Below are 66,372 nucleotides of genomic sequence, written 5' to 3'. Positions count from 1 at the left end.
GTGGGTGACGGTGAGGGTTAGGGTGAGGGTTAGGGTTATGGTGAGGATTAGGGTTAGGGTTAGGGTTAGGGTTATAGTGAGGGTAAGGGTTAGGATGAGGTTTAGGGTGAGGGTGAGGTTTAGGGATAACGTCAGAGTTAGGGTGAGGGTTAGTGTTAGGGTTAGGGTGAGGGTGAGGGGTAGTGTGAGGTGTAGGGTTAGGGTTAGTGTGAGGGTTAGGGTTAATGTGAGGATTAGAGTTAGGGTTAGGGTTAGTGTGAGGATAAGGATAAGTGTGAGGGTTAGGATGAGAGTGAGGTTTAGTGTTAGCGTTAGGGTTACGGTGAGTTTTAGGGTGAGGGTTAAGGTGAGGATTAGGGTTAGGGTTTGGGTTATAGTCAGGGTAAGGGTTAGGATGAGGTTTAGTTTGAGGGTGAGGTTTAGGTATAGCGTTAGAGTTAGGTTGAGGTTTAGGGTGAGGGTTAGGATCCAGGTTAGGTTAGGTGAGGGTGAGGGTTATCGTTAGGTTTAGGGTTAGGTTTAGGGTGAGGGTAAGGCTTAAGGTGAGGGTTAGGGTGAGGGTGAGGGTTAGGGTTAAGTTGAGGGTTAGGGTGAGCGTTAGGGTGACAGTTCAGTTGAGGGTTTGGGTTAGGGTTAGGGTGAGGTTGAGGTTGAGGGTGAGACTTAGGGTTAGGTTTAGGGTGAGGATGGGGTTTAGGTTTAGTGTTAGTGTTAGGGTTAGGGTGAAGGATAGGGTGAGGGTAAGGGTTAGAGGGAGGTTTAGCGGAAGGGTGAGGGTTAGGGATAGCATTAAGGTTAAGGATAGGTTTACGGTGAGAGTTAGGGTTAGTGTTAGGGTTACGGTGAGGGTTAGGGTTAGGGTTAGGTTTAGGGCGAGGGTTAGGGTTAGGGTTAGGGTTACGATGAGTGTAAGGGTTAGGGTGAGTACTAGGGTTAGGTTTTGGGTTAAAGTAAGGTTTAGGTTTAGGGTGAGGGTGAGAGTGAGAGTTAGGTTTAGGATTAGGCTTAGGTGTAGGCTTAGGCTTAGGTTGAGGGTGAGGGTGAGTGTCAGAGTTAGGTTTAGTGTGAGGGTTAGGTTTATGGTTATTTTTAGGGTGAGAGTGAGGGTGAGGGTTAGGGTGAGGTTGAGGGTGAGGTTGAGGGTTAAGGTTTTGGTGAGGGATAGTATTAGGGTTAAGGTTAGTGTGAGGTTTAGGGTTATGGTTAGTGTTAGGATGAGGGTTAGGTTTAGGGTTAGGGTGAGGGTAAAGTTTAGGGTGAGGGTGAGGGTTAGGGGTAGGATTAGGGTTTGGGTTAGGGTGAAGGTCAGGGATAGGTTTAGGATTAGCGTGAGGGTTTTGTTTAGGGTTAGGTTTAGAGTCAGGGTGAGAGTGAGGGTGAGGGTTAGCGTTTGGTTAAGGTTAGGGTTAGGGTTAAGCTGAGGTTGATGTTGAGGATGAGGGTTAGGGTTAATGTGAGGTTTAGCGTTAAGGTTAGGGTGAGGGTTAGGTTTAGGGTTAGGATGAGGGTAAGGGTTAGGGCGAGGGCTAGGGTGAGGGTGAGGGTTAGGGATAGGGTTAGGTTGAGGTTTAGGGTTCAGGTGATGGTTAGGGTTAGTGTGAGTGTTAGTGTTAGGACTAGGGTTAATTTTAGGTTGAGGGTTAGTGTTAGGGTGACTTATAGTGTTAGGGCTAGTGTTATGGTTAGGGTTAGGGTTAGTGTTAGCTTTAGAGTTATTGTTTGGGTTATGGTTAAGGTTACGTTGAGGGTGAGGGTGAGGTTAATTGTTAGGGTGAGGGTTACCATTAGGGTGAGGGTTATGGTTAGCATTAGGGTTAGTGTTAGGTTAAGGGTTTTTGTTAGGGTTAGGGTTAGGGTTAAGGTTACGGTGAGGGTGAGGGTAAGGGTAAGTTTTAGGGTTAGGTTGAGGTTTAAGTTTAAGGTTAGGGTTAGAGTTAGGGTTAGGGTGAGGGTGAGGGTGAGGGTGAGGTTTAGAGTTAGTGTTAGGGGGAGGGTTAGGGTGAGGGTTAGGGTTAGGGTTAGGGTTAGTGTTAGGATTAGGGGTAGGGTGAGGTTGAGTGTGAGGGTTAGGCTTAGGGTTAGTCTGACGGTGAGGGTGAGGTTTAGGTTTAGGATTTGGGTGAGGTTTAGGATGAGGTTAAGGTTAGGATTAGGGTTAGGATGAGGGCAGGTGTTAGGGTGAGGTTTAGGGTTAGCAATATGGTGAGGTTTAGGATTAGGGTTAGGTTTATGGTTAGGGTGAGGGTTACTGTTAGGGTTACAGTGAGGGTGAGGTTTAGTGTTAGGGTGATGGTTAGAGTTAGGGTTAGGGTGAGGGTGAGGTTTAGGGTTAGAGTTAGGGTTAGTGTTAGGGTTAGAGTTAGGGTGAGGGTTAGTGTGTGGGTTAGGGTGAGGGTTAGAGTTCGGGTTAGGCTTAGGCTTAGGCTTAGGCTGAGCGTGGGGGTGAGGTTTAGGGTTAGGTTTAGGGTGAGGGTTAGGGTTAGATTCAGGGTGAGGGTTAGGATGAAGTTTGTGGTTATGGTTAGGGTTAGTTTTAGGGTTAAGATTAGGGTTAGTTTTAGGGTTACGGTTAGGGTGAGGTTTTGGGTTAGGTTTAGGGTTAAGTTTAGGATTAGGGTTAGGGTTAGGGTTATTGTTAGTGTTATGGTTAGTGTTAAGTTTGCGGTGAGGGTGAGGCTCAGGGTGAGGGTTATGGTTAGTGTTAGGGTTTGGGTTAGGGTTAGTATTATTGTTAGGGTTCGGGTTAGAGTTACGGTCATGGTGAGAGTGAGGGTGAGGGTTAGGGTGAGGTTTAGGGTGAGGTTTAGGGTTAGGGTAAGGGTTAGGGTGCTGGTGAGGTTTAGGGTTAGAATTAGGGTGAGGGGGAGTATTAGGGTGACGTTTAGGGTTAGGTTTAGTGTTACCATTAGGGTGAAGGTGAGGGTTTGGTTGAGGTTTAAGGATAGGGTTAGTGTTAGGATTAGGGTTAGGGTGATGGTGAGGGTTAGGGTTAGTGTTATTGTTAGGGTTAGGGTTAGAGTTAAAGTGAGGGTGAGGGTGCAGGTAGGGTTAGGGTTAGGGTTAAGCTGAGGTTTAGGTTTAGGTTTAGAGATAGGGTTAGGGTGAGGGTGAGGTTTAGGTTTAAAGTTAGGGTTAATGTTAGGGTTAGGCTAAGGGTTAGAATGAGACTGAGCGTGGGCGTGAGGATTCGGGTTAGGGTTAGTGTTAGGGTTAGATTTAGGGTTAGGGTTAGGGTTAGGGTAAGGGGTTAATGTTAGTGTTATGGTTAGTGTTAGGTTTAAGTTTGCAGTGAGGGTGAGGCTGAGTGTGAGGTTTATGGTTAGGGTTAGGGTTATGGTTAGTGTTATTGTTAGGGTTAGGGTTAGAGTTACGGTGAGGGTGAGGGTGAGGGTTAGGGTTAGGTGACATTTAGGGTGAGGTTTAGGGTTTGGGCTAGGTTGAGGGTGAGGATTAGGTTTAGAGTTAGGGTTAGTGGGAGGGTTAGGGTGAGGGTTAGGGTTAGGTTGATTTTTAGGGATAGGGTTAGGGTTAGGATTAGGGTTAGGGCGAGGGTGAGTGTGAGGGTTAGGGTTAGGGTTAGGCTTAGGCTTAGGGTTTGGCTGAGGTTGAGGGTGGGAGTGAGCGTTTGTGTTACAGTGACGGTGAGGATTAGAGTTAGGGTGAGGGTTAGGATGAGGGTTAGGGTTACAGTGAGGGTGAGGGTTAGGGTTAGGGTGAGCGGTACGTTTAGGATTAGGGTTAGGGTGAGGGTGAGGGTTAGGATTAGGGTTAGAGTTAGGTTTATTTTTAGTTTTATGGTTAAGGTTACTTTTGGAGTGAGTGTGAGGCTGAGGGTGAGGGTTAGGGTTAGGATTAGGTTTAGGGTTAGGATTAGTGTTAGGGTGAGGGTGAGATTGAGGGTGAAGTTTAGGTTAAGGGTGACGTTTAGTGTTACAGTTAGCTTGAAGGTTACGATGAGGGTTAGGGATAGATTGATTGTTAGGGTGAGGGTGAAGGTAAGGGTAAAGTTGAGGGTTAGGCTATGGGTGAGGGTTAAGAAAAGGGTCAGGGTTAGGGTTAGGGTGAGGGTTAGGGTAAGTGTGAGGGTTAGGGGTTAGGGTGAGGGTGAGGGTTAGATTGAGGATTAGGATTAGGGTTAGTGTGAGGTTTAGGGTGAGGATAAGGGTTTAGGGTTAGGTGAGGATAAGAGTTAGAATTAGGGTTAGGGTGAGGGCTACGGTGAGGCTGGGGGTTAGGGTTAGGGTTAGGGTTAGGGTGAGGTTTAGGGTTAGGATGAGTTTTATGGTTAGTGTGAGGGTTAGTGTTAGGGTTATGGTTAGTGTTAGGGTGGGGGTATGTGTTAGGGTGATGGTTAGGGTTAGGGTGAGGGTTACAGTTAGGTTGAGGGTTAGGGTTCGTGTTAGCGTTATTTTTAATTTTAGGTTAAGGGTTAGGTTGAGGGTGAGGGTGAGGGTTAGGGTTAGTGTGAGGATTAGGGTTAGGATTAGGGTTAGAGTTAGGATTAGGGTTAGGGTGAGGGTTAGCGTTAGAGTTAGGGTTAAGGTTAGGGTGAGGGTTAGTGTGAGGGTTAGGTTTAGAGTTAGGGTTAGGGTTAGGATTATGATTAGGGTGAGGGTGAGTGTGTGGGCTAGGCTTAGGTTTAGAATAAGGCTTAGCATTAGGCTGAGGGTGAGGTTGAAGGTGAGGGTTAGGTTTAGGGTGAGTGTTAGGATTAGGGTTAGGGTGAGGGTGGGTTAGGGTTAGGGTTAGGATTAGGGTTAGGCTGAGGGCTAGGGTGAGGGTGAGGTTTAGGTTTATGGTTAGGGTGAGGTTTAAGGTTAGGTTTAGGTTGAGGGTGAGGTTTAATTTTAGAGTTAGTGTTAGGGTGAGGGTTAGGGTTAGGGTTAGTGTTAGGGTAAGAGTGAGGGTTAGGGTTATGGTTAGGATTAGGTTTAGGGTTACTGTGAGGGTGAGTGTGAGGTTTACGGTGAGGGTTAGGGTTGGTCTTAGGGTTAGGCTGTGGGTGATAATGAGGGTGAGGGTTAGGGTTAGGGTGAGGTTGAGGTTTAGGGTTAGAGTTAGTGTTAGTGTGAGGGTTAGTGTGAGAGTGAGTGTTAGGTTTAGGTTGTGGGTGAGGGTCAGGATTAGGGTGATGCTTAGGGTTATGGTCAGGGTGAGGGTTAGGATGAGGGTTAGGGTTATTGTGAGGATTAGGGTGAGGGTGACAGTAAGGGTAAAGTTGAGGGTTAGGTTGAGAGTGAGGATTACGGTAAGGGTGAGTGTTGGGGCTAGGGTGAAGGTTAGGGTTAGGGTTAGGTTTAGGGTGTGGTTTAGATTGAGGATTCGTTTTTGGGGTTAGTGTGAGGTTTAGGGTGAGTATGAGGTTTAGGGTTGGGTTGAGGGCTAGGGTGAGGATGAGGGTGAGGATTAGGGTTAGGGTGAGTGGTAGGTTTTGGGTGATCGTTAGGGTTAGTGTGAGGGTTAGGGTTAGTGTTAGGGTGAGGGTAAGTGTTAGGGTGTGGTTTAGGGTTAGGGTGAGTGGTATGGTTAGAATGAGGGTTAGGTTTAGGGTTATTTTTAGGGTTAGGGTTAGCGTTAGGATGAGGGTCAGGGTTAGGATTAGGGTTACCGTGAGAGCTAGGGTGAGAGTGAGGATTAGGTTTAGGGTTAGGCTTAGGCTTAGGGTTAGGCTGAGGCTGAGGGTGAGGTTGAGGGTTCGGGTTAGCATGATGGTTAGGGTCATGGTTAGGGTGAGGGTTAGGATGAGGGTTAGGTTTAGGGTGAGGTTTAAGTTGAGGGTGACAGTAAGGGTCAAGATGAGGGTTAGAGTGAGGATTAGGGTTAGGGTTAGGGTGAGGGTGAGGATAAGATTGAGGATAGTGTTAAGGTTAGAGTGAGTTTTAGGATGATAATGAGAGTTAGGGTTAGGGTGAGGGCTAGGGTGAGGGTGAGGGTTAGGGATAGGTTTAGGTTGAGGTTTAGGGTTAAGGTGATGATTAGGGTTAGTGTGAGGGTTAGTGTTAGGACTAGGATTAGTTTTAGGGTGAGGGTTAGTGTTAAGGTGAGTTATAGCGTTAGGGTGAGGGTTATGGTTATGGTTAGGGTGAGTGTTAGCTTTAGGGTTATTGTTTGTGTTAGGGTTAAGGTTACGTTGAGGGTGAGATTTAGGGTAAGTGTTAGGGTGAGGGTTAGCGTTAGGGTGAGGGTTATGGTTAGGGTTAGGGTTAGTGTTAGGTTTAGGGTTATTGTTAGGGTTAGGGTTAGGGTTAAGGTTACTGTGAGGGTGAGGGTGAGGTTAAGGTTTAGGTTTAGGTTGAGGTTTAGGTTTAGGGTTAGAGTTAGAGTTAGGTTTAGGGTGAGGGTGAGGTTCAGGTTATACTTAGTGTTAGGGGGAGGGTTAAGGTGAGGGTTAGGGTTAGGGTTAGGGTTAGTGTTAGGATTAGATTTAGGGTGAGGTTAGGGTTAGGGTTAGGGTTAGGGTTAGTCTGAGTGTGAGGGTGAGGGATAGCTTTAGGATTTGGGTGAGGTTTAGGATGAGGTTAAGGTTAGGATTAGGGTTAGGATGAGGGCAAGTGTGAGTGTGAGAGTTAGGGTTAGCATTATGGTGAGGTTTAGGATTAGAGTTAGGTTTATGGTTAGGGTGAGGGTTACTGTTAGGGTTACAGTGAGGTTGAGGTTTTGGGTTAGGGTGAGGGTTAGAGTTAGGGTTAGGGTGAGGGTGAGGGTGAGGTTAAGGGTTAGAGTTAGGGTTAGTGTTAGAGTTAGGGTTAGGGTGAGGGTTTGTGAGGGTTAGGGTGAGGGTTAGAGTTCGGGTTAGGCTTAGGCTTAGGCTTAGGCCGAGCGTGGGGGTGAGGGTTAGGGCTAGGTTTAGGGTGAAAGTTAGGGTTAGGTTTAGGGTGAGGGTTAGGATGAGGTTTGTGGATATGGTTATGGTTAGGGTTAGTTTTAGGGTTACGATTAGGGTTAGTTTTAGGGTTAGGGTTAGGGTGAGGGTTTGGGTTAGGGTTAAGGTTAAGTTTAGGATTAGGGTTAGGGTTAGGGTTATTGTTAGTGTTTTGGTTAGTGTTAAGTTTGCGGTGAGGGTGAGGCTCAGGGTGAGGGTTATGGTTAGTGTTAGGGTTTGGGTTAGGGTTAGTATTACTGTTAGGGTTAGGGTTAAGTTACTGTCATTGTGAGAGTGAGGGTGAGGGTTAGGTTTAGGATTAGGTTTAGGGTGAGGGTGAGGGTTAGGGTTAGGCTTAGGCTTAGGGTTAGGCTGAGGGTGAGGCTGGGGTTGAGGATTAGGGTTAGGGTGATGGTTAGGGTTAGGCTTAGTGTTATTGTTAGGGTTAGGGTTAGAGTTAAAGTGAGGGTGAGGGTGCGGGTAGGGTTAGGGTTAGGGTTAAGCTGAGGTTTAGGGTTAGGTTTAGAGATAGGGTTAGGGTGAGGGTGAGGTTTAGGGTTAAAGTTAGGGTTAATGTTAGGGTTAGGCTTAGGGTTAGAATGAGGCTGAGCGTGGGCGTGAGGATTAGGGTTAGGTTTAGGGTTAGGGTTAGAGTTAGGGTTAGGGTTAGGGTTAGGGTTAGGGTAAGGGTTAATGTTAGTGTTATGGTTAGTGTTAGGTTTAAATTTGCAGTGAGGGTGAGGCTGAGGGTGAGGTTTATGGTTAGGGTTAGGGTTATGGTTAGTGTTATTGTTAGAGTTAGGGTTAGAGTTAAGGTTTGGGTGAGGGTGAGGTTTAGGTGAGATTTAGAATGAGGTTTAGGGTTAGGGTTAGGTTGAGGGTGAGGATTAGGTTTAGAGTTAGGGTTAGTGGGAGGGTTAGGGTGAGGGTTAGGGTTAGGTTGATTTTTAGGGATAGGGTTAGGCTTAGGATTAGGGTTAGGGTGAGGGTGAGTGTGTGGGTTAGGGTTAGGGTTAGGCTTAGGCTTAGGTTTAGGCTGAGGGTGAGGGTGGGAGTGAGCGTTTGTGTTACAGTGACGGTGAGGATTAGAGTTAGGGTGAGGGTTAGGATGATGGTTAGGGTTACAGTGAGGGTGAGGGTTAGGTTTAGTGTGAGGGTTAGGGTTAGGATTAGGGTTAGGGTTAGGGTGAGGGTGAGGTTTAGGATTAGGTTTAGAGTTAGGTTTTTTGTTAGTGTTATGGTTAAGGTTATTTTTGGAGTGAGGGTGAGGCTGAGGGTGAGGTTTATGGTTAGGATTAGGGTTAGGGTTAGGATTAGGGTTAGGGTGAGTGTGAGATTGAGGGTGAGGGTGAGGGTTTGTGTTAGGGTTAGGGAGAGATTTAGGTTTAGGATTAGGGTTAGAGTTAGGGTTAGGGTTAGGGTGAGGTTAAGTGTTAGGGTGAGGGTTAGGTTTAGGGTTAGGGTTACAGATAGGTTGAGAATTAGGTATCCTGCTAGGATTATTTTTAATTTTAAATTTAGTGTTACGCTGAGGGTGAGGGAGAGGGTGAAGGTTAGGGTTAGGGTTAGGGTGAGGTTTAAGGTTAGGATTAGGTTAGAGTTAGGGTTAGGGTTAGGGTCAGGTTTAGGGTTAGAGTTAGGCTTAGCGTGAGGGTTAGTGTGAGGGATAGGGTTAGGGTTAGTGTTAGGTTAGGGTTAGGGTGAGGGTTAGTGTGAGGGTTAGGGTTAGGTTTAGGTTGAGGTTTAGGTATAGGGTTAGGGTTAGAGTTAGGGTTAGGTTGATTGTGAGGTTTAGGGTTAGAGTTAGGGTTAGTGTTAGGGTTAGGTTTAGGGTGATGATTAGTGTGAGGGTTAGAGTTCGGGTTAGGCTTAGGCGGATTGTGAGGGTGAGGGTTAGGATTAGGGTGAGGGTTAGTGTTAGGTTTAGGGTGAGGTTTTGGATGAGGTTTTTGGTTATGGTTAGGGTTAATGTTACTTTTAGGGTTAGGGTTAGTTTTAGGTTTAGGTTTATCGTTAGGGTTAAGGGGAGGTTTAGGGATAGGGTTAGGCTTAGGGTTAAGGTTAGGTTTATTGTTAGTGTTATGGTTAGTGTTAATTTTGCAGTGAGGGTGAAGTTCAGGTTGAGGGTTATGGTTAGTGTTAGGGTTAGGTTTAGGGTTAAGGTTAGTGTTATTGTTAGGGTTAGGGTTAGAGTTATGGTCACGGTGAGAGTGAGGGTGAGGGTGAGGGTTAGGGTGAGGTTTAGGGTGAGCTTTAGTTTTAAGGTTAGGGTTAGGGTGCTGGTGAGGTTTAGGTTTAGAGTTAGGGTTAAGGGGAGGGTTAGGGTGAGGGTTAGGTTTAGGATTAGGGTTAAAGATAGGTTGAGGGTTAGGGTTCCTGCTAGGGTTATTTTCAATTTTATGTCTAGCGTTATGTTGAGGGTGAGGGTGAGGGTTAGGGTTAGGGTTAGGGTTAGGTTTAGGCTTAGAGTGAGGGTTAGTGTGAGGGTAGGGTTAGGGTTAGTGTTAGGTTGGGGTTAGGGTGAGGGTTAATCTGAGGGTTAGGGTTAGGTTTAGGTTGAAGTTTAGGTATAGGGTTAGAGTTAGAGTTAGGGTTAGGTTGATCGTGAGGTTTAGGGTTAGAGTTAGGGTTATTGTTAGGGTTAGGTTTAGGGTGAGGGTTAGGGTGAGGGTTAGAGTTCGGGTTAGGCTTATGCGGATTGTCAAGGTGAGGGTTAGGTTTAGGGTGAGGGTTAAGCCTTAGGTTTAAGGTGAGGGTTTGGATGAGGTTTTTGGTTATGGTTAGGGTTAGTGTTACTTTCAGGGTTAGGGTTAGGTTTACGGTTAGGGTTAAGGTGAGGGTTAGTTTTAGGGTTAGGCTTAGGGTTAAGGTTAGGGTTATTGTTAGTGCTATGGTTAGTGTTAATTTTGCAGTGAGGGTGAGGCTCATTTGAGGGTTATGGTTAGGGTTAGGTTTAAGGTTAGTGTTATTGTTAGGGTTAGGGTTAGAGTTACGGTCACGGTGAGAGTGAGGGTGAGGGTGAGGGCTAGGGTGAGTTTTAGGGTGAGGTTTAGGTTTAAGGTTAGGGTTAGGGTGCTGGTGAGGTTTAGGTTTAGAGTTAGGGTTAAGGGGAGGGTTAGGTTTAGGTTTAGTGTTAGCATTAGGGTGAGGGTGAGGGTTAGGTTAAGGTTCAGGGATAGGGTTAGGGTTAGGGTTAGGGTTAGGGTCAGTGTGAGGGTGAGGGTTAGGTTTAGGCTTAGGCTTAGGCTTAGGCTTAGGCTAAGGGTGAGGATGGGAATGATGATTAGGGTTAGGGTGATGGTTTAGGGTTAGGGTTAAGGTGAGGTTTAGGGTTATGTTTAGAGATAGAGTTAGGGTGAGGGTGAGGTTTAGGATTAGAGTTAGGGTTAATGTTAGGGTTAGGCTTAGGGTTAGGCTGAGGCTGAGGGTGGGGGTGAAGATTAGGGTTAGGGTTAGGTTTAGGATTAGAGTTAGGGTTAGGGTTAGGGTTAGGGTTAGGGTTAGGGTTTGGGTTATTGTTAGGGTTATGGTTAGGGTTAAGTTTGCAGTGAGAGTGAGGCTGAGGGTGAGGTTTATGGTTAGGGTTAGGGTTAGGATTAGGGTTACTGTGACTGTGAGTGTGAGGGTTAGGGTTAGGGTTAGGCTTAGGCTTAGGGTTAGGCTGAGGGTGAGGGTGGGGGTTAGGGTTAGTGTCATGTTGAGGGTGAGGATTAGGGTTAGGGTGAGTGTTAGGATGAGGGTTAGTGTTATGGTGAGGGTAAGGTTTAGGGTTAGGGTGAGGGTTAGGGTTAGGATTAGGGTTAGGGTGAGAGTGAGGGTTAGCTTAGGGTTAGGGTTAGGGTTATTGTTAGTGTTATGGTTAAGGTTACCTTTGAAGTGAGGGTGAGGGTTAGGGTTAGGATTAGGGTTAGGGTGAGGTTGAGGGTTAAGGGTGAGGTTGAGGGTTAGGGTTAGGTTTAGGGTGAGGTTTAAGTTTAGGGTGAGTGTTAGGGTTAGTGTGAGGGTTAGTGTTAGGGTTATGGTTAGGTTTAGGGTCAGGGTTAGGGTTAGGGTTAGTGTTAGGGTTAGGGTAAGGGTGAGGGTTAGTTTGAGGTTTAGGGTTAGGGTTAGGTTTAGGATTAGGTTTGGGTGAGGGTGAGTGTGAGGGTTAGGGTTACGCTTAGGCTTAGGCCGAGGGTGAGGGTGGGTGTGAGGATTAGTGTTTGGTGATAGTTAGGTTTAGAATTAAAGTGACGGTTAGGATGAGGTTTAGGGTTACCATTAGGGTGAGGGCTATGGTGAGGGTGAGGGTTAGTATAAGGGTTAGGCTTAGGCTGAGGTTTAGGCTGAGGGTGAGATTGAGGGTGATTGTTACGGTTAGGTTGATGGTTAGGGTTACGGTTAGCTTGAAGGTTAGAATGAGGTTTAGGGATAGGGTGAGTGTTAGGGTGAGGGTGATGGTAAGGGGAAAGTTGAGGGTTAAGGTGTGGGTGAGGGTTAAGATAAGGGTGAGGGTTAGGGTTAGGGTGAGGGTTAGGGTAAGTGTGAGGGTTAGGGGTTAGGGTGAGGATGAGGGTTAGGTTTAATGTGAGGTTTAGGATGAGGATGAGGGTTAGGGTTAGGTGAGGATAAGGGTTAGAATTAGGGTTAGGTTGTGGGCTAGGGTGAGGGTGAGGGTTAGGGTAAGGGTTAGGGTTAGGGTGAGGTTTAGGTTTAGGGTGAGTGTTATGGTTAGTGTGAGGGTTAGTGTTAGGGTTAGGGTTAGGGTTAGGGTGAGGGTAAGTGCTAGGGTGAGGGTTAGGGTTAGGGTGAGGGTTACAGTTAGGGTGAGGTTTAGTTTTAGTGTTAAGGTTATTTTTAATTTTAGGTTTAGGGTTACATATAGGGTGAGGTCAGGTTGTGGGTTAGGGTTAGGGTTAGGGTGAGCTTTAGGGTTAGGATTAGTGTTAGAGTTAGGGTTAGGTTTAGGGTGAGGTTTAGGGTTAGAGTTAGGCTTAGGGTGAGGGTTAGTGTGAGGGTTAGGGTTAGGGTTAGTGTTATGTTACGGTTAGAGTGGGGGTTAGTGTGAGGGTTAGGGTTAGAGTTAGGGTTAGTGTTAGGATTAGGGTTAGGGTGAGGGTGAGTGTGTGGGTTAGAGTTCGGTTTAGGGTTAGGCTTAGGTTTAGGCTGATGATTAGGTTGATGGTGAGGTTTAGGTTTAGGGTGAGTGTTAGGATTAGGGTTAGGATGAGGGTTAGGGAGAGGATGAGGGTTAGGGTGATTGCTGGGGTAAAGGTGAAGTTTTGGGTTAGGGTTAGGGTGAGGTGTAGGGTTAGGGTTAGTGTGAGGGTGAGGTTTAATTTTAGAGTTAGGGTTAGGGTGAGGGTTAGGGTTAGGGTTAGTGTTTGGGTTAGGGTTAGGTTTAGTGTTAGTGTTTGGTTGAGTGTTAGGGTTATGGTTAGGATTAGGTTTAGGGTGAGGGTGAAGGTGAGTGTGACGGTTAGGGTTATGGTTAGGCTTAGGGTTAGGTTGAGGGTTAGGGTGAGGTTGAGGGTTTGGGAGAGTTTTAGGGTTAGAGTTAGTGTTAGTGTGAGGGTTAGTGTTAGGGTTAGGGTTAGGGTTAGGCTGAGACTGAGGGTGAGGTTGAGGGTTAGGGTTAGCATGATGGTTAGGGTTATGGTTAGGGTTATGATGAGGTTTAGGGTTAGGATGAGGGTTATGATGAGGTTTAGGGTTAGGATTAGGGTTACGTTGAGGGCAAGGGTGAGTTTGAGGGTTTGTTTTGGCATTATGGCATGGTTTAGGATTAAGGTTAGGTTTAGGGTTAGGGTGAGTGTTAGGGTTAGGGTTACGGTGAGGTTGAGGTTTAGGGTTAGGTTGAGGGCTTGGGTTAGGGTTAGGTTTACAGTGAGGTTGAGGGTTAGGGTTAGTGTTAGGGTTAGGTTTATTTTTAGGGTTTGGGTTAGAGATATGGTGAGCGTGAGGGTGAGGGTGAGGTTTAGGATTAGGGTGATGGTGAGGTTTCGGGATAGAGTTAAGGTTAGGGGAAGAGTTAGGGTGAGGGTTATTGTTAGGGTTAGGGTTAGTGTTAGGTTTAGGGTTATTGTTAGGGTTAGGGTTAGCGTTAAGGTTACGGTGAAGGTGAGGGTGAGGGTAAGGGTTAGGATTAGGGTGAGGCTTAGGTTTAGGGTTGGGGTTAGAGGTAGGGTTAGGGTGAGGGTGAGGTTTAGGTTTAGAGTTAGGGTTAGGGTGAGCATTAAGGTGACTGTAAGGGTTAGCGTTAGGGTTAGGTTTAGTGTTAGGATTAGGGTTAGGGTGAGGTTGAGTGTGAGGGTTAGTGTTAGGGTTAGGCTGAGTGTGAGGTTGAGTGTTAGGGTTAGGGTGAGGGATTGGGTTAGTGTTAGGATTAAAGTGAGGTTTAGGATGAGGTTTAGTGTTAGGATTAGGGTTAGCATGAGGGCAAGTGTGAGGGTGAGGGTTAGGGTTAGAATTATGGCGAGGTTTAAGATTAGGGTTAGGTTTAGGGTTAGGGTGAGGGTTAGGGTTGGGTTTAGTGTTAGGGTGAGTGTGAGGGTTAGGATTAGGTTTAGGGTTAGGGTTATTGTTAGTGTTATGATTAAGGTTAAATTTAAGGTGAGGGTGAGGCTCAGGGTGAGGTTTAGGGTTAGGGTTATGGTGAGGTTTCGGTTAGGTTTAAGGTTAGGTTTAGGGTGAGGGCTTGGGTTAGGGTTAGGGTTACGGTGAGGGTGAGGTTTAGGGTTAGGGTTTGGGTTAGGGTTATTTTAGGGTTTGGGTAACGGTTAAGCTGAAGGTAAGGGTGAGGGTTAGGTTAGGGTTAGGGTGAGGTTTAGGTTTAGGGTTAGGGTTAGAGTTAGGTTTAGGGTGATGGAGAGGTTTAAGGTTAGAGTTAGGGTTAGTGTTAGGGTTAGGGTTAGTGTGAGGGTTAGGGTGTGGGTTAGAGTGACGGTTATGGTTAGCTTTATGGTGAGGGTTAGGGTTATGTTTAGGGTGAGGTTTAGGATGAGGTTTAGGGTTAGGTTTAGGGTTATGGTTAGTTTTAGGGTTAGGATTAGGGTTAGGGTTAGGGTTAGGGTGAGGGTTAGGGTTAGGGTAAGGGTTAGGGTTTGGCTTAGGGTTAGGGTTAGGGTTATTGTTAGTGTTATGGTTTGTGTTAAGTTTCCGGCGAGGGTGAGGCTCAGGGTGAGGGTTATGGTTAGTGTTAGTGTTTGGTTTAGGGTTAGTATTATTATTAGGGTTTGGGTTAGAGTCTCGGTCATGGTGAGAGTGAGGGTGAGGGTTAGGGTGAGGTTTAGGGTGAGGTTTAGGGTTAGGGTTAGGGTTAGGTTTAGGGTACTGGTGAGGTTTAGGGTTAGAGTTAGGCGGAGGGGGAGGGTTAGGGTGAGGGTTAGGGTTAGGTTTAGTGTTAGTATTAGGGTGAGGGTGAGGGTTAGGTTGTGGTTTAGGGATAGGGTTAGGGTTAGGATTAGGGTTAGGGTGAGGGTGATGCTGAGGGTTATGGTTAGGCTTAGGCTTTGGGTTAAGCTGAGGGTGAGACTGGGGTTGAGGATTTGGTTTAGGGTGAGTGTTAGGGTTAGGGTTAGGGTTAGGGTAAGGGTTAATATTAATGTTATGGTTAGGTTTAAGTTTGCAGTGAGAGTGAGGCTGAGGGTGAAGTTTATGGTTAGGGTTAAGGTTATGGTTAGTGTTATTGTTAGGGTTAGAGTTAGAGTTTGGTGAGGGTGAGGGTGATGGTGAGGGTTAGGGTTACGGTGAGATTTATTGTAAGGTTTAAGGTTAGGGTTAGGTTGAGAGTGAGGATTAGGTTTAGAGTTTGGGCTATTGGGAAGGTTAGGTTGAGGGTTAGGGTTAGGTTGAATTTTAGGGATAGGGTTAGGGTTAGGATAAGGGTTAGGGTGAGGTTGTGTGTGAGGGTTAGGGTTAGGGTTAGGGTTAGGCTCAGGCTTAGGCTGAGGGTGATGTTGGGGGTGAGGGTTAGTTTTACACTGAGGGTGAGGATTAGGGTTAGTGTGAGGGTTAGGATGAGGGTTAGAGTTACAGTGAGGGGGAGCGTTAGGGTTAGGGTGAGGGTGAGGTTGAGGGTTAGGATTGGGGTTAGGGTTAGGTTTATTGTTAGTGTTATGGTTAAGGTGACTTTTGGAGTGAGCATGAGGCTGAGGGTGAGGGTTAGGGTTAGGATTAGGGTTATGGTTAGGATTAGGGTTAGGGTGAGGGTGAGATTGAGGGTGAGGGGAAGGGTTAGGGTGATGGTTAGTGTTATGGTTAGCTTGAAGGTTAGGATGAGGTTTAGGGATAGATTGAGTGTTAAGGTGAGGGTGAAGGTAAGGGTAAAGTTGAGGGTTAGCCTGTAGGTGAGGGTTAAGATAAGTGTGAGGGTTAGGGTGAGGGTTAGGGTAAGTGTGATGGTTAGGGGTTAGGGGGAGGGGGAGGTTAGATTGAGGATTAGGGTTAGGGTTAGTGTGAGGTTTAGGGTGAGGATAAGCGTTGAGGGTTAGGTGAGGGTAAGCATTAGAATTAGGGTTAGGGTGAGGGCTAGGGTGAGGTTGATGGTTAGGGTTAGGGTTAGGGTTAGGGTGAGGTTTAGGGTGAGGGTGAGTGTGAGTGTTAGGGTTACAGTGAGGATTAGTGTTACGGTTACGGTTAGTGTTAGGGTGATGGTTAGGGTTAGGGTGAGGGTTACAGTTAGGTTGAGGGTTAGGGTTCGTGTTAGGGTTATTTTTAATTTTAGGTTTAGGGTTACGTTGAGGGTGAGGGTGAGGGTGAGGGTTAGGGTTAGGGTTAGTGTGAGGTTTAGGGTTAGGATTAGAGTGAGACTTAGGATTAGGGGTAGGGTGAGGTTTAGGGTTTGATAGGCTTAGGGTGAGGGTTAGGTTGACAGTTAGGGTTAGGGTTAGTGTTAGGTTAGGGTTAGGATGAGGGTTAGTGTGAGGGTTAGGGTTAGAGTTAGGATTAGGGTAAGGGTGAGGGTGAGTGTGTGGTTTAGGGTTAGGTTAAGGGTTAGGCTTAGGGTTAGGATGAGGGTGAGGTTGAGGGTGAGGTTTAGGTTTAGGATGAATGTTAGAATTAGGTTTAGGGTTTGGGTTAGGGTGAGGGTTAGGGTGAGGTTTAGGGTGACAGTTAGGTTTAGGATTAGGGTTAGGCTGAGCGCTAGGGTGAGGGTGAGGTTTAGGGTTAGGTTTATAGTGAGGTTTAGGGTTAGGTTTTGGTTGAGGGTGAGGTTCAATTTTAGAGTTAGTGTTAGGGTGAGGGTTAGGGTTAGGATTAGTGTTAGGGTTAAAGTTATGGTTAGTGTTAAGGTTAGGGTGAGGGTTAAGGTTATGTTTAGGATTAGGTTTAGGGTTACTGTGAGGGTGAGTGTGAGGGTTAGGGTGAGGCTTAGGGTTAGGTTTAGGGTTAGGCTAAGGGTGAGTGTGAGGTTGAGGTTTAGGGTTAAGGTGAGGGTGAGGTTTAGGGTTAGAGTTTGTGTTAATTTGAGCGTTAGTGTGAGAGTGAGTGTTAGGGTTAGGTTGTGGGTGAGGGTTAGGATTAGGGTGATGCTTAGGGTTATGATCAGAGTGAGGGTTAGGATGAGGGTTAGGGTTATTGTGAGAGTTAGGGTGAGGGTGACAGTAAGGGTAAAGGTGAGGGTTAGGCTGAGAATGAGGATTACAGTAAGGGTGAGGGTTAGGGTTAGGGTGAGGTTTAGGGTTAGGGTTAGGGTGTGGTTTAGATTGAGGATTCGTTTTTGGGTTTAGTGTGAGGTTTAGAGTGAGGATGAGGGTTAGGATTAAGTTGAGGTCTAGGGTGAGGATGAGGGTTAGGTTTAGGGTTAGGGTGAGTGTTAATGTTAGGGTGATTGTTAGGGTTAGTGTGAGGGTAAGTGTTAGGGCGAGAGTTAGTGTTAGGGTGAGGTTTATGTTTAGAATGAGGGTTAGGGTTAGGTTTAGGGTTATTTTTAGGGTTAGCGTTAGGGTTAGGATGAGAGTCAGGGTTAGGATTAGGGTTAGGGTGAGGGCTAGGGTGAGGGTGAGGATAAGGGTAGAGTTAGGCATAGGCTTAGTGTTAGGCTGAGGCTGAGGGTGAGGTTGAGGGTTAGGGTTAGCATGATGGTTAGGGTCATGGTTAGGGTGAGGGTTAGGATGAGGATTAGGGTTAGGGTGAGGGTGACATTAAGGGTCAAGTTGAGGGTTAGGGTGAGGATTAGGGTTAGGGTTAGGGTGATGGTGAGGATTAGATTGAGGAGTAGTGTTAAGTTTAGAGTGAGGTTTAGGGTGAGGATGAGGGTTAGGGTTATGGTGAGGGTTAGTGTTAGGACTATTGTTAGTTTTATGGTGAGGGTTATGGTTATGGTTAGGGTTAGTGTTAGTTTTAGGGTTATTGTTAAGGTTAGGGTTAGGGTTAAGGTTACGTTGAGGGTGAGGTTAAGGGTAAGGTTTAGGGTTAGGGTGAGGTTTAGGTTTAGCGTTAGGGTTAGGGTTATTGTTAGTGTTATGGTTAGTGTTAAGTTTGCGGTGAGGGTGAGGCTCAGGGTGAGGTTTAAGGTTATTGTTAGGGTTAGGGTTTGTGTTAGGGTTAGTATTATTGTTAGGGTTAGGGTTAGAGTTAAGGTCATGGTGAGAGTGAGGGTGAGGGTTTGGGTGAGTTTTAGGGTGAGGTTTAGGGTTAGGGTTAGGGTTATGGTTAGGGTGCTAGTGAGGTTTAGGGTTATAATTCGGGTGAGAGTGAGGGTGAGTGTGAGGGTTAGGGTTAGGTTTAGTGTTAGCATTAGGGTGAGGGTGAGAGTTAGGTTGAGGTTTAGAGATAGGGTTATTGTTACAATTACGGTTAGGGTGACGGTGAGGGTTAGGGTTAGGCTTAGGCTTAAAGCTAGGCTGAGGGTGAGGCTGTGGGTGAGGATTAGGGTTAGGGTGATGGTTACAGTTAGGGTTAGTGTTATTGTTAGGGTTAGAGTTAGAATTACCATGAGGGTGAGTGTGCGGGTAGGGTTAGGGTTAGGGTTAGGCTGAGTTTTAGGGTTAGGTTTGAGATAGGGTTAGGGTGAGGGTGAGGTTTAGGGTTAAAGGTAGGGTTAGGGTTAGGGTTAGACTTAGGGTTAGACTGAGGGTGAGGGTGGGGTGAGGATTAGGGTTAGGGTTAGGGTTAGAGTTAGTGTTAGGGTTAGGGTTAGGGTAAGGGTTAATATTAGTGTTATGTTTAGGTTTAAGTTTGCTGTGAGGGTGAGGCTGAGGGTGAGATTTATGGTTAGGGTTAGGGTTATGGTTAGTGTTATTGTTAGGGTTGGGGTTAGAGTTATGGTGAGGGTGAGGGTGCGGGTTAGGCTTACGTTGAGATTTAGTGTGAGGTTTAGGGTTAGGGTTAGGTTGAGGGTGAGGATTAGGTTTAGAGTTAGGGTTAGTGGGTGGGTTAGGGTGAGGGGTAGGCTAATGGTTAGGGTTAGGCTTAGGGTTAGGCTGAGGATGAGGATGAGGTTGAGGGTTAGGGTTAGGTTGAGGGTGAGGTTTAGGTTTAGAGTTAGGTTTGGGGGAGGGTTAGGGGGAGGGCTAGTGTTAGGGTTAGTGTTAGTGTTAGGATTAGGATTAGGGTTAGGATGAGGTTGAGTGTGAGGGTTAGGGTTAGGGTTAGGCTTAGGGTTAGGCTGAGGGTGAGGGTGAGGGTTAGGGTTAGGGAGAGGTTTAGGGTTAGGATTAGGGTGAGGGATAAGATGAGGTTTAGGGTTAGGATTAGGGTTAGGATGAGGGCAAGGGTGTGTGTGATGGTTAGGGTTAGCATTATGGCAAAGTTTAGGATTAGGATTAGGTTTAGGGCTAGGGTGAGTGTTAGGATTAGGGTTACTGTGAGGTTGAGGTTAAGAATTAGGGTGAAGGTTAGGGTTAGGTTTAGGGTGAGGGTGATGGTTAGGATTAGGGTTACGATTAGGGTTATTGTTAGTGTTATGGTTAAGTTTTCAATGAGGGTGAGGCTGAAGGTGAGTGTTAGGGTTAGGGTTAGGGTTAGGGTGAGGGCTTGGGTTAGGTTTAGGGTTATGGTGAGGGTGAGGGTTAAGGTTAGTGTTAGGGTTAGGGTTATTGTTAGGGTTAGCTTTAGAGTTATGGTGAGGGTGAGGGTGAGGGTGAGGTTTAGGGTTAGGGAGAGGGTTAGGTTTATTGTTAGAATTAGGGTTAGGGGGAGAGTTAGGGTGAAGGTTAGGGTTAGGTTTAGTGTTAGGGTTAGGGTTTTTGTTAGGATTAGGGTTAGAGTTATGGTGAGGGTGAGGGTGAGTTTGAGGTTTGGATTGAGGGTGAGGGTAAGGTTTAGGTTTAGAATTAGGGTTAGGGAGATAGTTAGGGTGAGGGTTGGGGTTAGGTTTTGTGTTAGGGTTAGGGTGAGGGTGAGGGTTAGGTTGAGGTTTAGGGTTAGGGTTAGGGTTAGGTTTAGGATTAGGATTATGGTGAGTGTGAGTGTGAGGGTTAGGGTTAGGGTTAGGCTTAGACTTAGAGTTAGGCTGTGGGTGAGAGTGGGGATGAGGATTAGGTTTTGGGTGATGGTTAGTGTTAGTGTTAGGTTTAGGGTCATGATTAAGTTTAGGGTTAGGATTAGGGTTAGGGTGAGGGCTAGGGTGAGGGTGACGGTTAGTTTTGGGTTAGGCTCAGGCTTTAGGGATAGGCTGATGGTGAGGTTGAGGGTCAGTGTTAGTGTTAGGGTGATGCTTAGGATTATGGTCAGAGTGAAGGTTAGGATGAGTGTTATGTTTAGGGTGAGGGATTTGGGTGAGGGTGATGGTAAGGGTAAAGCTGAGGGTTACGCTGAGTGTGAGGATTAAGGTAAGGTCTAGGGTTAGGGTGAGGGTTAGGGTTAGGGTGAGGGTGAGGTTAAGATTGATGATTAAGTTTAGTGTTAGTGTGAGGTTTAGAATGAGGATGAGGGTTAGAGTTAGGGTGAGGGTAGGTTGAGGGTGAGTGTTAGGGTTAGGCTAAGGGTGAGGTTTAATGTTAGGGTGATGGTTAGGGTTAGTGTGAGTGTTATTGTTAGGGTTAGGGTTAGTGTTAGGGTGAGGGTAAGAGTTAGTTTGAGGGTTAGGTTTAGGGTGAGGGTTATGGTTAGAATGAGGGTTAGGGTTAGGGTTAGGGTTATTGTTAGGTCAGGGTTAGTGTTACATTTACGGTGAGGGTGAGAGTTAGGGTTTGGGTCAGGGTGTGGTTTATGTTTAGGGTTAGGGTTAGAGTTAGGTTTAGGGTGAGGGTTAAGTTTAGAGTTAGAGTTAGAGTTAGCGTTAGTGATAGTGTTAGGGTTAGGGTGAGGGTCAGTGTGAGGGTTAGGGTTAGGCTTAAGCTTATGGTTAGGCTTAGGCTTAGACCGAACGTGAGTGTGAGGGTTAGGGTGAGGTTTAGGTTTATGGTTACGGTGAGGATTGGGTTAGGGTTAGTGATAGTGTTAGGGGTAGGGTTAGGGTGAGGGTGAGAGTAAGGGTAAAGGTGAGGGTTTGGGTTAGGATCAGGTTTAGATTGAAGGTGAGTGTGAGAGTTATGGTTAGGGGTAGGGTTAGGCTTAGGGTTAGGGTGAGAGTTAGGGTTAGGGTTAGGGCTGGTGTTGGTGTTAGGGGTAGGGTTAGGGTGAGGGTTAGGGTGAAGGTGAGGATTAGGGTTAGGATTAGGATTAGGATTAAGTTGAGGGTGAGTGTGAGGGTTCGTGTTAGGGTTAGGGTTAGGGTGAGCTTGAGGGTTAGGGTTAGGGTTAGGGTGAGGTTTAGAGTTAGGGTCAGTGTTAGTGTTAGGGTTAGGGTGAGGGTTAGGGTAAGGGTTAGTGTTAGGGTTAGGGTTAGGGTGAGGGTTAGGATGAGGGTGAGGGTTAGGGTTAGGGTTAGGATTATGATTAGGGGTAGTGTTAGGGTGAGTGCTTGGGTTAGGCTTAGGGTTAGGATTAGGCTTAGCATTAAGATGAGGGTGAGGGTGAGTGTTAGGTTTAGGGTTCAGGTTAGGGTTAGCATTTGGGTGAGAGTTAGTGTTCGGGTTAAGTTTAGGGTTAGGGTGATGGTTTTGAATTAGGTTTTCGGTTAAGGATTAGGGGGAGTGTTAGGATGAGGATTAGGTTTAGGATTAGGGTTAGGGCGATGGCTAGGTTGAGGGTGAGGATTAGGGTTATTGTTAGGGAGAGGTTAAGGGTTAGGGTTAGGGTGAGGGTGAGGGTTAGGATGAGGTTTAGGGTTATGGTGAGGGAGAGGGTTAGGGTTAGGGTGAGAGTTAGGTTGAGGATGAGGGTTAGGGTGAGGGTGAGGGTTAGGATTAGGGTTATGGTTAGGATTATTGTTAGTGTTATGGTTCTGGTTACCTTGGCAGAGATGGTGAGGCTGAGGTTGAGGGTTAGGGATAGGATTAGGGTTAGGTTTAGGTTTCGAGTTAGGATTAGTGTTATTGTTAGGGTTAGGGTTAGAGTTCCGGTGAAGGTGAGGGTGAGGGTAAGCATGAGGGTTAGGGTTAGGGTTAGGGTGAGGTTTAGTGTCAGGGTTACGATTAGGTTTAGGGTGAGGGTGAGTATGAGGGTTAGGGTTATGATTAGGGTTTGGCTTAGGTTTAGGCTGAGGGCGAGGGTGAGTGTGAGGGTTGGTGTTAGTTTGAGGTTTAGGGTTAGGATTACAGTGAGTGTCAGGGTTAGCATTAGTTTGAGGGTTACAATTAGGTTTAGGATTAGGTTGAGGTTTAAGGTTAGGGTTAGGGTTTGGGTTAGAATAAGTTTTAGGGTTAAAATTAGGGTTAGGGTGAGGGCTAGGGTGAGGCTGAGGTTTAGTGTTAGGGTTAGGGTGAGGTTTAGGTTTAGGGGGAGGGTTAGGGGGAGGGTTAAGTTTCGGGTTACATTGAGGGTGTGGGTTAGGTTTGAGGTGAGGGTTATGTTGAGTACTAAAGTGAGGGTGAGGGTTAGGATTAGGGTTAGGGTGAGGGTTAGGTTGAGGTTTAGGTTTAGGGTTAGGGTTAGGTTTAGGAATAGGGTTGGGCTGAGGGTGATGTTGGGGATGAGGATTAGGTTTAGAGTGATGGTTCCTTAATGGTTAGGTTGAGAGTTAGGATGAGGGTTAGGGTTAGGCTTAGGCTTAGGGTTAGGCTGAGGCTGAAGTCGATGGTGAGGGTTAGGGTTAGGGTGATGGTTAGGGTTACAGTTAGTGTGAGGTTTAGGATGAGGGTTAGCTTTGGGGTGAGGGTTAGGATGAGGGTGACAGAGTAAAGGTGTGGGTTAGGCTGAGGGTGAGGGTTATTGTAAGGGTGAGGGTTCTGGTTAGGGTTAGCGTGAGGGTGAGGGTTAGATTGAGGATTAGTGTTAGGGTTAGTGTGAGGTTTAGGGTGAGGAGGCGTGTTAGGTTTAGGGTGAGGGCTAGGGTGAAGTTGAGGGTTAGGGTTTGGGTTAGGATGAGGTTTAGGTTTAGGGTGATTGTTAGCGTTAGTGTGAGGGTTAGTATTAAGGTTAGTGTACATGTTAGGGTGAGGGTAACTGTTTGGGTAAGGTTTAGGTTTAGGGTGAGGTTTAGGATTAGCGTTAGGGTTAGGGTTAGGGTGAGGGTGAGGTTTAGGGTTAGAGTTAGGGTTAGGGTGAGGCTGAGGTTTAAGGTTAGGGTTAGGGTTAGTGTTAGGGTTAGAGTTAGGGTGAGGTTTAGTGTGGGTGTGAGGGTTAGTGTTAGGGTTAGGATTAGGGTTAGGGTTAAGGTGAGGGTGAGTGTGAGGGTTAGGTTTAAGGTTAGGTTTAGGTTTAGAATTAGGGTGAGGGTGAGGGTGAGGGTTACGGGTAGGGTGAGTGTTGGGGTTAGGGTTAGAATGAGGGTTAGGTTGAGGTTTAGGCTTAGGCTTAGGGTTTGGGTATGGGCTAGGTTGAGGGGGAGGGTTAGTGTGAGGGGTAGGGTGAGGGTAAGGGTTAGTGTTAGGGTTAGGGTTAGGGATAGGGTGAGTTTTAGTGTGGGGTTGAGGGTTAGTGTTAGTTTGGATTAGGGTTAGGGTTAAGGTGAGGGTGAGTGTGAGGGTTAGGGTTAGGGTTAGGGTTAGGGTTAGGGTTAGGTTTAGAGTTAGGGTGAGGGTGAGGGTTACGGTTAGGGTGAGTGTTGGGGTTAGGGTTAGAGTGAGGGTTAGGGTGAGTGTTAGCCTTAGGCTTATGGTTTGGGTATGGGCTAGGGTGAGGGTGAGGGTTAGGGTGTGGGTGGGGGGTAGGTTAAGGGGTAGGGTTAGTGTTAGGGTTAGGGTTGGGGTCAGGGTTAGGCTTAATGTTAGGCGGATGGGGAAGGTGTGGGTGAGGGTTAGAGTTAGGGTGAGGGTGAGGTTTAGGGTTAGAGTTAGCGTTAGGGTAAGGGTTAGTGTGAGGGTTAGGGTTAGGGTTAGTGTTACTGTTAGGGTTAGGATGAGGGTGAGTGTGAGGGTCAGGGTTAGTCTTAGAATGAGTCGGAGGCTTAGACAGAGCGTGAGGGTGAGGGTGAGGGGTAGGGTTAGGGTTTTAGGGTTAGGGTGAGTGTTAGGATGAGGATTAGGGTTAGTATTAGGGTTAGGGTGAGGGCTAGAGTTAGGGTGAGGGTTAGGGTTAGCGTTAGGGTGAGATTTAGGGTTAGGGTTAGGGTAAAGGTTAAGGTGAGGCTGAGGGTAAGGATTAGGGTTAGAGTTACAGTGAGGGTCAGGGTTTGGGTTAGGTTTAGGGTTAGTGTTATAGTTAAGTTTAGGATTAGAGTTACAATAAGGTGAGGGTGAGCGTGAGGGTTAGGATCAGGGTTAGGGTGAGTTTTAGGGTTAGGATTATTGTTAGGGTGAGGGTGAGGATTAGGGTTAGAGTTATGGTTAGGGGGAGGGTTAGGTTGAGGTTTAGGTTTAGGGTTAGTGTTAGGCTTAGGCTTAGGGTTAGGTTGAGGCTGAGGGTGATGTGAGGGTTAGGGTTAGGGTGATGGTTGGGTTTGCCTTTACGGTGAGGGTTAGGATGAGGATTTAGGTTATGGTGAGGATTAGGGTGAGGGTGACCGTAAGGGTAAAGGTGAAGGTTAGGCTGAGGGTGAGGGTTACGGTAAGGGTGAGGGTTAGGGTTAGGGTGAGGGTGAGGGTTAGATTCAGTAATAGTGTTAGGGTTAGTGTGAGGTTCAGGGTGGGAATCAGGGTTAGGGTTAGGTTGAGGGCTAGGTTGAGGGTGAGAGTTAGTGTTAGGGTGAGGTTTAGGGTTGGGGTGATGGTTAGGGTTAGTGTTATGGTTAGAGTTAGTGTTAGGGTGAGGGTAAGTGTTAGGGTGAGGGTTAGGTTTAGGATGAAGGTTATGGTTAGGATGAGGGTTAGGGATAGGTTTAGGTTTATTGTTAGGGTTAAGGTTAGGGTTATGTTGAGGGTGAGGGTGAAGGTGAGGGTTAGATTAGGGTTAGGGTTAGGGTTATTGTTAGTGTTATGGTTAGGGTTAAGTTTACAGTGAGAGTGAGGCTGAGCATGAGGATTAAGGTTAGGGTTAGGGTGAGGTTTAGGGTTAGAGTTAGGGTTAGGGTTATGGTGAGGGTTTGGTTTAGGGTGAGGGTTACGCTGACGGTGAGGGTGAGGGTAGGGGTTAAGGTTAGTGTGAGGTTTAGGTTTAGGGTTAGGTTAGGGTTAGGGTGAGGGTGAGGTTTAGTTAGATTTAGGGTTAGGGTGATGGTTAGGGTGAGGGTTAGTGTTAGGGTTAGGGTGAGGGTTAGGATGAGGGTGAGGGTTAGGGTTTGGGTTAGGATTAGGATTAGGGTTATCATGAGGGTGAATGTTTGGGTTAGGCTTAGGGTTAGAGTTAGTCTAATGGTTAAGCTGAGGGTGAGGTTAAGGTTGAGTTTTAGGGTTAGGGTTTGGGTTAGGGTTAGCGTTAGGGTGAGTGTTAGGGTTTGTGTTTAGTTTACGGTTGGATGAGGTTTAGGGTTCGGGTTACAGTGAGGGTGAGGGTTAGGGTTAGGTTGAGGGTAAGGGTTAGGATTAGGGTTAGGGTGAGTGTTAGGGTTAGGGTTAGGGTGAGTGTTAGAATGAGGATTTGGGTTAGGATTAGGTTTAGGGTGAGGGCTAGGGTGAGGGTGAGGGCTAGGGTGACGTGAGGGTTAGGGTTATTGTTAGGGTGAGGTTTAGTTTTAGAGTTAGGGTTAGGGCGAGGGTTAGGATGAGGTTTAGGGTTATGGTGAGGGTGAGGGTTAGTGTTAGGGTGAGGGTAAGGGTGAGGATGAGGGTTAGGGTTAGTGTGAGGTTTATGGTGAGGTTTAGGGCTAGGGTTAGTGTGAGGGATAGGGTTAGGATTAGGGTTAGGGTGAAGGCTAGGGTGAGGGTGAGGTTTAGGGTTATTGTTAGGGTAAGGGTTAGGATGAGGGTTAGGGTGAGGGTGATAGTTAGAATTAGGGTTAGGGTTAGGATTATTGTTAGTGTTATGGTTCTGGTGACTTTTGCAGTGATGGTGAGGCTGAGAGTGATGGTTATGGATAGGATTAGGGTTAGGTTTAGGTTTCGAGTTAGGATTAGTGTTATTGTTAGGGTTAGGGTTAGAGTTACGGTGAGGGTGAGGGTGAGGGTAAGGGTGAGGGTTAGGGTTAGGGTTAGGGTGAGATTTAGGGTCAGGTTTAGGATTAGGGTTAGGGTAAGTGTGAGGTTTAGGGTAAGAGTTAGGGTTAGGGGGAGGGTGAGTGTGAAGGTTAGGGTTAGGGTTAGTGTTATGGTTAGGGTTAGGGTGAGGGTGAGTGTGAGGGTCAGGGTTAGTCTTAGGCTGAGGCGGAGGCTTAGGCGGAGCGTGAGGTTGAGGGTAAGGGTTAGTGTTAGGGTTTTAGAGTTAGGGTGTTAGGATTATGTATAGAATTAGGTTTAGGGAGAGGGCTAGAGTTAGCGTGAGTGTTAGGGTTTGCGTTAGGGTGATGTTCAGGGTTAGGGTTAGGGTTATGTTGAGAGTGAGGGTTAGGGTTAGGGTTAGGGTTAGGGTTAAGGTGAGGCTGAGGGTTAGGATTAGGATTAGGGTGAGGGTTTGTGTTAGGGTTAGAGTTACGGTGAGGTTCAGGGTTTGGGTTAGGTTTAGGGTTAGTGTTATAGTTAAGGTTAGGGTTAGAGTTACAGTAAGGGTGAGGGTGAGGGTGAGTGTTAGGATCAGGGTTAGGGTGAGGTTTAGTTTTAGGATTATGGTTAGCATGAGGGTGAGGTTTAGGGTTAGAGTTAGGGTTAGGGGGAGGGTTAGGTTGAGTTTTAGGGTTAGGGTTAGTGTTAGGGTTAGGGTGATGTGTAGGTTGAGGTTTAATGTTAGGGTTAGGATTAGGGTTAGGGTTAGGTTGACGGTAGGGTGAGTGTGAGGGTTAGGGTTAGGGTTTGGCTTAGGCTTATGGTTAGGCTGAGGGTATGGGTGGGGATGAGGATTAGGTTTAGAATGATGGTTAGGGTTATGGTAGGTTAAGGGTTAGGATGAGTGTTAGGGTTAGGATTAGGGTTAGGGTGAGGGCTAGGGTGAGGGTGAGGGTTATGGTTAGGTTTAGGCTTAGGCTTAGGTTTAGGTTGAGGCTGAGGGTAAAGGTGAGGGTTAGGCTGAGGGTGAGGTTTATGGTAAGGTGAAGGTTAGGGTTAGGGTGAGGTTGAGGGTTAGATTCAGGATTAGTGTTATGGTTAGTGTGAAGTTAAGGGTGAGGATGAGGGTTAGGGTTAGGTTGAGGGATAGGTTGAGGGTGAGAGTTAGGGTTAGGGTGAGGTTTAGGGTTAGGGTGATGGTTAGGGTTAGTGTAATGGTTAGGGTTAGTGTTAGGGTGAGGGTAAGTATTAGAGTGAGGGTTAGGGTTAGGGTGAAGGCTATGGTTAGGATGAGGGTTAGTGTTAGGGTTAGGGTTATTGTTAGGGTTAGGGTTAGGGTTATGTTGAGGGTGAGGGTGAGGGTTAGAGTTAGGATGAGTTTTAGGTTTCAGGTTAGGGTTAGAGTTAGGGTTAGGGTGAGGGTGAGGTTTAGGGTTAGAGTTAGGGTTAGTGTTAGTGTTCCGGTTAGGGTGAGGGTAAGTGTGGGGGTTAGGGTTAGGGTTAGGTTTAGGCTTAGGTTTAGGCTCAGGGTGAGGGTGGGGATGAGGAATAGGTTTAGGGTGATGGTTACGGTTAGGGTTAGGTTTTGGTTTAGAATTAGGGTTAGGGTTAGGATTATGGTTAGGGTTAGGGTGAGGGTTACGGTGAGGGTTAGGGTTACGTTTAGGGTTAGGGTGAGGGTGAGGGTTAGGGTTAGGGTTAGGGTGAGGGTGAGGGTTAGATTGAGGGTTAGGGTTATATGGAGGGTTATGTTTAGGGTGAGGGTTAGGTTTAGTGTTAGGGTTATTGTTAGGGTTAGGGTTAGGGTTACGGTGAGGTTGAGGGTGAGGGTTAGGTTTAGGATTAGGGTGAGGTTTAGTTTTAGGGTTAGGGTTAGAGTTAGGGTTAGGGTGATGGTGAGATTTAGGGTTAGAGTTAGAGTTAGTGTTAGGGTTAGGGTTAAGTTGAGGGTTAGGTTGAGGTTTAGAGTTCGGGTTAGGCTTAAGCTTAGGCTTAGGCTTAGGCCAAGAGTGAGGGTTAGGGTTAGGTTTAGGTTTAGGATGAGTGCTAGGATGAGGTTTAGGGTTAGGGTTAGGTTTAGGTTTAGTGTTAGGGTTAGGGTTAGGGTTAGGGTTAGGGTTAAGGTGAGGGTTAGGCTTAGGCTTAGGCTTAGGCTTAGGGTTATGTTTAGGGTTATTGTTAGTGTTATGGTTAGTGTTACATTTGCGGTGAGGGTGAGGCACAGGTTGAAGTTTATGGTTATTGTTAGGTTTAGGGTTAGGGTTACTATTATTGTTAGGGTTAGGGTTATAGTTATGGGCTTGGTGAGAGTGAGGGTGAGGATGAGGATTAGGGTGAGTTTTATGGTGAGGTTTAGGGTTAGGGTTAGGGTTAGTGTTAGGGTGCTGTTGAGGTTTAGGGTTACAGTTCGGGTTAGGGGGATGGTTAGGGTGAGGGTTAGGTTTAGTGTTAGCATTAGGGTAAGGGTGAGGGTTAGGTTGAGGTTTAGGGATAGGGTTAGGGTTAGGATTAGGGTTTGGGTGAGAATGAGGGTGAGGGTTAGTGTTAGTGTTAGCCTTAGGCTGAGGGTTAGGCTGAGGTTGAGGGTGGGGGTGAGGGTTAGGGTTAGGGTGATTGTTAGGGTTAGGGTTAGTGTTATTGTTAGGGTTAGGGTTGGAGTTACATTGAGGCTGAGGGTGGGGGTGAGGTTTAGGATTAGGGTCAGGGTGAGGTTTAGGGTTAGGTTTAGAGATAGGGTGAGGGTAAGGGTGAGGTTTAGGGTTAGCGTTAGGGTTAGTGTTAGGGACAGGCTTAGGGTTAGGCTGAGGGTGAGGGTGGGGTTGAAGATTAGGGTTAGGGTTAGGGTTTGGGTTAGGGTTAGAGGTAGGGTTAGGGTAAGGGTTAGGGTTAGGATTAGGTTTAAGGTTAAGGAGAGGGTGAGTGTGAGCGTTAGAGTTAGGGTTAATGTTAGTATTAGGGTTAGGGTGTGTGCTAGCATGAGGGTTAGGGTTAGGGTTAGGGTTAGGGTGAAGTTTAGCGTTAATTTTAGTGTCAGAGTTAGGGTTAGGGTGAGGGTTTGGGTTAGGGTTAGAGTAAGGGTGAGGGTGAGGTTTAGGGTTAGTTTTAGGGTTAGGGTTATTTTTAGGGTTAGGGTTAGGGTTAAGGTTAAGGTAAGGGTGAGGTTGAGGGTGATGTTGAGGGTTAGGGTTAGGGTTAGGATGAGATTTAGAGTTATGGTTAGGGTTAGGGTTAGGGTCAGGGTGAGGTTTAGGGTTAGATGTAGGGTTAGGGTTAGGGTTAGTGTGAGTGTTAGGGTTAGGGTTACTGTTACAGTTAGGGTTATGGTGAGGGCTAGTGTGAGGGTGAGGGTTAAGGTTAGGTTTAGGCTATGGCTTTGGGTTAAGCTGAGGCTCAGGGTGAGGGTGAGGGTTAGGGTGAGAGTGAGGGTGAGATTTAGGGTTAGAGTTAGTGTTAGGGTGAGAGTTAGGGTTAGGGTTAGGGTGAGGGTTATGGTTATGGTAAGGGTGAGGCTTAGGGTTAGGGTGAGGGTTAGGGTTAGGATGAGGGTTAGGGTGAGGGTGAGGGTTAGGATTAGGGTTAGGGTTAGGATTATTGTAAGTGTTATTGTTCTGGCTACCTTTGCAGCGAGGGTGAGGCTGAGGGTGAGGGTTAGGGATAGGATTATTGTTAGGGTTTGGTTTAGGGTTAGGATTAGTGTTATTGTTAGGTTTATGGTTAGAGCTATGGTGAGGGTGAGGGTAAGGGTGAGGGTTAGGGTTAGGGTTAGGGTGAGGTTTAGGGTCAGGGTTAGGATTTGGGTTTGGGTGAGTGTGAGGTTTAGGGTTAGAGTTAGGGTTAGGGGGAGGGTTAGCGTGAGGGTTAGGGATAGGTTTACTGTTAGGGTTAGGATTAGGGGGAGGGTTAGGTTGAGTTTTAGGGTTAGGGTTAGGGTTAGTGTTAGGATTAGGGTTAGGGTGAGTTTGAGTGTGAGGTTTAGGGTTAGCATTTGGGTTAGACTTAGTGTTAGCCTGAGGGTGAGATTGAGCTGAGGGTTATGGTTAGGGTGAGGGTCGGGGTTAGGTTTAGGGTGAGGGTGAAGTTTAGGTTGAGGATTAGTGTTAGGGTTAGTGTGAGGTTTAGGGTGAGGATTAGGGTTAGTGTTAGGGTTAGGTTGAGGGCTAGGGTGAAGGTGAGGGTTAGCTTTAGGGTTAGGGTGAGGTTTAGGTTTAGGGTGATTTTTTAGCGTTAGTGTGAGGCTTAGTGTTAGGTTTAGTGTTAGTGTTAGGGTGAGGGTAAGTGTTAGGGTAAGGTTTAGGTTTAGTGTGAGGTTTAGGATTAGGGTTAGGGTTAGGGTTGGGTGAGTGTGAGGGTTAGGGTTAGGGTTAGGGTTAGGGTTAGAGTTAGGGCGAGGGTCAGGGTGAGGTTTACGGTTAGGGTGAGTGTTGGGGTTAGGGTTAGAGTGAGGTTTAGTGTGATGGTTAGGCTTAGGCTTAGGATTTGGGTATGGGCTAGGTTGAGGGTGAGGTTTAGGATTAGGGTTAGGGTGAGGGATATGGTGAGGGTTAGAGTTAGTGTTAGGGTTAGAGTTGGGGATAGGGTGAGGTTTAGTGTGGGGTTGAGGATTAGTGTTAGGGTTAGGATTAGGGTTAGGGTGAGTGTGAGTGTGAGTGTGAGGGTTAGGGTTAGGGTTAGGATTAGAATTAGAGTTAGGGTGAGGTTGAGGGTTAAGTTTAGAGTGAGTGTTGGGGTTAGAGTTAGAGTGAGGATTAGGGTGAGGGTTAGGCTTAGGCTTAGGGTTTGTGTATGGGCTAGGGTGAGGGTGAGGGTTAGGGTTAGGGTGAGGGGTAGAGTGAGGGTTAGGGTTAGTGTTAGGGTTAGGTTTGGGGTTAGGGTTAGGCTTAATGTTAGGCAGAGGGTGATGATCAGGGTGAGATTTAGGGTTAGGTTGACGGTGAGGTTAAAGTTTATAGTTAGCGTTAGAGTGAGGGTTAGGGTTATTGTTAGGGTTACGGTTAGGGTGAGGGTGAGTGTGAGGGTCAGGGTTAGTCTTAGGCTGAGGCGGAGGCTTAGGCAGAGCTTGAGTGTGAGGGTAAGGGTTAGTGTTAGTGTTTTAGGGTTAGGGTGAGTGTTAGGATGAGGTTTAGGGCTAGCATTAGGGTTAGGGGGAGGAGTAGAGTTAGGGTGACGTTTAGGGTTAGCGTTAGGGTGAGGTTTAGTGTTAGGGTTAGGGTTATGGTGAGGGTGAGGTTTAGGGTTAGGATTAGGGTTAGGGTTAAGGTGAGGCTGAGGGTTAGGATTAGGATTAGGGTGAGGGTTGGTGTTAGGGTTAGAGTTAGGGTGAGGTTCAGGGTTAGTGTTAGTGTTCAGGGTTAGTGTTATAGCTAAGGTTAGATTTAGAGTAACAGTAAGGGTGAGGGTGAGGGTGAGGGTTAGGATCAGGGTTAGGATGGGGTTTAGGGTTAGGATTATGGTTAGGGTGAGGTTGAGGTTTAGGGTTAGAGTTAAGTTTAGGGGGAGGGTTAGCTTGAGTGTTAGGGTTAGGGTTAGTGTTAGGGTTAGGGTGAGGGTTAGGTTGAGTTTTAATATTAGGGTTAGGGTTAGGTTTAGGATTACGTTGACGTGGAGGGTGAATGTGAGTGTTAGGGTTAGGGTTTGGCTTAGGCTTACGGATAGGCTGAGGGTATGGGTGGGGATGAGGATTAGGTTTAGTATGATGGTTAGGGTTATGGTTAGGTTAAGGGTTAGGATGAGGGTTAGGGTTAGTATTACGGTTAGGGTGAGGGCTAGGGTGAGGGTGAGGGTTAGGGTTAGGCTTAGGCTTAGGCTTAGCGTTAGGCTTAGGCTGAGGGTGAGGGTGAGGGTTAGGGTTAGGGTGATGGTTGGGGTTGCCGTTAGGGTGAGGGCTAGGATGAGGATTTATGCTATGGTGAGGGTTAGGGTGAGGGTGACCGTAAGGGTAAAGATGAGGTTTAGGCTGATGGTGAGGGTTAAGGTACAAGTGAGGGTTAGGATTAAGGTGAGGGTGAGGGTTAGATTCAGGATTAGTGTTAGGGTTAGTGTGAGGTTAAGGGTGAGGAAGAGGGTTAGGGTTAGGTTGAGGGCTAGGGTGAGGGTGAGAGTTAGGGTTACGGTTTGGTTTAGGGTTAGAGTGATGGTTAGGGTTAGTGTGAGGGTTAGTGTTATGGTTGGGGTTAGAGTTAGGGTGAGGGTAAGTGTTAGGGTTAGGGTGAATGTTATGGTTAGGATGAGGGTTAGGGTTAGGGTTATTTTTATGGTTAGGGTTATGTTGAGGGTGAGGGTGAGGGTGAGGGTTAGGGTTAGGTTTAGGTTTAGGTTTCAGGTTAGGGTTAGAGTTAGTGTTAGGGTTAGGGTGAGGTTTAGGGTTAGAGTTAGGGTTAGTGTTAGTGTTAGAGTTAGGGTGAGGTGAGGGTGAGGTTGAGGGTTAGATATAGCGGTAGGGGGAGTGTTAGGGTTAAGGTTAGGTTTAGGGTTATTGTTAGGGATAGGGTGAGGGTGAGGATTCGGTTGAGGTTTAGGGTTAGGGTTAGTGTTTGGGTTAGTGTTAGTGTTAGGATGAGGGTAAGTGTTAGGGTGAGGGTTCGGGTTTGGGTGAGGGTTAAGTTTAGGGTGAGGGTGAGGGTTAGGATTCGGGGTGGGGTTAGGGTTATTGTTCGTGTTATGGTTAAGCTTAAGTTTACGGTTAGGGTGAGGTTGAGGGTGAGGGTTAGGTTTAGGGTTAGGGTGAGGTTTAGGGTTCGGGTTAGGGTTAGGGTTAGGGTTCGGGTTTGGGTTAGGTTTAGGGTTACGGTGAAGGTGAGGGTTAGGGCGAGGTTTAGGGTTAGGGTGTGGGTTAGGATGAGGGTGAGGTTTAGAGTTAGAGTTAGGGTTAGGGGGAGGGTTAGGTTGAGGGTTAGGGCTAGGGTTATTGTTAGGGTTAGGTTTAGGGGGAGGGTTAGGTTGAGGTTTAGGGTTAGGGTTATGCTTAGGTTTAGGATTAGTGTTATGATGAGGATGAGTGTGAGGGTTAGGGTTAGGTTTAGGCTTAGGATTAGGCTGAGGGTTAAGGTGAGGGTAAGGGTTACGTTTAGCGATAGGGTTAAGGTGAGGGTTAGGGTTAGGGTTAGGGTGAGGGTGAGGGTTAGATTAAGGGTTAGAGTTATGTTGAGGGATATGGTTAGGGTGAGGATTAGGTTTAGTGTTAGGGTTACTGTTAGGGTTAGGGTTAGGTTTAAGGTGAGGTTGAGGGTGAGGGTTAGGTTTAGGTTTAGGGTGAGGTTTAGTTTTAGGTTTAGGGTTAGAATTAGGGTTAGGATGATGGTGAGGTTAAGGGTTAGAGTTAGGTTAGTGTTAGGGTTAGGTATAAGGTGAGGGTTAGGATGAGGTTTAGAGTTTGGGTTAGGCTTAGGCTTAGGCTTAGGCTTAGGCCCAGAGTGAGGGTGAGGTTAGGGTTAGGGTTAGGGTGAGGATTAGGGTTAGGTTTAGGGTGAGGGTTAGGATGAGGTTTAGGGTTAGGTTTAGGGCTAGGGTTAGGTTTTGTGTTAGGGTCAGAGTTAGTTTTAGGGTTAGGGTTAGTTTAGGGTGAGGGTTAGGGTTAGGGTTAGGGTTAGGCTTAGGCTTAGGCTTAGTGTTAGGGTTAGGGTGAGAGTGAGAGTGAGGGTTAGTGTTAGGGTTAGGGTAGGCTTAGGGTTAGGCTGAGGGTGAGGGTGGGGGTGAGGATTAGCTTTAGGGTGATCGTTAGGTTTAGGGTTAGTTTTATTGTTAGGGTTAGGGTTAGAGTTACGGTGAGGCTGAGGTTGCAGGTGAGGGATAGGGTTAGGGTCAGGGTGAGGTTTAGTGTTAGGTTTAGAGATAGGGTTAGGGTGAGGGTGAGGTTTAGGGTTAGAGTTAGGGTTAGTGTTAGGGACAGGCTTAGGGTTAGGCTGAGAGTGAAGGTAGGGTTGAGGATTAGGGTTAGTGTTAGTGTTAAGGTTAGGGTTATAGTTAGGGTTACAGTTAGGGTTAGGGTTGGGATTAGGATTAAGTTTAAGGTGAGGGTTAATGTTATGGTTAGGGTTAGGATTAGGGTTTGGGTGAGGGTGAGGTTTAGGGTTAGGGTTAGTTTTAGAGTGAGGTTTAGGGTCAGGGTTAGGTTTAGGGTTAGTTTTAGGGTTAGGTTTGGGGTTAGTGTTAGGATTAGGGTTACTGTGACTGTGAGTGTGAGGGTTAGGGTTAGGGTTAGTGTTAGGCTGAGGCTGAGGGTGAAGTTGAGGGTTAGATTTAGGGTTAGGGTATGGTTTATGTTTAGAGTGAGGGTTAGAGTGAGGGTTAGGGTTAAGATTAGGGTTAGGGTATGTGCTAGGGTTAGGGTTAGGGTTAATTTTAGGGTTAGGGTGACGTTTAGCGTTAGGTTTAGTGTCAAAGTTTGGGTTAGTGTGTGGGTTTGTGTTAGGGTTATAGTTACGGTGAGGGTGAGGTTTAGGGTTAGGTTTAGGGTTAGGGTTATTCTTAGGGCTAGGGTTAGGGTTAAGGTTAAGGTAAGGGTAAGGGTGAGGGTGATGTTGAGGGTTAGGGTTAGGGTTAGGATGAGGTTTAGAGTTAGGGTTAGGGTTAGGGTCAGGGTGAGGTTTAGGGTTAGAGTTAGGGTTAGGTTTAGGGTTAGTGTGAGTGTTAGGTTTAGGGTTAGTGTTACATTTAGGGTTATGTTGAGGGCTAGTGTGAGGGTGAGAGTTAGGGTTAGCGTTAGGCTTTGGCTTTGGGTTAAGCTGAGGGTGAGGGTGAGGGTGAGGGTTAGGGTGAGGGTGAGGGTGAGATTTAGGGTTAGAGTTACGGTTAGGGTGAGGGTTAGGGTGAGGGTTAGTGTTAGTGTTAGGGTTAGGGATAGTGTTACAGTTAGGGTTATGTTGAGGGCTAGTGTGAGGGTGAGGGTTAGGGTTAGTGTTAGGCTTTGGCTTTGGGTTAAGCTGAGGGTGAGGGTGAGGGTGAGGTTTAGGTTGAGGGTGAGGTTGAGATTTAGGGTTAGAGTTACCGTTAGGGTGAGGGTTAGGGTGAGGGTTAGTGTTAGTGTTAGGTTTAGGGTTAGGGTTAGTGTTAGTGTTAGGGTTAGGGTGAGGGTTAGGATGAGGGTGAGGGTTAGGGTTAGGGTTAGGATTAGGATTAGGGTTAGTGTTAGGGTGAGTGCTTGTGTTAGGCTTATTGTTAGGGTTAGGCTTAGCAATAAGCTGAGGGTGAGGGTGAGGGTTAGGGTAAGTTTTCCGCTTAGGGTTAGCATTTGGGTGAGAATTATGGTTCGGGTTAAGTTTAGCGTTAGGGTGAGGGTTAGGGTTAGGGTTACAGTGAAGGTGAGGGGTAGCATTAGGTTGAAGGTTTGGGTTACTATTAGGGTTAGGGTGAGGGTTAGGATTAGGGTTAGGGTGAGAGTTAGGATGAGGATTAGGTTTAGGATGGTGGTTAGGGTGAGGGCTAGGTTGAGGGTGAGGATTTGGGTTAGTGTTAGGGTGAGGTTTAGGGTTAGGGTGAGGGTTAGGATGAGGATTAGGGTTACGGTGAGGGTTAGGATTAGGATGAGGGTTAGGGTTACGGTGAGGGTTAGGGTTAGAGTTAGAGTGAGGGTTAGGTTTAGGATTAGGGTTAGGGTGAGGGTGATTGTTAGGATTAGGTTTAGGGTTAGGATTATTGTTAGTGATATGGGCATGGTTACATTTGCAGTGAGGGTGAGGCTGAGGGTGAGGATTAGGGATAGGATTAGGGTTAGGGTTAGGTTTAGGGTTAGGATTAGTGTTATTGTTAGGTTTAGGGTTAGAGTTACCGTGAGGGTGAGGGTGAGGGTTATGGTTAGGGTAAGGGTTAGGTTTAGGGTTAGGGTGAGGGCTAGGGTGAGGGTGAGGGTTAGGGTTAGTGTTAGGGTGAGGTTTAAGTTTAGGGTTTGGGTGAGGTTTAGGGTTATGGTGAGGGTGAGGGTGAGGGTAAGGGTGTGGGTGAGGGTTAGGGTTAGGATTAGGGTTAGGGTGAGGGTTAGGGTTAGGGTTAGGGTGAGTGTTAGGATGAGGATTAGGGTTAGGATTAGGGTTAGAGTGAGGGCTAGGGTGAGGGTGAGGGTTAGAATTAGTGGTAGGGTGAGGTTTAGTGTTAGGGTTAGGGTGAGGGTTAGGGTTATGGTGAGGGTGAGGGTGAGGGTAAGGGTGAGGGTTAGGGTTAGGGTGAGATTTAGGGTCAAGGTTAGGATTTGGATTAGGGTGAGTGTGAGGTTTAGGGTTAGAATTATGTTTAGGGAGAGGGTTAGGGTGTGGGTTAGGGTTAGGTTTAGTGTTAGGGTTAGGGTTATGGTGAGTGTTAGGTTGAGGTTTAGGGTTCGGGTTAGGGTTAGTGGTAGAATTAGGGTTAGGGTGAGGGTGAGTGTGAGGGTTAGGGTTAGGGTTTGGGTTAGGCTTAGTGTTAGGCTGAGGGTGAGGTTGAGCTAAGGGTTATGGTTATTGTGAGGATCCGGGTAGGTTTAGGGTGAGGGTTAGAATTAGGTTTAGGGTTAGCGTGAGGGTTAGTGTTAGGGTGAGGGTGAGGTTTCGGATAAGGTTTAGGGTTACAATTAGGGTTAGGGTGAGGGCTAAGGTGAGGGTGAGGGTTAGTGTTAGGATTAGGGTCAGGTTTAGTGTTAGGGTTAGGGGTAGGGTTAGGGTCAGTGTTAGCGTTTGTGTTACGGTGAAGGTGTGGGTTAGTTTTGAGGTGATGGGTAGGGTTAGGACTAAAGTGACCGTGAGGGTTAGGGTTAAGGTTAGGGTTAGGGTGAGGGTTAGGTTGAGGCTTAGGTTTAAGGTTAGTGTTAGGGTTAGGATTAGGGTTAGGCTGAGGGTGAATGTGAGTGTTAGGGTTAGGGTTAGGCTTAGGGTTAGGGTTACGCTGAAGGTGAGGGTGGGGATGAGGATTAGGTTTAGAGTGATGGTTCTGGTTATGGTTAGGTTGAGGGTTAGGATGAGGGTTAGAGTTAGGATTAGGTTTAGGGTGAGGGCTACGGTGAGTGTGAGGTTTAGGGTTAGGTTTAGGCTTAGGCTTATGGTTAGGGTGAGGCTAAAAGTGAGGGTGAGGATTAGGGTTAGGGTGATGTTTAGGGTTACAGTTAGGGTGAGGGTTAGGATGAGGGTTAGTTTTAGGTTTAGGGTTAGGGTTAGGGTGATGTTAGGTTTAGGGTGATGGTTAGCGTTAGTGTGAGGGTTAGTGTTAGTATTAGTGTTACTGTTAGGTTGAGGGTAAGTGTTAGGGTAAGGTTTAGGTTTAGGGTGAGGTTTAGTATTAGGGTTAGGGTTAGGGTCAGCGTGAGGTTTAGGGTTATAGTTAGTGTTAGGGTGAGGTTTTGGTTTAGGGTTAGGGTTAGGTTTAGTGTTAGGGTTAGGGTTAGGGTGAGGTTTAGTAGGGAGTGAGGGTTAATGTTAGGGTTAGGATGAGGGTTAGGGTTAGTGTGAGGGTTAGGGTGAGGGTGACAGTAAGGGTAAAGTTGAGGGTTAGGCTGAGAGTGAGGATTACGGTAAGGGTGAGTGTTAGGGTTAGGGTGAGGGTTACGGTTAGGTTTAGGGTGAGGGTGTGGTTTAGATTGAGGATTACTTTTAGGGTTAGTGTGAGGTTTAGGATCAGGGTGAAGGTGGGGGTTAGGATTAGATTTAGGTTTAGGGTTATTCTTAGGGTAGGGTTATTTTTAGTGTTATGGTTAGCGTTAATTTTGTGGTGAGGGTGATGCTGAGGGTGAGGGTTAGAGTTAGGGTTAGGGTTAGTGTTATTTTTAGTGTTAGGGCTAGTATTACGGTGAGGTTGAGGGTGAGGATGAAGTTTAGTGTTATGGTGAGTTTTAAGGTTAGGGTAAGGGTAAGGGTGAGGGTGTGGTTTAGGGTTAGAGTTAGGGTTAGGTATAGGGTTAGTTTGAGGGTTAGGGTTAGGGTTATGGTTAGGATGAGGATTAGATTGAGGATTAGGGTTAGGGTTAGGGTTAGTGTGAGGTTTAGGGTGAGGATGAGGGTTAGGGTTAGGGTGAGGGTGAGGGTAGGACTTAGGGTTAGCGTGAGGGCTAGTTTGAGGGTTAGTGTTAGAGTTAGGTTTAGGTTTAGGATTAGGTTTAGAATTAGGGTGAGGTTTAAGGTTAGTGTGAGGGTTAGTGTTAGGGTTAGGGTTAGTGTTAGTGTGAGGGTAAGTGTTAGGTTGATGTTTCCGGTTAGGGTGAGGGTTATGGTTAGGGTGAGGGTTAGGGTTAGGGTCATGATTATTGTTAGGTTTATTGTTAGGGTTACGGTTACATTGAGGGTGAGGGTAAGGGTTAGGGTTAGTGTTAGAGTGAGGTTGGTTTAGTGTTAGTGTTAGTGTTAGAGTTAGGGTTAGGGTGAGCGTGAGGTTTAGGTGTAGAATTAGGGTTAGGGTGAGCGTTAGGGTTAGGGTGAGGGTTAGGGTGGGGGTGACTGTAAGGGTAAAGATGAGAGTTAGGCTGAGGGTGAGCGTTACAGTAAAGATGAGGGTTAAGGTTAGAGTGAGGGTTAGCTTTAGGGTTAGGATGAGGGTGAAGGTTAGGGTGAGTGATAGGGCGAGGTTGAGGTTTAGGGTTAGTGTTAGGGTGAGGTTTAGGGTAAGGGTGATTTTTAGGTTTAGTGTGAGCTGTAGTGTTAGCATTAGGGTTAGTGTTAGGGTGAGGCTAAATATTAGGGTGAGGGTCAGGGTTAGGGTGAGGGTTATGGTTAGGGTGAGTGTTAGGGTTAGGGTTAGGGTTATTGTTAGTGTTAGGGTTATACAGTTACGGTTACGGTGAGGGTGAGGGTGTGGTTTAGTGTTAGGTTTAGGATGAGGTTTAGCTTCCGGGTTAGTGTTAGAGTTAGGGTGATGGTGAGGATGAGTTTTAGGGTTAGAGTTAGGTTTAGTGTTAGAGTTAGGGATAGGGACAGGGTTAGGGTTAGGCTTTGGCTTAAGCTAAGGCTTAGGCCGAGCATGAGGGGGAGGTTTAGGGTTCAGGTTAGGGTGAGGTTTAGGGTTAGGGTTAGCGTGAGTGTTAGGATGAGGTTTAGGGTTAGGATTAGGTTTAGGGTGAGGGTTAGGGTGAGGGTGTGGGTGAGGGTTAGGGTTAGGACAGGGATAGGTTTAGGATTTGAGTTAGGATGAGGGTGAGTGTGAGGGTTATGGTTATGGTGAGGGTTAGGGTTAGGGTTAGGTTTAAGTTAGGATTAGGCTGAGGGTGAGGGTGGGGGTGAGGATTAGGGTTATGGTTATGTTTAGGGTTAGGGTTATTGTTAGTGTTATGGTTAGGGTTAAGTTTGCAGTGAGGGTGAGGCTGCGGGACAGGGTTATGGTTAGGGTTAGGGTTAGGGTGAGGGTGAGGGTGAAGGTTAGGTTGAGGTTTAGGGATAGATTTACATTTAGGACTAGGGTTAGTGTAAGGGTGAGTGTGAGGGTTAGGTTGAGGGTTAGGCTGAGGCTTAGGGTTAGGCTGAGGGTCACGGTGGGTGTGAGGATTAGGGTTAGGGTGTTGGTTAGGGTTAGGGTTAGGGTTATTTTTAGGGTTAGGGTGAGGGTAAGGGTTAGGATGAGGGTTAGGGTTAGGGTTAGGATTAGGTTTAGTATGAGGGCTAGGGTGAGGATGAGGGTTAGCATTAGTGTTTGGGTGAGGTTTACGGTTAGCATTAGGGTTAGGATGAGGGTTAGAGTTATGGTGAGCGTGAGGGTTAGGGTTAGGGTGAGGTTTAGGGTTACATTTAGGTTTAGGGGGAGGGTTAGGTCGAGGGTTAGGGTTAGTGTTAGGGTTAAAGTTAGGGTGAGGGTTAGCTTGGGGTTTAGGGTTAGGTTTAAGATTAGGTTTAGGGTGAGGGTGAGTGTGAGGGTTAGGGTTAGGTTTAAGCTTAGGCTTAGGGTTAGGCTGAGGGTCTGGGTGGGGGTGAGGATTAGGGTGAGGTTGATGGTTAGGGTTACGGTGAGGGTTAGGATGAGGGTTAGGTTTAGGATTAGGGTTAGGGACAGTGCTAGGGTGAGGGTGAGTTTGTGTGTTAGGGTTAGGTTTAGTGTTAGGCTTTGGTTTAGGCTGAGGGTGAGGTTGAGGGTGAGGGTTAAGGTTAGGTGTAGGGTTAGGATGAGGGTTAGCGTTAGGATTAGGGTTAGGGTAAGGTCTAGGGTGAGGGTGAGGTTTAGGGTTAGCGTTAGGGTGAAGTTTAGGGTTAGCGTTAGGGTTAGGGTTAGGGTGAGTGTGAGGTTTAGGGTTAGAGTTAGGTTTAGGGTTAGGCTGAGGGTGAGGTTTTGGGTTAGGGTTAGTGTTAGGTTTAGGCTTGGGTGAGGGTGAGGGTTAGGCTGAGGGTGAGGGTTAGGTTTAGGATTAGGATTAGGGTTAGGGTTAGGGTGAGTATGAGGGTTAGGGTTAGGGTTAGGGTCAGGCTGAGGGTTAGGGTGAGGGTGAGGATTAGGGTTAGGGTGTGGGTTGGGGTTAGGATTATGGGGAGGGTTAGGATGAGGGTTAGTGTTAGGATTAGGGTTAGGGTGAGGGCTATGGTGAGGATGAGGTTTAGGCTTAGGGTTAGGGTGCGGTTTAGAGTTAGGTTTAAGTTTAGGGTTAGGGTGAGGGTGAGGTTTACGGTTAGAGTTAGGGTTAAGTTGAGGCTGAGAGTGAGGGTTAGGGTTAGGGTTAGAATTAGGATTAGCGTACGGGTTAGAGTGAATGTCAGTGTTAGGGTTAGGGTTCGGGTTTGTCTTAGGGTTACACTGACGTTGAGGTTGAGGGTGAGGTTTAGGGTTAGCATTAGGGATAGGGTGAGGCTGAATGTGTTTGTTAGGGTTAGGTTTAGCGTTAGACTTAGGGTTAGGCTGATGGTGAGGTTGAGGGTGAGGGTTAGGGTTAGTGTGAGGATTAGGTTAAGGGTTACAGGGAGGGATAGGATGAGGATTAGGGTTAGGTTGAGGTTTAGGGTTAAGATTAGGGTTAGGATGAGGGTGAGGATTAGGGTTAGGTAAGGGTTACTGTTAGTGAGTTTTAGGGTTAGGGTTAGGGTTAGTGTTAGTGTGAGGGTGAGTTTTAGGGTGAGGGTGAGGTTTAATGTTAGGGTTATGGTTAGATTTAGGGTTAGGGTTAGGGTGAGAGTATGATTCGGGTTAAGTTTAGGGTTAGACTGAGTGTTAGGTTAATGGTTACGGTGAGGTTGAGGGTTAGGTTTAGTTTGAGGTTTAGGGTTAAGATTAGGATTAGGGTGAGGGTGAGGGTTAGGGTTAGGGTAAGATTTATTGTGAGGGTGACGCTTTGGGTTAGGGTTAGGTTTAGGATTTTTGTTAGGGTGAGGGCTAGGGTGAGGGTGAGGGTTAGGGTAAGGCTTTGGCTTAGGCTTAGGGTTATGCTGAGCGTGAGGTTGAGGCTGAGACTTAGGGTTAGGGTTAGTGTGAGTTTTAGTGTTAGGGTTAGGGTTAGAGTTAGGATTAGGGTGAGGTTTAGGGGTAGAGTTAGTGTTAGGGTAAGGGTTAGGATGAGGGTTAGGATTAGGCTTAGGGTGAGGGCTAGTTTGAGGGTGAGGTTTAGAGTTAGTGTTAGGGTGAGGTTTAGGGTTAGGGTTAGGGTGAGGGTGCGGTTTAGGTTTAGAGTTAGGTTAACGGGGAGGCTGAGGTTGAGGGTTAGGGTTAGGATTAGTGTTAGAGTTAGGGATAGGGTGAGGATTAAGGTGAGGGTGAGGGTTAGGCTTAGGGTTAGGTTTAGGATTAGGGTAATGTTTAGAGTGAGTGTGAGGTTTAGGGTTAGGGTTAGGCTTAGACTTAGGGTTAGGCTGAGGGAGAGGGTGAGGTTTAGGTTTAGATTGACGGTTAGGGTTAGGGTTAGCTTGAGAGTTAGGGTTCTGGTTAAGTTTAGGGTTAGGGTGAGGGTTAGGGTTACGGTTACGGTGAGGGTGATGTTTAGGGTTAGTTTGAGGGTTAGGGTTAGGCTTAGGGTGAAGGTTAGGATTTGGGTTAGGGTTAGGGTTAGGATGAGGATTAGGGTTAGGATTAGGGTTAGGTTGAAGGCTAGGGTGAGGGTGAGGTTTAGGGTTAGTGTTAGGGGAAGGTTTAAGGTTAGGGTTAGGTTTAGGGTGAAGGTTAGGATGAGGCTTAGATTTACGGTGAGGGTTAGAGTTAGTGTGAGGGTTAGGGTTAGGATTAGGGTTAGGGTGAGGGTGAGTTTTAGCATTATCGTTAGGGTTAGGGTTAGGTTTAGGGTTAGGATTAGTGTTATTGTTAGGGTTAGGGTTAGAGTTATGGTGAGGGTGACGTTGAGGGTGAGGGTTAGGGTTAGGGTTAGTGTGAGGTTTAGTGTTAGTTTTAGGGTTACAGTTAGGATTAGGGTGAGGGTGAGGTTTAGGGGTAGAGTTAGTGTTAGGGTGAGGGTTAGGCTTAGGGTGAGGGATAGGGTGGGGTTGACAGTAAGGGTAAGGTGAAGGTTATGCTGAGGTTGAGGGTTACGGTAAGGGTGAGGTTTAGGGTTAGGGTGAGGGTGAGGGTTAGGGTTAGGGTGAGGGTGAGGGTTAGATTGAGGATTAGTGTTAGGGTTAGTGAGAGGTTTACTGTGAGGATCAGTGTTAGGGTTAGGGATAGGGCTAGGGTTAGGTTGAGGTTTAGGGTTAGTGTTAGGGTGAGGTTTAGGGTTAGGGAGATGGTTAGGGTTAGTGTGAGGCTTAGTGTTCGGTTTGCAGTTAGTGTTAAGGTGAGGGTAACTGTTAGGGTGAGGGTTAGGTTTAGGGTGAGGGTAATTGTTAGGGTGAGGGTTAGGGTTATGTTTAGGAAATTTGTTAGGATTATGGTTTGGGTTACTGTTACTGTGAGGGTGAGTGTTAGGGTTAGGGTTAGGATTAGTATTAGGGTTAGTGTTAGGGTGAGGGTAAGTGTTAGGGTGAGGTTTAGGGTTAGGGTGAGGTTTATGGTTAGGGTGCAGGTCAGGGTTAGGGTTAGCGTTACCTGGACCATGAGGGTTAGGGTTAGGTTGATGGTTAGGGTTAGGGTTAGGGTTCGGGTGAGTTTAGGGTTAGGGTTAGTGTGAGGGTTAGTGTTAGGGTTAGGGTTACTGGTAGGGTGAGGTTAAGTGTTAGTGTGATGTTTAATGTTAGGGTGAGGATTATGGTTAGGGTGAGGGTTAGGGTTATTGTTAGGGTTAGGGTTAGGGTTAGAGTTAGGGTTAGGTTGAGGGTGAGATTTAAGGTTAGAGTTAGGGTATCTGTTAGGGTTAGGGTGAGGGTTAGGCTTGGGCTTAGGCTTAGGCTTAGGCTTAGGCCGAGCATGAGGGTGAGTTTTAGTGTGCGGGTTAGGGTGAGTGTTAGGGTTATGGTTAGTGTCAGGTTTAGGATGTGGTTAAGGGTTAGAGTTAGGGTTAGGTTGAGGGCTAGGGTGAGGGTTAGGGTGAGGGTTAAGGTTAGGGATAGGGTTAGGTTTAGGATTAGGGTTAGGGTGAGGGTGAGTGTGAGGCTTAGGGTTAGGGTTAGGATTAGGCTTAGAGTTAGGGTGAGGTTTAGGGTTAGAGTTAAGGTTAGGGTGAGGGTTTGGTTGTGGGTTAGGTTAGAGTTAGTGTTATGGTTAGGGTTGGGTTGAGAGTTAGTAGGAGGATTAGGGTTAGGGTTAGGGTTAGGTTTAGGGTGAGGGTTAGGTTGAGGGTGAGGGTTAGGGTAAAGGTTAGGATTAGGATTAGGGTTAGGGTTAGGGTGAGAGTGAGGGTTAGGGTTAGGGTGAGGGTGAGGTTTAGGGTTATGGTGAGGGTTAGGATGAGGGTTAGGGTTAGGAATAGGGTTAGGGTGAGGGCTAGGGTGAGGGTGAGGTTTATGGTTAGGGTTAGGGTTAGGGTGAGTGTTAGTTTTAGGGTTAGAGTTAGGCTTAAGGTGAGGCTTCGGGTGAGGGTGAGGGTTAGGGTTAGGATTAGGATTAGGGTAAGGGTTAGGGTGAGTTTGAGGGTTAGGTTTAGTGTTAGGATTAGACTTAGGGTTACACTGAGAGTGAGGTTGAGGGTGAGGGTAAGGTTTAGGATTAGGGTTAGGGTGAGGGTGAGTGTGTGTGTTAGGGTTAGGCTTAGGTTTATGCTTAGGGTTAGGGTGAGGGTGAGGTTGAGGGTGAGGTTTAGGGTTAGGGTGAGGGTTAGGGTAAGGGTTAGGGAGAGGGTTAGAATAATGGTTAGGATTAGGATTATGGTTAGGGTGAGGGTGAGGTTTAGGGTTAGGGTTAGAGTGAGGGTTAGGGTTAGGGTGAGAGTTGGGATTCAGGTTAAGTTTATGTTTAGGGTAAGGGTTAGAGTAAGGGTTATGGTGAGGGTGAGGGTTAGGGTTAGAGGGTTAGGGTTAGTTATTAGGGTTAGGGTGAGGTTGAGGTTGTGGGTTAGGGTTAGTGTTAGGGTGAGGTTTAGGATGAGGGTTAGGATTAGGGTTAGGCTGAGGGTGAGGTTTAGGGTTAGATTTAGGGTAAGGGTGCGGCTGAGGTTGAGGGTTAGGTTTAGGGTTAGTGTTAGAGTTAGGGTTAGGGTGAGGGTTAAGTTGAGGGTGAGGTTTAGGCTTAGGGTTAGGATTAGGATTAGGGTAATGTTTAGGGTGAGTGTTATGTTTAGGGTTAGGGTTAGGCTTAGGCTTAGGGTTTGGCTGAGGGAGAGGGTTAGGGTGAGGGTTAGTTTTAGGTTGAGTGTTAGGGTTAGGGTTAGCTTGAGAGTTAGGGTCCAGGTTAAGTTAAGGGTTAGGGTGAGGGTTAGGGTTGGGGTTTCGGTGAGCGTGAGGGTTACGGTTAGTTTGAGGGTTACAGTTAGGTTAGGGTGAGGGTTAGGATTAGGGTTAGGGTGAGGTTTAGGATGAGGATTAGGGTTATGATTAGGGTTAGGTTGAGGTCTAGGTTGATGGTGAGGATTAGGGTTAGTGTTAGGGTAAGGTTTAAGTTTAGGGTTAGGTTTAGGGTGAGGGTTAGGATGAAGGTTAGGGTTACCGTGAGTTTGAGGGTTAGGGTTAGGGTGAGGGTTAAGTTTAGGATTAGGGATAAGGTGAGGGTGAGTGTTAGCATTAGGGTTAGGGTTAGGGTTAGGTTTAGTGTTAGGATTAGTGTTAATTTTAGGGTTAGTTTTAGAGTTATGGTGAGGGTGATGGTGAGGGTGAGGCTGAGGCTGAGGGTTAAGTTTAGGGTTAGGGTTAGGGTTAGGGTGAGGGTGAGATTTAGTGTTAGATATACGGTTAGGAGAGGGTTAGGGGGAGGGTTTGGTTTAGGGTTAGTGTTAGGGTTAGGGTGAGGGTGAGGGTTAGAGTTAGGGTTAGGGTTAGGTTTAGAGTGAGCTTTAGGGTTAGGGGTTCGGTTAGGGTTAGTCTTATGATGAGGGTGAGGGTGCAGTTGAGTGTGAGGGTTAGGTTTAGGTTTAGGATTATGGTTAGGGTTAGGGCAAGGGCTAGGGTGAGGGTGAGGATTAGGGTTAAGGTTAGGGTGAGGTTTAGTGTTAGGGTTAGTTTTAGGGTTAGGGTGAGTGTGAGGTTTAGGGTTAGAGTTAGGGTTAAGGTGAGGCTGAGGGTGAGGGTTAGGTTTAGGGTTAGGGTTACTGTTAGGTTTAGGTTTAGGGTGAGGGTTAGGGTAAGGTTTAGGGTTTGGGTTACGATTAGGCTTAGGGTTAGGGTTACGGTGAGTGTGAGGGTTAGGTTTTGGGTTAGGCTTAGGCTTAGGATTAGGCTGAGGGTGAGATTGAGGTTGAGGGTTAGGGTTAGGGTGAGGGTTTGGGTTAGGTTTAGGGTTAGTTGGATGGTTAGGTCGAGGGTTAGGGTTAGGGTTAGTTTAAGGGTTAAGTTTAGGGTGAGGGTTAGGTTGAGGTTCAGGATTAGTTTTAGAGTTAGTGTAAGATTAGGTTTAGGGTGAGGGTGAGTGTGAGGGTTATGGTTAGGCTTAGGCTTAGAATTAGGTTTAGGTTGAGGGTAAGGGTGGGGCTCAGGATTAGAGTTAGGGTGATGGTTAGGGTTAGGGTTAGGGTGAAAGTTTGGATGAGGATTAGGTTTAGGATTAGGGTTAGGGTGAGTGCTAGGTTGAGGGTGTGGGTTAGGTTAAGTGTTAGGCTTAGACCTAACGTTTCGTTGAGGATAAGGGTTAGGGTTAGGTTTAGGGTGAGATTTAGTGGTAGGGTAGGTTTAGAGTTAGGGTGAGGTTGACGGTAAGGTTTAGGGGTAGAGTTAGGGTTAGGGTGAGGGTTAGGGTTAGGGTGAGGGTTAGGGTGGGGGTTACGGTAATCGTAAAGATGATGGTTAGACTGAGGGTGAGGGTTATTGTAAGGGTGAGAGTTAAGGTTAGGGTGAGCATTAGGGTTAGGGTTAGAGTGAAGGTGAGGGTTAGATTGAGGAAAAGTTTTAGGGTTAGTGTGAGTTTTAGGGTGAGGATGAGGGTTAGGGTTAGGGTGAGGGCTAAGGTGAGGGTGAGGTTTAGGGTTAGGGTGATGGTTAGGGTTAGTGTGAGGGTTAGTGTTAGGGTTAGGGTTAGTGTTATGGTGAGGGTAATTGTTAGGATGAGGGTTAGTGTGAGGTTAGGGTTAGGGTTACTGTGAGGGTGAGGGTAAGTGTTAGGGTCAGAGTTTGGGTTAGGGTGGGGGTTATGTTTAGGTTGAGGGTTAGGATTACGGTTAGGGTTATTGTTAGGGTTAGGTTTGGGAATAAGGTTACGGTGAGTGTGAGGGTGAGGGCTAGGGTTAGGGTTAGGGTGAAGTTAGGGTTTGCGTTAGGGTTAGAGTTAGGTTTTGGGTGAGGGTGAGGTTTAGGGTTAGAGTTAGGGTTAGGGTGAGGGTTTGATTGTGGGTTAGGTTAGGGTTAGTGTTATGGTTAGGGTTGGGGTGAGAGTTAGTAGGAGGTTTAGGGTTAGGGTTATGGTTAGGGTGAGGGTGAGTGTTAGGGTGAGGGTGAGGGTTAGGGTTAAGGTTAGTATTAGGATTAGGGTTAGGGTTAGGGTGAGAGTGAGTGTTAGGGTTAGGGTGAGGGTGAGGTTTAGGGTTATGGTGAGGGTTAGGATGAGGGTTAGGGTTAGGATTAGGGTTAGGGTGAGGGCTAGGGTGAGGGTGAGGTTTATGGTTAGGGTTAGGGTTAGGGTGAGGGTGAGTTTTAGGGTTAGAGTTAGGCTTATGTTGAGGCTGCGGGTGAGGGTGAGAGTTAGGGTTAGGATTAGGGTTAGGATTAGGGTTAGGGTGAGTGTGAGGGTTAGGTTTAGTGTTAGGATTAGGCTTAGGTTTACACTGAGAGTGAGGGTGAGGGTGAGGGTAAGGTTTAGGATTAGGGTTAGGGTGAGGGTGAGTGTGTGTGTTAGGGTTAGGCTTAGGTTTATGCTTAGAGTTAGGGTGAGGGTGAGGTTGAGGGTAAAGTTTAGGGTTAGGGTGAGGGTGAGGGTAAGGGTTTGGGAGAGGGTTAGAATAATGGTTAGGATTAGGATTATGGTTAGGGTGAGGGCTATGGTGAGTTTGAGGTTTAGGGTTAGGGTTAGGGTGAGGGTTAGGGTTAGGGTGAGAGTTGGGATTCAGGTTAAGTTTATATTTAGGGTAAGGTTTAGAGTAAGGGTTATGGTGAGGGTGAGGTTTAGGGTTAGTTTGAGGGTTAGGGTTAGTTATTAGCATGAGGGTGTGGGTTAGGGTTAGTGTTAGGGTGAGGGTTAGGATGAGGGTTAGGATTAGGGTTAGGCTGAGGGTGAGGTTTAGGGTTAGAGTTAGGGTAAGGGTGAGGCTGAGGTTGAGGGTTAAGTTTAGGGTTAGTGTTAGAGTTAGGGTTAGGGTGAGGTTTAATGTGAGGGTGAGGGTTAGGCTTAGGGTTAGGATTAGGTTTAGGGTAATGTTTAGGGTGAGTGTTAGGTTTAGGGTCAGGGTTAGGCTTAGGCTTAGGGTTAGGCTGAGGGAGAGGGTGAGGGTGAGGGTTAGCTTTAGGTTGAGGGTGGGGGTAGGGTTAGCTTGAGAGTTAGGGTTCAGGTTAATTTAAGGGTTAGGGTGAGGGTTAGGGTTAAGGTTTCGGAAAGCGTGAGGGTTAGGGTTTAGTTGAGGGAAAGAGTTAGGTTAGGGTGAAGGTTAGTATTAGAGTTAGGGTGAGGGTTAGGATGAGGATTATAGTTATGATTAGGGTTAGGTTGAGGGCTAGGGTGAGGGTGAGGATTAGGGTTAGTGTTAGTGTAAGGTTTAAGGTTAGGGTTAGGTTTAGGGTGAGGGTTAGGATGAAGGTTAGGGTTACCGTGAGTTTGAGGTTTAGGGTTAGGGTGAGGGTTAGGGTTAGGATTAGGTTTAGGGTGAGGGTGAGTGTTAGCATTAGGGTTAGGGTTAGGTTTAGGTTTAGGGTTAGGATTAGTGTTAATTTTAGTGTTAGTTTTAGATTTATGTTGAGGGTGATGGTGAGGGTGAGGCTGAGGGTGAGGGTTAGGTTTAGGGTTAGGGTTAGGGTTAGGGTTAGTGTGAGGTTTAGGGTTAGATATAGGGTTAGGAGATGGTTGTGGGAGGGTTTGGATTAGGGTTAGTGTTAGGGTTAGGGTGAGGGTGAGGGTTAGAGTTAGGGTTAGGGTTAGGGTTAGAGTGAGCTTTAGGGTTAGGGGTTGGGTTAGGGTTAGTGTTACGGTGAGTGTGAGGGTGCAGGTGAGTGTGAGGGTTAGGGTTAGGATTAGGTTTATGGTTAGGGTTAGGGTGAGGGCTAGGGTAAGGGTGAGGATTAGGGTTAAGGTTAGGGTGAGGTTAGGTGTTAGGATTAGGTTTAGGGTTAGGGTGAGTGTGAGTTTTAGGGTTAGAGTTAGGGTTAAGGTGAGGCTGAGGGTGAGGGTTAGGGTTAGGGTGAGGGTTACTGTTAGGTTTAGGTTTAGGGTGAGGGTTAGGGTGAGGTTTAGGGTTTGGCTTAGGATTAGGCTTAGGTTTAGGGTTAGGGTGAGTGTGAGGGTTAGGGTTTGGGTTAGGCTAAGGCTTAGGGTTAGGCTGAGGGTGAGGGTGAGGTTGAGGGTTAGGGTTAGGGTGAGGGTTACGGTTAGGTTTAGGGTTTGTTGGAGGGTTAGGTCGAGGGTTAGGGTTAGGGTTAGTTTTAGGGTTAAATTTAGGGTGAGGGTTAAGTTGAGGTTTATGATTAGTTTTAGAGTTAGTGTTAGGATTAGGGTTAGGGTGAGGGTGATTGTGAGGTTTATGGTTAGGCTTAGGCTTAGACTTAGGTTTAGACTGAGGGTGAGGGTGGGGCTCAGGATTAGAGTTAGGGAGATGGTTAGGGTTAGGGTTAGGGTGAGGGTTAGGATGAGGGTTAGGTTTAGGATTAGGGTTAGGGTGAGTGCTAGGTTGAGGGTGTGGGTTAGGTTAAGTGTTAGGCTTAGACTTAGGGTTAGGCTGAACGTTTCGTTGAGGATAAGGGTTAGGGTTAGGTTTAGGGTGAGATTTAGTGTTAGGGTAGGTTTAGAGTTAGGGTGAGGTTGAGGGTGAGGTTTAGGGGTAGAGTTCGGGTTAGGGTGAGTGTTTGGGTTTGGGTGGGGGTTAGGGTGGGGGTTACGGTAATGGTAAAGATGATGGTTAGACTGAGGGTGAGGGTTATTGTAAGGGTGAGAGTTAAGGTTAGGGTGAGCATTAGGGTTAGGGTTAGAGTGAAGGTGAGGGTTAGATTGAGGAAAAGTTTTAGGGTTAGTGTGAGTTTTAGGGTGAGGATGAGGGTTAGGGTTAGGGTGAGGGCTAAGGTGAGGATGAGGGTTAGGGTTAGTTTTAGGGTGAGGTTTAGGGTTAGGGTGATGGTTAGTGTTAGTGTGAGGGTTAGTGTTAGGGTTAGGATTAGTGTTATGGTGAGGGTAATTGTTAGGATGAGGGTTAGTGTGAGGTTACGATTAGGGTTACTGTGAGGGTGAGGGTAATTGTTAGGGTCAGAGTTTGGGATAGGGTGAGGGTTATGGTTAGGTTGAGGGTTAGGATTATGGTTACGGTTATTGTTAGGGTTAGGTTTGGGATTAAGGTTACAGTGAGTATGAGGGTGAGGGCTAGGGTTAGGGTTAGGGTGAAGTTAGGGTTTCCGTTAGGGTTAGAGTTAGGTTTTGGGTGAGGGTGAGGTTTAGGGTTAGAGTTAGGGTTAGGGTAAGGGTTTGGTTGTGGGTTAGGTTAGGGTTAGTGTTATGGTTAGGGTTGGGGTGAGAGTTAGTAGGAGGTTTAGGTTTAGGGTTAGGGTTAGGGTGAGGGTGAGGGTTAGGGTGAGGGTGAGGGTTAGGGTTAAGGTTAGTATTAGGATTAGGGTTAGGGTTAGGGTGAGAGTGAGTGTTAGGGTTAGGGTGAGGGTGAGGTTTAGGGTTATGGTGAGGGTTAGGATGAGGGTTAGGGTTAGGATTAGGGTTAGGGTGAGGGCTAGGGTGAGGGTGAGGTTTAGGGTTAGTGTTAGGGTTAAGGTAAGGGTGAGTTTTAGGGTTAGAGTTAGGTTTAAGGTGAGGCTGCGGGTGAGGGTGAGGGTTAGGGTTAGGATTAGGATTAGGGTAAGGGTTAGGGTGAGTGTGAGGGTTAGGTTTAGTGTTAGGATTAGACTTAGGTTTACACTGAGAGTTAGGGTGAGGGTGAGGGTAAGGTTTAGGATTAGGGTTAGGGTGAGGGTGAGTGTGTGAGTTAGGGTTAGGCTTAGGTTTATGCTTAGGGTTAGGGTGAGGGTGAGGTTGAGGGTGAGGTTTAGGGTTAGGGTGAGGGTTAGGGTAAGGGTTAGGGGGAGGGTTAGAATAATGGTTAGGATTAGGATTATGGTTAGGGTGAGGGCTATGGTGAGTTTGAGGTTTAGGGTTAGGGTTAGGGTGAGGGTTAGGGTTAGGGTGAGAGTTGGGATTCAGGTTAACTTTATGTTTAGGGTAAGGGTTAGCGTAAGGGTTATGGTGAGGGTGACGGTTAGGGTTAGTTTGAGGGTTAGGGTTAGTTATTAGCGTTAGGGTGAGGGTGAGGGTGTGGATTAGGGTTAGTGTTAGGGTGAGGGTTAGGATGAGGGTTAGGATTAGGGTTAGGCTGAGGGTGAGGTTTAGGGTTAGAGTTAGGGTAAGGGTGCGGCTGAGGTTGAGGGTTAGGTTTAGGGTTAGTGTTAGAGTTAGGTTTAGGGTGAGGGTTAAGGAGAGGGTGAGGTTTAGGCTTAGGGTTAGGATTAGGATTAGGGTAATGGTTAGTGTGAGTGTTAGGTTTAGGGTTAGGGTTAGGCTTAGGCTTAGGGTTAGGCTGAGGGAGAGGGTGAGGGTGAGGGTTAGCTTTAGGTTGAGGTTTAGGGTTAGGGTTAGCTTGAGAGTTAGGGTTCAGGTTAAGTTAAGGGTTAGGGTGAGGGTTACGGTTAGGGTTATGGTTAGGTTTACGGTTAGCGTGAGGGTTAGGTTTAGGTTGAGGGTTACAGTTAGGTTAGGGTGAGGGTTAGGATTAGGGTTAGTGTTAGGGTAAGGTTTAAGGTTAGGGTTAGGTTTAGGGTGAGGGTTAGGATGAAGGTTAGGGTTACCGTGAGTTTGAGGTTTAGGGTTAGGGTGAGGGTTAGGGTTACGTTTAGGGTTAGGGTGAGGGTGAGTGTTAGCATTAGGGTTAGGGTTAGGGTTAGGTTTAGGGTTAGTGTGAGGTTTAGGGTTAGATATAGGGTTAGGAGAGGGTTAGGGGGAGGGTTTGGTTTAGGGTTAGTGTTACTGTTACGGTGATGGTAAGTGTTAGAGTTAGGGTTAGGGTTAGGTTTAGAGTGAGCTTTAGGGTTAGGGGTTGGGTTAGGGTTAGAGTTACGGTGAGGGTGAGGGTACGGGTGAGTGTGAGGGTTAGGGTGAGTTTTAGGTTTAAGTTTAGGGTGAAGGCTAGGGTGAGGATGAGGTTTAGGGTTAGGTTGAGGGTAAGGTTTAGTGTTAGGGTTAGGGTTAGGGTTAGGGTGAGTGTGAGGTTTAGGTTTATAGTTAGGGTTAAGGTGAGGCTGAGAGTGAGGGTTAGGGTTAGGGTTAGGGTTACTGTTAAGTTTAGGTTTAGGGTGAGGGTTAGCGTGAGGTTTAGGGTTTGGGTTAGGATTAAGCTTAGGGTTAGTGTTAGGGTGAGTGTGAGGGTTAGGGTTTGGGTTAGGCTTAAGCTTAGGGTTAGGCTGAGGGTGAGGGTGAGGTTGAGGGTTAGGATTAGGGTGAGGGTTACGGTTAGGTTTAGGGTGAGTGTTAGGTTTTGGTTAATTTTAAGGTTAGGGTGAGGATGAGGGTTAAGATTAGGGTTAGGGTGAGGACTAGGGTGAGAGTGAGGGTTAGGGTTAGTGTTAGGGTAAGGTTTAGGGTTAGGATTAGGATTCGGTTGAGGGTTAGGATGAGGGTTAGGGTTACGGTGAGGGTTAGAGTTAGCTTGAGGTTTAGGGTTAGGATTAGTGTTAGGGTTGGGTGAGTGTTAGGATTATGTTTAGGATTTCGGTTAAGGTTAGGTTTAGGGTTAGGATTAGTGTTATTTTTAGGGTTAGGTTTAGAGTTATGGTGAGGGTGAGGTTGAGGGTGAGGGTGAGGATTAGTGTTTGGGTTAGGGTCAGGTTTAGAGTTAGGGTTAGGATAAGGGTGAGGGAGAGTTTTAGTTTTAGATATAGGGTTAGGGGGAGGGTTACTTTTAGGGTTAGGGTTAGGGTTAGTGTTAGGGTTAGGGTAAGGTTGAGGGTTAGGTTGAGGTTTATGGTAAGGGTGAGTGTTAGGGTTAGAGTTAGGCTTATGCTTAGGGTTAGGCTGAGGGTGAGGTTGGGGGTGAGGATTAGGGTTAGGGTGATGGCTGGGGTTAGGTTAGTGTGAGGATTAGGAGGAGGGTTAGGTTAGGATTAGGGTTAGGCTGAGGGTGAAGTTGAGGTTATTGTTAGGGTGAGGGTTAGGTTTAGGGTTAGGGTGAGAGTTAGGGTTTGGGTTAAGTTTAGGGTTAAGTTGAGGGTTAGGGTAAGGGTTACGGTGAGGGTGAGGGTTAGGGTTAGGTTGAGGGTTAGGGTTCGGATTAGGGTTAGGGTGAGTGTGACAGTGAGGGTTAGGTTTAGTGTTAGGGTTAGGGTTAGGATTAGGGTTAGGGTGAGGGCTAGGGTGAGGGTGAGATTCAGGGTTAGGGTTAGTGTTAGGGTTAGGGTGAGGGTGAGGTTTAGTGTTAGAGTTAGGGTTAGGTTTAGGCTGAGGGTGAGGGTTAGGGTTAGGGTTAGTGTTAGAGTTAGGTTTATGATGAGGGTTAGGGTGAGAGTGAGGGTTCGGCTTAGTGTTAGGATTAGTATACGGGTTAGGGTGAGGGTGAGGGTGAGGGTTAGGGATAGGGTAAGGCTTAGTGGTAGGGTTAGTTTGAGATTTAGTGTTCGGGTTAAGTTTAGTGTTAGGGTGAGGGTTAGGGTTAGGGTTAAGGTGAGCGTGAGGGTTAGGGTTAGGTTGAAGGTTAGGGTTAGGCTTAGGATTAGGGTGAGGGGTAGGGTTAGGGTTAGGGTGAGTTTTAGGGTGAGGTTTGAGTTATAGTTAGGTTTAGGGGTAGGGTTAGGTTGAGGGTTAGGGTTAGTGTTGAGGTTAGGGTGAGGTTTAGGGTTAGGGTTAAGGTTATTGTTAGTGTTATGTTTAGGGTGAAGTTTGCCGTGAGGGTGAGGCTGTGGGTGAGGGTCATGGTTATGGTTATGGTTAGGGTTAGTGTTAGTGTTATTGTTAGGGTTAGGGTTAGAGTTAAGGTTAGGTTGAGGGTGAGGGTGAGTGTTAGGTTTAGGGTGTGTTTTAGGATGAGGTTTAGGGTTAAGGTTTGAGTTAGGTTTAGGGTGAGGGTGAGGTTTAGGGTTAGAGTTAGATTTGAGGGGCGGTTAGGGTGAGGTTTAGGGTTAGTGTTAGGATGAAGGTGAGGGTTAGGTTGAGGTTTAGGGATAGGGTTAGGTTTAGGATTAGGGTTAGGATGAGGGTGAGTGTGAGGGTTAGGGTGAGGGTTAGGCTTAGGCTTAGGGTTTGTCTGAGGGTGATGGTGGGGGTGAGGATTAAAGTTAGGGTGATGGTAAAGGTTAAGGTTAGTGTTATTGTTAGGGTTAGGTTTAGAGTTAGGATTAGGGTGAGGGTGAGTTTTAGGGGTAGAGATAGGGTTAGGGTGAGTGTTAGGCTTAGGGTGAGTGTTAGAGTGGGGGTGACGGTAAGGGTAAAGGTGAGGTTTAGGCTGTGGGTGAGGTTTACGGTAAGGGTTAGGGTTACCGTTAGGGTGAGGGATAGTTTTAGGGTTAGGGTGAAGGTGAGGGTTAGGGTTAGATTGAGGATTAGTGTTAGGGTTAGTGTGAGGTTTAGGGTGAGGATGCGGGTTAGGGTTAGGGTGAGGTCTAGGGTGAGGATGAGAGTTAGGGTTAGTGTTAGAGTGAGGTTTAGGGTTAGGGTGATGGTTAGGGTTAGTGTTAGGGTGAGGTTAAGTGTTAGGTTTAGGGTTAGGATTAATGTGAGGGTTAGCCTTAAGGTGAGGGTTAGGGTGAGGGTGAGTTTTAGGGTTAGGGTTTGGATTAGGTATAGGTTTAGGGTTAGGGTGAGTGTGTGGTTTAGGGTTAGCGTTAGTGTTAGGCTTAGGGTTAGGCTGAGGGTGAGGGTGAGGGTTATTGTTAGAGTGAGGGTTAGGGTTAGGGTTAGGGTGAGAGTTAGGTTTTGGTTTAAGTTTAGTGTTAGAGTGAGGATTAGGGTAAGGGTTACAGTAAGGGTGAGGGTTCGTTTTAGGTAGAGGGTTAGGGTTAGGGTTAGGGTGAGGTTCAGGATGAGGATTAGGGTTTGGATTAGGTTTAGGGTGAGGGCTAGGGTGAGGGTGAGGTTTAGGGTTAGGGTAAGGGTGAGGTTTAGGTTTAGGTTTAGGGTTACGTATAGGGTGAGGGTGAGGTTTAGGGTTAGAGTTAGGGTTAGGTTGAGGCTGAGGGTGAGGGTTAGGGTTAGGGTTAGTGTTAGAGTTAGGTTTACGGTGAGGGTTAGGGTGAGAGTGAGGGTTAGGCTTAGTGTTAGTATTAGGATTAGGGTAAGGGTTAGCATGAGGGTGAGGGTGAGGGTGAGGATGAGGGTTAGGGATAGGGTAAGGTTTAGGGATAGGGTTAGTTTGAGATTTAGGGTTCGGGTTAAACTTAGGGATAGGGTGATGGTTAGGGTTAGGGTTAGTGTTAGTGTTATTGTTAGGGTTAGGGTTAGAATTAAGGTTAGGTTGAGGGTGAGTATGAGTGTTAGGGTTAGGGTGATTTTTAGGGTGAGGTTTAGGTTTAGGGTTAGGGTTAGGGCTCGAGTGAGTGTGAGGGTTACAGTTAGAGTTAGGGTTGAAGAGAGGGTTAGGGTGAGATTTAGGGTTAGGTTTAGGATGAGGGTGAGGGTTAGGTTGAGGTTTAGGTATAGGGTTAGTTTTAGGATTAGGGTTAGGGTGAGGGGGAGTGTGAGGGTTAGGGTGAGGTTTAGGCTTAGTCTTATGGTTAGGCTGAGGGTGATGGTGGGTGTACGGATTAAGGTTATGGTGATGGTAAGGGTTAGGGTGGGTGTGACGGTAAGGGTAACGTGAGGTTTAGGCTGAGGGTGAGGGTTACGCTAAGGGTTAGTGTTAGGGTTAGGGAGAGGGATAGGGTTTGGGTTAGGGTGAGGGTGAGGGTTAGATTGAGGATAAGTGTTAGGGTTAGTGTGAGGTTTAGGGTGAGGATATGGGTTAGGATTATGGTGAGGTCTAGGGTGAGGATGAGGGTTATGGTTAGTGTTAGGGTGAGGCTTAGCGTTAGGGTGATGGTTAGGTTAGTGTTAGGGTGAGGTTTAGTGTTAGGTTTAGGGATAGGATTAATGTTAGGGTTAGGCTTAAGGTGAGGGTTAGGGTGAGGGTGAGGTTTAGGGTTTGGGTTAGGATTAGGAATAGGGTTAGGGTTAGGGTGAGTGTGAGGTTTAGGGTTAGCGTTATGGTTAGGCTTCGGGTTAGGCTGAGGGTGAGTGTGAGGGTGAGGGTTATTGTTAGGGTGAGGTTTAGGTTTAGGGTTAGGGTGAGAGTTAGGGTTCCGGTTAAGTTTAGGGTTAGAGTGAGGATTAGGGTAAGGGTTACAGTGAGGATGAGGGTTAGGGTTAGGTTGAGGGTTAGGGTTAGGCTTAGGATTAGCGTTAGGGTTCAGATTAGGTTTAGGGTGAAGGCTAGGCTGACGGTGAGATTTAGGTTTAGGGTTAGGGTGAGGTTTAGGTTTAGGTTTAGTGTTAGGGATAGGGTGAAGGTGAGGTTTAGGGTTAGAGTTAGGGTTAGGTTGAGGCTGAGGGTGAGGGTTAGGGTTAGGGTTAGTGTTAGAGTTAGGGATATGGTGAGGTTTAGGGTGAGAGTGAGGTTTAGGCTTAATGTGAGGATTACGATTATGGTAAGGGTTTGGGTGAGGGTGAGGGTGAGGTTTAGGTTAGGGTAAAGTTTAGGGGTAGGGTTAGGGTGAGATTTAGGGTTCTGGTTAAGTTTAGGGTGAGGGTGAGGATTACGGTTAGGGTTACGGTGAGCGTGAGGGTTAGGGTTAGGTTGAGGGTTAGGGTTAGGCTTAGGATTAGGGTTAAGGTTATGGTTAGGGTTAGGGTGAGGTTTAGGGTGAGGTTTTGGGTTAGAGTTAGGTTTAGGGGCAGGGTTAGGGTGAGGTTTAGGGTTAGGGTTAGTGTTAAGGTTAGGGTGAGGTTTACGGTTAGGGTTAGGGTTTGGGTTATTGTTAGTGTTATGGTTAGGGTGAAGTTTGCGGTGAGGGTGAGGCTGCGGGTGAGGGTTATGGTTATGGTTATGGTTATAGTTAGTGTTAGTGTTATTGTTTGGGTTAGGGTTAGATTTAAGTTTAGGTTGAGGGTGAGGATGAGTGTTAAGGTTATGGTGAGTTTTAGGTTGAGGTTTAGGGTTAGGGTTAGGGTTAGGTTGAGGGTGAGGTTTAGGGTTAGAGTTAAGGTTAAGGGGAGGTTTAGGGTTAGGTTTAGGCTTAGGGTTAAGATGAGGGTGAGGGTTAGGTTGAGGTTTAGGGATAGGGTTAGGTTAAGGATTAGGGTTAGGGTGAGGGTGAGTATGAGGGTTAGGGTGAGGCTTAGGGTTAGACTGAGGCTGATGTTGGGGGTGAGGATTAAGGTTAGGCTGATGGTAAGGGTTAGGGTTAGTGTTATTGTTAGTGTTAAGTTTAGAGTAAGGATTAGGGTAAGGGTGAGGTTTAGGGGTAGAGATAGGGTTAGGGTGAGGGTTAGGCTTAGGGTGAGGGTTAGGCTGGGTGTGAGGGTAAGGGTAAAGGTGAGGGTTAGGCTGAGGGTGAGGTTTACGGTAAGGGTTAGGGTTAGGGTTAGGGGGAGGGATAGGGTTAGGGTTAGGGTGAGGGTGAGGGTTAGGGTTAGATTGAGGATTAGTGTTAGGGTTAGTGTGAGGTTTAGAGTGAGGATGCGGGTTAGGATTAGGGTGAGTTCTAGGGTGAGGATGAGGTATAGGTTAGTGTTAGGGTGAAGTTTAGGGTTAGGGTGATGTTTAGGGTTAGTGTTAGGGTGAGGATTAGTGTTAGGGTTTAGGTTAGGATTAATGTTAGGGTTAGGCTTAAGGTGAGGGTTAGGTTGAGGGTGAGGATTATGGTGAGGGTTAGGACGAGGTTTAGGGTTAGAATTAGGGTTAGGATGAAGGCTAGGGTGAGGGTGAGGTTTAGGGTTAGTGTTAGGGTGACGTTTAGGGTTAGGGTTACGGTTAGGGATAGGGTGATGGTGAGGTTTAGGTTTAGAGTTAGGGTTTGGGTGAGGCTGAGGGTGAGTTTTAGGTTCAGTGTTAGTGTTAGATATAGGGTTTCAGGGAGGGTTTGGGTGAGGGTGAGGGTTAGGCTTAGTGTTAGGATTAGGATTAGGGTAAGGCTTAGGGTGAGTGTGAGTATTAGGGTTACTGAGAGCGTGATTGTTAGGTTTAGGTTGAGGGTTAGGGTTAGGCTTAGGATTAGGGTGAGGGTTAGGGTTAGGGTAAGGTTTAGGGGTAGGGTTAGGGTGAGAGTTAGGTTACAGGTTAAGTTTAGGGTTAGGGTGAGGGTTAGGTAGGGTTACAGTGAGCATGAGGGTTAGGGATAGGTTGAGGGTTAGGGTTAGGCTTAGGATTAGGGTGAGAGTTAGGGTTAGGGTTAGGGTGAGGTTTAGGGTGAGCTTTTGGATTAGGGTTAGGGTTAGGGTTATAGTGAGGGTGAGGTTTAGTGTTAGCGTTAGGTTTAGGGACAGGGTTAGGGTGAGGTTTAGGGTTACGGTTACAGTGAGCTTGGGTGTTAGGGTTAGGTTGAGTTTTAGGGTTAGGCTTAGGATTAGGGTGAGGGTGAGGTTTAGGGTTAGAGTTAGGTTTAGGGGCAGGGTTAGGGTGAGGTTTACGGTTAGGGTTAGTGTTAGGGTTAGGGTTAGATTTAGGGTTAGGGTTGTTGTTTGGTTTAGGGTTATTGTTAGTTTTATTGTTAGTGTTAAGTTTGCGGTGAGGGTGAGGCTGAGGGTGAGGGTTATGGTTAGGGTTAGGTTTAGGGTTAGGGTTAGTGTTATATTTAGGGTTAGAGTTAGAGTTAAGGGTAGGTTGAGGGTGAGGGTGAGGATTAGGGTTAGGGTGAGGTTTAGAGTGAGGTTTAGGGTTAGGGTTAGGGTTAGGGTTAGGGTGAGGATGATGTTTTGGGGTAGAATTAGGGTTAGGGGGAGGGTTAGGGGGAGGTTTAAGTTTCGGGTTAGGGTGAGGATGAGGGTTCGCTTGAGTTTCAGGGTTAGGTTTAGGTTTAGGATTAAGGTTCAGGTGAGGGTGAGTGTGAGGGTTAGGGTGAGGGTTATGCTTAGGCTGAGGGTTAGGCTGAGGGTGAGGGTGGGGGTGAGGATTAGGGTTAGGCGGATGGTAAGGGTTAGGGTTAGTGTTATTTTTAGGGTTTGGGTTAGAGTTACTCTGAGGGTGAGGGTGGGGGTGAGGGTTAGTTTTAGGGTTAGTGTGAGGTTTAGGTTTAGGGTTATTGTTAGGGTTATTGTGAGGGTGAGGTTTAGGGTTAGGTATAGGGTTAGGGGGAGGGTTAGGGTGAGGGTGAGGGTTAGGGTTAGGGTTATGGTGAGTTTGAGGGTTAGGTTGAGGTTTAGGTTTAGGGTTAGGGTTAGGGTTAGTGTGAGGGTTAGTGTTAGGGTTAGGGTTAGTTTTATGGTGAGGGTAAGGGTGAGGATTATGGTTAGGGTGAGGGTTAGGGTTAGGATTATTGTTAGGGTAATTCTGAGTTTGAGGGTGAGTGTGAGTGTTAAGGTTACGGTGATTTTTAGGGTGAGGTTTAGGGTTAGGGTTAGGGTTAGGGTTGGGCTGAGTGTGAGGTTTAGGGTTAGAGTTAAGGTTGAAGAGATTTAGGGTTAGGGTTCGGATGAGGGTTCATATGAGGATTAGGGTTTGGATTAGAGTTAGGGTGAGGGCTAGGGTGATGGTGACGTTTAGGTTTACTGTTGGGGTGAGTTTTAGGTTTAAGGTGAGGGTTAGCATGAGAGTTAGGGTTACCGTGACATGAGGGTTAGTGATAGGGTGAGGGTGAGGGTTAGAATTAGGGTTAGGGTGAGGGTGAGTTTTAAGATTAGGGTTAGTGTTAAGTTTAGTGTTAGGATTAGTGTTATTGTTAGGGTTAGGGTTAGACTTACAGTGAGGGTGAGGGTGAAAGTGAGGGTGAAGGTGAGGGTTAGGGTGAGGGTTTGGGTGAGGTTTATGGTTAGGGTTATTAATAGGGTTAGGGTGAGGGTTAGGGTTATGTTTAGGGCTAGGTTTAGTGTTATTGTTAGGGTTAGGGTTACAGTTACGAATAGGTTGAGGGTGAGGGTGAGGGTTAGGCTTAGGCTGAGGTTTAGGGTGAGCTTTAGCTTTAGTTTTATGGTTAGGGTTAGGTTGAGGATGAGGTTTAGTGTTAGAGTTAGGTTTAGGGGGAGGGTTAGGGTGTGGATTAGGGTTAGGGTTAGTGTTTGGGTTAGGGTGAGGGTGAGGGTTAGGTTGAGGTTTAGGGATAGGGTTAGGGTTACGATTAGGGTTAGGGTGATTGTGAGTGTGAGGGTTAGGGTGAGGGTTATCCTTAGGCTTAGGTTTGGGCTGAGGCTGAGGTTGAGGTTGAAGGTTTGGGTTAGGGTGATGGTTAGGGTAAGGTTTAGAGGGAGGGTTAGGATGAGAGTTAGGGGTAGGATTAGGGTTAGGGTGACGGCTAGGGTTAGGGTGAGGTTTAGGGTTAGGTTTAGGGTGAGGGTTAGGGTTAGGTTTAGGGTGAGAGTTAGGATTCGAGTTAAGTTTATGTTTAGGGTGAGGGTTAGGGTAAGGGTTACGGTGAGGGTTAGGGTTAGGGTTAGGTTGAGGGTTAGGGTTTGTGTTAGGGTGAGGGTTAGGATTAGTGTTAGGGTGAGGGTTAGGATGAGGATTAAAATTACGATTAGGGTTAGGTTGAGGGCTAGAGTGAGAGTGAGGATTAGGTTTAGTGTTAGGGTAAGCATTAAGTTTAGGGTTAGGTTTAGGGGGAGGGTTAGGATGAGGGTAAGGGTTACAGTGAGAGTGAGGTTTAGTGTTAGGGTGAAGGTTAGGGTTAGGATTAGGGTTAGGGTGAGGGTGAGTGTGAGTATTAGGGTTAGGTTTAGGGTTAGGGTTAGGGTTAGAATTAGTGTTATTGTTAGGGTTAGGGTTAGAGTTATGGTGAGGGTGAGGGTTAGGTTTAGGGTTAGGTTGAGGTTTAGGTTTAGGCTTTGGAGTAGGGTTAGGGTGAGGGTTAGGTTTAGGGTTAGGTTTAGGATTAGTTGGAAGGTTAGTTCGAGGGTTAGTGTTAGGGTTAGTTTTAGGGTTAAGGTTAGGGTTAGGTTTAGGGTGAGGTTTAGGGTTAGTGTTAGAGTTAGGGTTAGGATTGGTGTTAGGGTGAGGGTGAGTGTGAGGGTTAGGGTTAGGCATAGGCTTAGGCTTAGGGTTAGGCTAAGGGTGAGGGTGGGAGTGAGGATTAGATTTAGGGTGATTGTTAGGGTTAGTGTTAGGATGAGGGTTAGGATGAGGATTAGGGTTAGGATTAGGGTTAGGGTGACGGTGAGGATTAGTGTGAGCGTTAGTGTTAAGTTAGTGTTAGGGTTAGGCTTAGTGTTAGGCTGAGGGTTTCGTTTAGGGTGAGGGTTAGGGTTATGGTTAGGGTGAGCTTTAGTATTAGGGTTAGGGTTAGATTTAGGGTTAGGGTGAGTGTGAGGTTTAGGGGTAGAATTAGGGTTAGGGTGAGGGTTAAGTTTAGGGTGAGGTTTAGGGTGGGGGTGATGGTAAGGGTAAAGGTGAGGTTTAGACTGAGAGTTAGGGTTATGATAATGGTGAGGGTTAGTGTTAGGGTGAGGGTTAGTGTTAGGGTGAGTGTGAGGGTTAGATTGAGGATAAGTGTTAGGGTTAGTGTGAGGTTTTGTGTGAGGATGAGGGTTAGTGTTAAGGTGAGGGTAAGTGTTAGGGTGGGGGTTAGGTTTAGGGTGAGGGTTATGGTTAGGGTGAGGGTTCGGGTTAGGATTAGGGTTATTGTTAGCCTTTCGTTTAGGGTTACAGTTACGGCGAGAGTGAGGGTGAGGTTTAGGATTAGGGTTAGGGTTAGTGTTAGGCTGAGGGTAAGTTTTAGGATGAGGGTTAGGGTTAGTGTGAAGGTTATGGTAAGGGTGAGGTTTAGGGTTAGGGTTATGGTTACGTTGAGCTTAAGGGTTAGGGTTAGGTTGAAGGTTAGGTTTAGGGTTAGGGTGAGGTTAGGGTTAGTGTGAGGGTTAGAGTTGGAGTTAGGGTTAGTGTTACGGTGAGGGTAAGTATTAGGGTCAGGGTTTGGGTTAGGATGAGGGTTATGGTTAGGTTGAGGGTTAGGATTAGGGTTAGGGTTATTGTTAGGGATAGGTTTATGTTTAAGGTTACAGTGAGGGTGAGGGTGAGGGTTAAGTTTAGGGTTAGGGTGAGTTTTAGGGTTTGCGTTAGGGTTAGAGTTAGGTTTTGGGTGAGGGTGAGGTTTAGGTTTAAATTAGGGTTAGGGTGAAGGTTAGGTTGAGGGTTAGGGTTAGGGTTAGTGTTAGGGTTAGTGTTAGGGTGAGAGTTAGTGGGAGGGTTAGGGTTAGGGTTAGGTTTAGGATTAGGTTTAGGGTTAAGTTGAGTGTGTGTGATAGGGTTAGGTTTAGGCTTAGGCTTAGGTTTAGGATGAGGGTGAGGTTGAGGGTGAGGGTTAGGGTTAGGGTGAGGTTTAGGGTAAGGGTTAGTTGGAGGGTTAGGATGAGTGTTAAAGTTAGGATTAGGGTTAGGGTGAGGGCTAGGGTGAGGGTGAGGTTTAGGGTTAGGGTTAGGGTGAGGTTTAGGGTTAGGATTAGGGTGAGAGTTAGGGTTTGGTTTAAGTTTACGGTTAGGTTGAGGGTTCGGGTAAGGGTTATATTCAGGGTAAGGGTTGGGTTAGGTTGAGGGTTAGGGTTAGGATTAGGGTTAGGGTGAGTGTGAGGGTAAGGGTTAGAGTTAGTGTTAGGGTGAAGATTAGGATGAGGGTTAGGGTGAGGGCCAGGGTGAGGTTGAGTTTTCGTGTTAGAGTTAAGGTGAAATTTAGGGTTAGGGTTAGGGTTAGTGTTAGGTTGAATGTGAGATTTAAGGTTAGAATTAGGGTTAGGGTGAGGCTGAGCGTGAGGGTTGGGTTAGGGTTAGGGTTAGAGTTTGGGTTAGGGTGAGGGTTACGTCGAGGTTTAGGGTTAGGGTTAGTGTTAGGTTTAAGTTTAGGGTGAGGGTTAGCTTGAGGTTTAGGTTTAAGGTTAGGGTTAGGGTTAGGATTAGGGTTAGGGTGAGTGTGAGGTTTAGTGTTAGGGTTAGGCTTAGGCTTAAGTTTAGGCTGAGGGTGTGGGTGATGGTTAGGGTTAGGTTGAGTGTTAGGGGCAGGGTTAGGGTGAAATTTAGGGTTCAGGTTAAGTTTAGGGATAGGGTGAGGGTTAGGGTTAGGGTTATGGTGAGGGTTAGGATGAGGATTAGGGTTAGGATTATGCTTAGTGTGAGGGCTAGGGTGAGGGTGAGGGCTAGGGTTAGTGTTTGAGTGAGGTTTAGGATTAGGGTTAGGGGTAGGATGAGGGTTAGGGTTACGGTTTGAGTGAGGTTTAGGGGTAGGGTGAGTGTTAGGGTTAGGATTTGGGTTAGGGTTAGGGTGAGTTTTAGGGTTACATTTATGGTTAGGGTAGTTTTAGGTAGAGGATTAGGGTTAGGTGTAATGTTAGGGTTAAGGTTAGTGTTAGGGTTAGGGTCAGGGTTATGGTTAGGGTTAGCTTTAGGGTTAGGGTGAGGATTAGGTTGAGATTTAGGGTTGGGGTTAGGTTTTGCGTTAGGGTTAAGGTGAGTGTGAGGGTTAGGGTTAAGCTGAGGGTGAGGGTTAGGATGAGGATTAGGGTTAGGGTGAGCGTTAGGTTGAGGGTGATATTAAGTGTAAAAGTGAGGGTTAGGCTGAGGGTGAGGGTTAAGATAAGATTGAGGGTTAGGTTTAGGGTGAGGGTTTGGGTAAGGGTTCGGGTTAGGTTTAGGGTGAGGGTTAAATTGAAGATTAGGGTTAGGGTTAGTGTGAGGTTTAGGGTGAGGATGAGGATTAGGGTTAGCCTGAGGGTGAGGGTTAGAATTAGGGTTAGCGTGATGGATAATGTGAGGGTGAGGGTTAGGGTTAGGGTTAGGGTTAGGGTGAGGTTTAGGATTAGGGTGAGAGTTAGGGTTAGTGTGAGGGTTAGGGTTAGTGTTAGGGGAGGGTAATTGTTAGGTTGAGGGTTAGGTTTAGGGTGAGGTTTATGATTAGGGTTAGGTTTGGGGTTACATTTACGTGGAGGGTGAATGTGAGGGTTAGGGTTAGGCTGACGTTTAGTGTTAGGGTTAGGGTTAGATTTAGGGTTAGGGGGAGGGTGAGGTTTAGGGGTAGAGTTAGGGTTAGGGTGGGGGTTAGGGTGAGGGTTAGGATTAGGGTGAGGGTTAGCGTGGGGGTGACGGTAAGGGTAAAATTGAGGGTTAGGCCGAGGATGAAGGTTAGGGTTAGGGTGAGGGCTAGGGTGAGGATGAGGGTTAGGGTTATTGTTAGGGTGAGGTTTAGGGTTAGAGTGATGGTTAGGGTTGGTGTGAGGGTTATTGTTAGGGTTCGGGTTAATGTTAGGATGCGGGTTAGTCTTAGGGTGAGGGTTATGGTTAGAGTGAGGTTCAGGGTTAGTTTTAGGGTTAGAGTTAGGGTTAGTGTGAGGGTTAGGGTTATGGTGAGGGTAAGGTTGACGGTTAGGGTTGGGGTTAGGATGAGGTTTAGATTTAGGTTTGGGGTTAGAGTTAGGTTAGCGTGAGGGTGAGGTTTAGGGTTGGAGTTAGGGTTAGTGTTAGGGTTAGGGTTAGGGTGAGGGTGAGGGTTAGGGTTAGGCTTAAGCTTAGGCTTAGGCTTAGCCTGAACATGAGGGTTAGGGTTAGTGTTAGGGTGAGTGTTATTGTTAGGGTGAGGGTTAGTGTTAGGGTTAGGGTTAGAGTTAGGTTTAGTGTTAGCGTTAGGGTTACGGTGAAGGTAAGGGTGAGGCTTACGGTTGGGGTTAGGATTCGGTTTAAGATTAGGTTTAGGGTTAGAGTTTGGTTTAGGGTGTGTGTAAGGTTTAGGGTTAGAGTTAGGGTTAGGGTTAGTGTTAGGGTTAGGTTAGGATGAGTGTTAGGTTTAACATGAGGTTTAGGGTGAGGGCTATTGTGAGGGTGAGGTTTAGGGTTAGGGTTAGCTGAGGTTTAGGGTTAGGGTTAGGGTTAGGGTTAGGGTGAGGGTTAGGTTTAGGGTTAGAGTTAGGGTTAGAGTGAGGCTGAGGGTGAGGGTTAGGTTTAGGTTTAGTGTTAGATTTAGGGTTAGGGTGAGGGTTAGTTTGAGGTTGAGGGTTAGGCTTAGAGTTAGGATTAGGATTAGGTTAAGGGTTACAGTGAGTGTGAGGGTTAGGTTTAGGGTTAGGGTTAGGCTTAAGGTTAGGTTGATGGTGAGGGTTAGGGTGAGGGTTAGGGTTAGGGTTAGGTTGAGAGTTAGGGTTCGGGTTAAGTTTAAGGTTAGGGTGAAGGTTAGGTTTAGGGTTAGGGTGAGGGCTAGGATGAGAGTTAGGATTAGGGTGAGCGTGAGTGTTAGGATTAGGGTTAGGGTTAGGGTTAGGGTTAGGCTTAGGATTAGTGTTATTGTTAGGGTTAGGTTTGAGTTACCGTGAGGGTGAGGGTGAGGGTGAGGGTTAGGGTGAGGTTTAGGTTTAAGGTAAGTGTTAGGGTTAGGGTGAGGTTGAGGTTTAGGGTTAGATTTCCGGTTATAGGGAGGGTTAGGTAGAGGGTTTGGGTTAGGGTTGGTGTTAGGGTTAATGCTACAGTGAGGGTTAGGTTGAGGTTTAGGGTTAGGGTTAAGTTTAGGATTAGGGTTAGGCTGAGGGTGAGGGTGAGGGTTACTGTTAGGCTTAGGCTTAGGTTTAGGCTGAGGGTGAGGGTGGGTGTGAGGATTAGGTTTATGGTGATGGTTAGGTTTAGGGTTAGGTGAGGGTTAGGGTGAGGGTGAGTGTTAGGGTAAGGCTTAGACTTAGGCTTAGGGTTGGGTTGAGCTTGAGATTGATGGTGAAGGTTAGGCTTAGGGTGATGGTTAGGTTTACGATTAGGGTGAGTGTTAGGATGAGATTTAGGGTTAGGAGAGGGTCAGGGTGAGGATGATGGTAAGGGTAATGGTGACCTTTACACTGAGGGTGTGGGTTAAGATAGGGGTGAGGGTTAGGGTTAGGTTTAGGCTTAGGTTTAGGGTTAGGGTGAAGGTTAGATTGAGTATTAGGTTTAGGGTTAGTGTGAGGTTTAGGGCGAGGCTGAGGTTCAGGGTTAGGTTGAAGGCGAGGGTTAGAATTAGGGTTAGTGTGAGGGCTAGTGTGAGGGTGAAAGTTAGTATTAGGTTTAGGTTTAGGGTGAGGTTTTAGGTGAGGGTTAGGGTTAGGGATGTGGTTAGGTTTAGGATTAGGGTTATGGTGAGGGTGAGTGTGAGGGTTAAGGTTAGAGTTATGCTTAGGGTTTGAGTGAGGGTTAGGGTTAGGGTTTGGGTAAGGGTGAGGGTGAGGCTAAGGATTAGGGTTAGGTTTAGTGTTAGGTTTAGGGTTAGGGTTATTTTTAGGTTTAGGCTTAGGGTTAGGATTATGCTGAGGGTTAGGGTTAGCCTTAGCCTTAGGCTTAGGTTAGGCTGAGGGTGAGGGTGAGGGTGGGGATGCGGATTAGGGTTAGGGTTAGGTTTAGTGTTATTGTTAGGTTTAGGGTTAGAGTTACGGTGAGGTTGACGGTGAGGGTGAGGGTTCGGGTAAGGGTGAGGTTTAGGGTGAGGTTTAGGTTTAGGGTTAGGGTGAGGTTTAGGTTTTGGGTGAGGGCTACGGTGAGGGTTAGGGTTAGAGTGAGTGTGAGGGATAAGGTAAGGGTTTCGGTTAGGTAAGTGTTAGGGTTTGGTTTGGGGTGAGGTTTAGGGTTAGGTTTAGGGTGAGGGTGAGTGTTCGGTTTCGGGTGAGTGTGAGTGTTAGGGTGTGGGTTACGGTTAATGTTAGAGTGAGGGTTAAGGTGACAGTAAGGGTTAGTGTGAGGATTAGGGTTAGGGTTATTCTTAGGTTTATGGTGAGATTATGGATTAGGATAAGTTTTAGGGTGAGGGTGAAGGTTAGGGTTAGCTTTAGGGTTAAGGTGAGAGTTAGGGTGAGGTTGAGGGTTAGGGTGAGGGTGAGGGTTAGGGTTAGGGTTAGGGTTTGGGTGACGTTTAGAGTTAGGGTGTGGGTTAGGGATAGGTTTATGGTTAGGGTGAGGGTTAGGTTTTCGGTTAGGCTTCAAGTTAGGGTGAGTGTGAGGGTGAGCATTAGGATTAGGATTAGGGTTAGGGTTAGTGTTAGGCTGAGAGTGAGGGTGAGTGTGAGTATTAGGTTTAGGGTAATGTTTAGGGTTAGGGTTAGGTTGAGGTTTAGGGTTAGGGTTAGGATGAGGGTTAGGGTGAGGATTATGGTTAGGGTTAGGGTTAGGGTTAGGTTTAGTGTGATTGTTAGGGTTAGTGTGAGGGTGAGCGTTAGGGTGAGTTTTAGGGTTACGGTTAGGGATAGGTTTAGTGTGAGGGTTAGTGTGAGCGTTTGGGTGAGGGTTAGGTTTAGGGTTAGGGTGAGGATTAGGGTTAGATTTGAGATTAGGGTTAGGGTTAGCGTGAGATATAGGGTTAGGTTTAGGGTGAGGGTTAGGGTTAGTGTGAGGTTTAGGGTTCTGGTTAGGTTTATTGTTAGGATAAGGGTTAGGGTGAGGGTTAGGGTGAGGGTGAAGGATAGGGTTAGTGTAAGGGTTAGGGTGAGTGTTTGCTGAGGGTTAGGTTTAGGTTTTAG

This window comes from Dipodomys merriami, unplaced genomic scaffold (genome assembly GCF_024711535.1).
Source record: "Dipodomys merriami isolate MVZ:Mamm:240054 unplaced genomic scaffold, mDipMer1.0.p SCAF_74, whole genome shotgun sequence".
Taxonomy (NCBI): Eukaryota; Metazoa; Chordata; class Mammalia; order Rodentia; family Heteromyidae; genus Dipodomys; species Dipodomys merriami.
This window is presented reverse-complemented; position numbering follows the sequence as displayed.